The 71,844-nt window shown below is 37.3% G+C and overlaps 5 protein-coding genes, 3 long non-coding RNA genes and 1 pseudogene across 12 annotated transcripts in view; 3 read left to right on the plus strand and 6 right to left on the minus strand.

Moving 5' to 3' along the window:
* The window catches only part of LOC112098410, a 1,973-nt gene extending 52 nt beyond the window's left edge, over positions 1-1,921 (minus strand). The window contains exons 1-3 of the long non-coding RNA XR_002905526.1: positions 1,361-1,921; positions 118-223; positions 1-15 (exon numbers count right to left, since the gene is read on the minus strand). The exon at positions 1-15 is cut by the window's left edge and continues 52 nt beyond it. This is a non-coding gene — a long non-coding RNA (uncharacterized LOC112098410). The remainder of the gene's footprint in view (positions 16-117; positions 224-1,360) is intronic.
* A 4,352-nt stretch (positions 1,922-6,273) lies between these two features.
* Positions 6,274-10,708, minus strand: LOC112098376 (putative disease resistance RPP13-like protein 1). Its single transcript, XM_024184562.1, has one exon. It carries the CDS (start codon positions 10,692-10,694, stop codon positions 6,318-6,320), a length of 4,377 nt encoding a protein of 1,458 aa, XP_024040330.1. The 5' UTR covers positions 10,695-10,708; the 3' UTR covers positions 6,274-6,317.
* Positions 10,709-19,077: 8,369 nt separating this feature from the next.
* LOC18042546 lies at positions 19,078-23,285 on the minus strand. The gene is made up of 3 exons (XR_002905108.1): positions 23,019-23,285; positions 22,279-22,446; positions 19,078-19,955 (listed from the first exon to the last, which is right to left on the minus strand). It is a non-coding gene; the product is annotated as an uncharacterized LOC18042546 (long non-coding RNA).
* A 3,944-nt stretch (positions 23,286-27,229) lies between these two features.
* Positions 27,230-28,264, plus strand: LOC112097711. The gene has a single exon (XM_024183081.1). The coding sequence runs from the start codon at positions 27,230-27,232 to the stop codon at positions 28,262-28,264; it is 1,035 nt and encodes a 344-aa protein (XP_024038849.1).
* Positions 28,265-33,141: 4,877 nt separating this feature from the next.
* Positions 33,142-35,278, plus strand: LOC112097712. Its single transcript, XM_024183082.1, has 4 exons — positions 33,142-33,597; positions 33,775-34,018; positions 34,092-34,414; positions 34,529-35,278. Exons 1-4 carry the CDS (start codon positions 33,142-33,144, stop codon positions 35,276-35,278), a joined length of 1,773 nt encoding a protein of 590 aa, XP_024038850.1.
* Positions 35,279-39,314: 4,036 nt separating this feature from the next.
* Positions 39,315-41,451, minus strand: LOC112097713. The gene is made up of 4 exons (XM_024183084.1): positions 40,996-41,451; positions 40,575-40,818; positions 40,179-40,501; positions 39,315-40,064 (listed from the first exon to the last, which is right to left on the minus strand). The coding sequence occupies exons 1-4, from the start codon at positions 41,449-41,451 to the stop codon at positions 39,315-39,317; spliced, it is 1,773 nt and encodes a 590-aa protein (XP_024038852.1).
* An 8,316-nt stretch (positions 41,452-49,767) lies between these two features.
* LOC112097666 lies at positions 49,768-52,176 on the minus strand. 5 transcript variants are annotated; one of them, XR_002905167.1, is made up of 5 exons: positions 51,643-51,724; positions 51,265-51,475; positions 50,963-51,128; positions 50,742-50,879; positions 49,768-50,159 (listed from the first exon to the last, which is right to left on the minus strand). It is a non-coding gene; the product is annotated as an uncharacterized LOC112097666 (long non-coding RNA). The 5 variants fall into 5 exon arrangements; XR_002905165.1 differs by having other exon boundaries at positions 50,963-51,475; positions 51,669-52,176; XR_002905168.1 differs by having other exon boundaries at positions 50,742-50,840; positions 50,963-51,475; positions 51,643-52,172.
* Positions 52,177-59,499: 7,323 nt separating this feature from the next.
* LOC18043173 lies at positions 59,500-60,118 on the plus strand (annotated as a pseudogene).
* A 1,352-nt stretch (positions 60,119-61,470) lies between these two features.
* On the minus strand, positions 61,471-66,078 carry LOC112098494 (putative disease resistance RPP13-like protein 1). The gene has a single exon (XM_024184978.1). It carries the CDS (start codon positions 65,888-65,890, stop codon positions 61,493-61,495), a length of 4,398 nt encoding a protein of 1,465 aa, XP_024040746.1. The 5' UTR covers positions 65,891-66,078; the 3' UTR covers positions 61,471-61,492.
* Positions 66,079-71,844: the final 5,766 nt, after the last annotated feature.

The following is a 71,844-nucleotide window of genomic DNA, read 5'->3' on the forward strand; positions in this document are numbered from 1 at the left end:
AGCAAAACAGGACCCCTGAAAATAAGAAAGAAAAGTTTTGCTCAACATTCCAAAAAAATAGAAGAAAGTAGAGCATCTTGTCAGCTCTTTTTAAAAAATTATATCGTTGTAACTTACACAAAATTCCACTTAGCGCAATCGTAAGATTAAGATAAAGGCCTGCTTGCTGCACCAGCTTGATAAACTTCAGCAGATCAGAATTCCCCTCCAAGTAATACTAAAACTAATTAAAACAAAAACAAAAACAAAAAAACAAAAATAGCAAAACATTTACTAAAGAACTTATTTAAAATATTACCCTAGATTTGAGACTACAAGCAAACAGGGCCTTCTGATAAAAACAAATTACATGCCATAAATAAAATTATTACAAGCCCACCAAAGAAATTTTCAGGGTTATAGTGATTACAAACCTTCCCTAACTTTATTTATCTTCACCAATGAAAATAGGTCAACATTTAACATTCTTTTACAACCAAGTACACCAAGTCTTACAATTAAAGGTTTAAGGTTACAAAGCATAGTTACTTAAGACTCTTAGCTTTATCGTAAGGCACCTTAGAAAATTCTATTACCACACAAAAACCTGGGCCTATTTCTTATAAACACGGCAAGAATCACATCCAAGGTCAAGCAAATTCAACAACAAGCCCATACGGCATATACCCAGCACATACATTGGCCGATTTGAGGCACAATACAATAGAATATTATCATAAAACCACCACAATATCACTGGATTCGAATACAGGAACAATAGAAATTTAATTGTTCAATTAAATCATTACCCCAAATCACGAATACCAGCGAGACTACATTAATTCATGCCACTGGCAGCAGCACATTCTTTAATAAAATCCTTCAAACATAAAAAATCAGCTACATGCGAATCTAGAATTTAAAAGGAAATATACAATAATTTTTTGAAGAGAAGAAATGCCTTTCCACTTATATTCAAGATAATTCAAGAAAATGACAGGCCCCAATTCGCAGCTCATCAAAACAAACCCCATTACTTGCAGTTGCTTGATGCTCGATAATGTTACCTCTCTCTTTTTTTTTTCAATTTATAATTTTTTCTTTTTTGTGAATAACGGAATCTCAAGATAAAATATTGCAGTATGACTTAATTGTAACTCTATCGGTTCAAAAATAAAAATGAGAAGCCCTAGCAATTATCATTCGATTATCAATCCCTAGAAATCATCTCAATATTTCAAGTAATAATTTCTCAATTGCAAAATCAAATTATTGAAACTGAAATTTCAAGTAATATTAATAAACTAAACTGAAACTTCAAGCATATTTAAATGACATAATAAGATTCTTAATCATATATTAAATTAGAGAGAGAGCTCACCGAAACTATTGGATGACATAAGAGAGAGATACAGCAAGAGAGATGATTTACGACAGTGAAAATTTGAAGCTATGACTGACGAAATGAAGCTGAACGCGAGAAATTGAGCGACGAATTGAAGCGAGAGTGACAGATCGAGTAAGCCTGAGTAAATGGCACTCTTTCGACTACATCTTTGCTCTTTGCTGTGATGGGTGGTGAATATTCTTGAATACCAAGTTCATTGATCCAAAATTCTGGATGTAGGAGAAAACAATAGCAGAGAGAATACGAAGGCTGTTATTTTGAGGAGGAGAGAGAGGCATCACAATCCAACGGTTGTGATTTTTTAGATAAGTCAAGTGATGACATAATAACTTAAAAGCTTCATCTTCCTCTAGCTTCCTTTCGTGAAACCCGAAGCAATTCCTTCCATCTCTACGATATTAACAAAAGCCAAAATTTTCAACCATAATTACAATTAATTTGCTACTTAAACAACGTGAAGTTACAAAATTTTGGTTTCTGAATGCGGAGTTAAAAACCTCTAACATCAATATATTGGGAATTGTGCCCTCATCGTCTTAAGATTATTTGTTAATTATTATGTAGAAAGGAAAAAAGATGGATGATTTCAATTTCCACCAATCGATATGCATGCACGAGTCTGAACTGAGACTGAGAAGACTATTAGTACAGAGACGGAGGAAAATAATCTGCTGAAGCACCGAGTGGCCTATTTGGATTTTTCGGAGAAGGTTGATCTTTAAAGTTCATTGTTTATTCAACCAATCATAAACAATCTTTTGTATTAAAAAAAAAAAATTAAAAGTTCCAGATGAAATGGTATTTTGAATATTATCTGCAATATTCACGTGATTGGTACCACGTTTTTTATTTTCTTATTAACAAAATTATTTATTTCGTAGGGACCGTATTCTCGCTTCCAAGTTTCTCATACATATGCAATTTAACCATTGCGGTTAATTAGCATTTGAGTTTTGACTTGGGAAGCGGTAGGGATGGGAATAAAATTCGGATCCGCATGTTAAAAAATGCAGATTCACATGTAAGAAATTAAATCTGCACGGATCCGAATCCGGATTCAAATACAAGTGCATTCAGAAAATCAGATATCCGGATCCGGCTAATTTTTTTATTAAATTAAAAAATATATATTAACTTTAACTTAAAAACAAATTTAACCCAACTCTCACATTCACACGCGCTTACAACACTTTACCAGCAGCCACATCCCACAAACCCCTAACACCCAAATACCCCCAATTCCGTAGGATGTCGCCGTCTGCCTCACGGCCTGGCCTAAGCCTCGTGTCCAAGCCTCGATCTAAGTCGGTCTATGTCGTTGCGCGCTGAACGCCTCGATCTGAGTCGGTCGCTGCCGCTGCACGCTGCACGCCTCGATCTGAGTAAGTTGCTGCCGCTACACGCTCGATCTGAGTCAGTTGCTGTCGAATCCTCGCCATCGAAGAAGCCTCTTGCTGTCGAATCCTCGCCATCGGAGAAGCCTCGTCTAAGCACTTTAATTAAAATGGTATTGGCAAGCCTTGTTGAATCCTTTGGCCTTTGTTGATTCAATTTAGTTTAATTTTGAATAAATTTCTTTGCTGATTCGTTTCATCACTTTAATTAAATGCATTAATTTTCAATATAATGTAAATGTTTAATAGGTTTTGGGATTAAGTTTTAATTTGGAAAATTGTTGAATTTTTAAATTAAAAATTTAAATCAAATCTTGGTGAAACCTGTTGTCATATGCTGATACGTCACTGTACAGTAAAATTTGTTTATTCAAAATTTAAATTATGAGTTCGAATTTGATGCAGAATGGGCAACCAGCCTACTGCAAACAAATCTTCTGGAACAGTTCAGATGAAGGGACAGCCAATCCAGCAAAACAGCAACTGTTGTGGTTAGCAGATCATGTTATTTTACTACTACATGTTAACTATGTTGACTGCATTATCTTATGAATCTTTTAATCTGTCAAATATTTATTTCCTGCTTTAAGTTTTTTCCCGTTTATAACAAATTTAATTTCTTGCTCCATTGCATTCCAAATTCCTGTCAATTTACGAGGGAAAAAGAAAAGAGAGACGAAATGGGAGAAAATGGTCAAATTTGTTAGGGGGGAGAGAGCTGTTCAAGTAGTTTTTGTTCTCGTTTATTGTCGTGACCCTCTTGTCGCTTCTCTATGACCTGGAAGTCCGGTCATATCGGATGGGTAAAGTTACCAAAACGGCATAATTTTGGGTGAAATATCATATTTATGTAACACTTTTGATAATATTTTTATGCAACAAAAAAATGTTCGCTGTACCCTTTTCACATTGTGAAGCGCATGATCGGATGAGAGCAGTCTGGATTCTGGCATCACAAGCGAATGCTTTGATTTGCTTAGTTTGTTTTTTGTTTCTGATATTTTCTTGGCATTGGGTGGGATATTGTTTCTCTTTTGAGTTTCCCTTTTTTTTTTATTATTATGGAATTTGGAGATAGTGTACATGTATGAAGAAGACGTAATCAAGTTGTTTTGATAAATTCCCCTGGTCGGTTTACTTCACTAACCATTAATGCGCAAAACCTCCTAATGACCCTAAAAAATCCCGTACATAATTAAAGAATTTCAATTTAATATGTACAAAAATAAATAACTCTCAAATATATTATTTGATAATTCTAAAAACAACAATTCGCTCTAATAAATCTCGTAGGAAATATATAGTCTATATTGTAAGTCTTTTCGAGACTAATTCAAAGAGAAAATACGAAGGACATATAATTGACCTTCATCTGTCATTAAGAACTCTAAATAAATTCATATACGCATCGCAACTAATTACAGTCCTGATACTTCATTTGGTTTTTGTTAATTTTCTATACAGTTGTGCTGTGCATAAAAGTTTTGTTAAATGAAATCGGCAGGTGAGGATTAATTAATCAGTTAATTAAGATCCAGTTAATGTAATTAATTTTATTTGATTTTTTTAATTCGAGTTCTAAATTAATCAATTAATTTAGATTCATGTGAAATTGAAGTGAATTAGTTTTGATCTGTTTTTCGTCCTATGTTTGTCTGTGTTTACTCTTACTTTTTTTTTGTTTAAATTTTCGTTTTCTTATTGTTTACTGAATAAATTTATGAGTTTTATTTGAGTATGATGATTGATTTGTGATTATAATTTGTGACTTTTTTTTTTGGAATTTAAATCTGAATGCTTTTTAAGTTGAATCTAAATGTGTTGGGCTGCGATTTAATTGAGTGATGTGTGAGCGCCAAATATTCAATAACTGATAAATTATATTTATAAATATTAATAGCGATGGCACATAAACAATTAATTCAAGAACTTGCCCATAGTGATTAATTTAAAGAGTATAAGTAACATCGCAATACAGTCTAGCCCTTACATGTTTAATTAGCAATTGAAAACTACTGTTGCTGATGAGTTAGAACATTATAACACTGTTGCTGATGAGGCAGCTGGTAATTCTTCTGGTGAAGATATTAAGACTATTAAAGCTTAAATGTAATTAGAGAAATATAATGCATTCCCTTAGTTTGCTTTTTGTTTTTTATATTTGTTTTGCTAATGCGTTGCTTAGATTGCTTTTTGTTTTTTGAGATTTTATTGGCTTAGTCATGGGGTATTGTTTTCTCTTCTAATTTCTATTTTTGTTGTTATGGGATTTGATTGTAGTGTACATATACGAAAATTATGTAATCAAGTGCTTTCAATAAATCATGATCGATTTACTATTAATTAATCAAATTTAATTTACTCAAATTACTCATGTACACGATCAAAATAAATTTAATTACATGACATATATACACGCGCGCACACATAAACAAAATGTAATTAACTTTGAAATATAAAATATTTAAAATAATCACCGTACTAACAATTCACAAGTTAGATTTTATATAAATAGACGAAATAATGTTAATCTAGCGAATCCAGTCATAATAAATTGATTTTCATTTATATTAATTATGTCGAACCATGTTATTTTAATAAAGAGCACTTGAGAATATATATATCCAACAGGTAAAATTTCAAAACAATATTTGCCAAAGTCTGACTAAGAGAATATACATGCACGCACGTATATAACCGTACAACAGAAGGATAAATAAAAGAAAATGAAGTTTCAACAGCTAAATAATGCAAACTCATTTTTTTAACAAGCATTTTATTGTTTAATTAAAAAATTTGAAAACCCATTAAATACATGTAAGGACTCACCGACGCCGAACCATATTAATTTAAATTAGTTTTCAACTGAGATTTGAATTTTGAAATTACATACACAAACAAGCCCTTTTTTTAAAATACTAATAATAAAATATTTCATTTTTCATCTATTACTACAAGAGGTATAATCGCAAAAGTGAGGAAGGCAGTCATCCTCTGTTCAATTATCAAAAACTCCTTTTACCATCCATTTGAACATACACAATCACGCCCAATTTGAAAAAAAAAAGTAGTAATTTTAAAATATTTCAATCGTCCACTGTTCAGTCACCAAAAACCAATTTACCATCCATTTCAACACCTAATTTCAAAAAAGAAAATACTAATAATAATAAAATATTCTAGTCGTCCATCCTTTTACAAATAAAAAATATCACCAAAAACCAATTTCCAATCTATTTCAAAACAAATTTTGCCAAAGTCCTCCTCGGCTAATTAATTCATACATTAATACAGTCCTCCTCTGCTGAATAATGCAAACCCGTTACGTTATTCTACCATTTCTTTTTAAAGCATTCCCCCCATTTAATAAAAAAATTCGAAAACCCATTATATGCAATACAAAATGCCCACCGACACCAAACCATATTAATTTAAAATAGTTTTCAATTGAGTTTTGAATTTTAAAATTACATACACAAACACACCCGATTTAAAAATAATAATAATAATGCTAACAATAAAATATTTCAGCCGTCCTATGTGTTATCGCCAAAAACGGATTTCCAATCTATTACAACATAAGGTATATGGGTTAACAAGTCCCAATATTGTCCTCCATCCTTTCTGCACTTCTCTGCTATCAACGGACATTCGTCGATGTATAATCGCAAAAGTGAGGAAGGCAGGCCCTTCTCCGGAAAGTATTTGAGCTTGGGACAATCCCCGAGATACAATTCAGTGAGGTTTTGAAGATCAACAATTGAAGAAGATAGGCGTTCCAGATTTGGAAAATTGAAAATCTCCAGAGACGTTAGAGAGGCAGGAAGAGGAAGCGCGGTCCCTAATCTTTTGTCCTCTAGTGGAAATGACACCATGTCCTCATCGCATCTGCTGATTGTAAGACGTCGCAGAGAGGAGAATCTGTGAAATCCCCGTCCCCGCTCAATCATTGACTTCCAAATCTCCATATTACCCCAAATATCAAGTGACTGAAGGTTGGTGGGAAGGCCATCTTCTTCTTCAAGGCTTGGAAGCGCACCTCCTTTTCCTATTGTTAATTCTTGAAGAGAGCTCAGATTGTGCAATCCCTTGGGTAAGGCCTCCAGTCTCTTACAATTAGATATCGCCAGCCTCCTGAGTTTCGCACAAGGCAATCCCCCTTCGGGAAAGGACACCAGATTTCCACACCTCCCTATACTGATTGTTTCAAGAGATGTGTTGTTGTCCAACCTTTCTGCTATTGACTCCAGCTTTGAACATCCCCAAACAACGAGGGACTTAAGAGACGAAGGTAGATTGCCAACTTCAAGGGACTCAAGCGTGGCAGGTAACTCGTTTTTTGAAAATATACATGTCAGAGATCGACAGCTGCCAATATGCAATTCCTCAGGAAGAGATGAGGTGTACCTTCTGCTGCTGTTGCTGCTACACTGGATACCCTCTTCCGCTGTCAAAGTCCTTATATTATCGCAATTGTAAATCTCCAACTGCTTAAGGCTCGGTGGTAGCTGGACCGCAGCAATATATGTCAACGAACGGCAACCATGAATACTCAAGATCTCGAGAGACGAATTGGTGTCGCACATCCATGCCTCTGGTAACGATTTCAGTGCATCACATTCTCCAATATGAATTTTCTTCAACTTGGAAGGCAGAGCAACCTCAGGAAAGGAAACAAGGGAACTGCACTTGCAGATTTCTATCTCTCTCAAGGAACTGAGGCTGAACGATGATTGTGGCAGCTTCACAAGGCCTTCGCATTCGCTCAATCTTAGATATTCAAGTCTGCATGACAACTCGCAGAGCTGCTGTTGTTGGTCTTTCTCTTCCTCCGCCACCAAGGATTGAATTTTGGGACACCGTCTAATCGTCAGTCTTTTGAGAGAGCAAATGTCTTGCAGTAATTCGTTATGACTCTTCCATATATGTGTTTCATTTTTCATATTATTTATCTCCAATTCTTCCAGTTTTGGTATTTGCGGCTTCAATGGCCCTGCGAGAAACACTTGATTTGATGTATCTCTACAAACCACTGAATTCTGTGAGCCGAGATGATCAGTTGCACTTCTCCACACAACCTTTTTACATCCACCAATTTCAAATTTGCAAAGAGCTGGAAGACTCGTAACTGAAACTGACAATTCTTCACATCCTTCAATTACAAGCATCTCCAATGCAGGAAGGTGTTCTGGAAATGTTCCTTGCAGCTTAGAACAACTTATAATATGAAGCTCTCTCAATTTAGGAAACCCTTCAACCCCCTGACTAGATCCATGAGGAATCCAGTCTTCCCATTCTCGCATGTTTTCAAAATGAAGAGTCTCCAAGCATGGAAAAGGAATCGGGGAATCATTCCCATAGAACTCTGAACCCAAACTCTTTACTCTACTCATTCCACGCACTGCAAGATGCTTTAGAGAGGGTAGTTGCCCGACTGACGGCAAGGTAGTACACACGCCGCAATCTTCAAAATTTAAGGACGCTAAATTTGAGAATGTGGAATCTCCCAACCAAGTTGGAAATTCTTTACCTCCATAGCCACTGATACAAAATTGTTCCAAATTTTCATGAGGTTTTAGCATGTCGAGCACATCCTTTTCGGTTTCTGCCTCCGTTGAAGACAAACCATTGGTACTCCGTGTCCATCGGAACCTTAACACTTTAAGATTCTTCTTTCCATCCAATTGAGCCTCCTTCGCATCACCAATGTCTTTTACGTTCTCCAATTTTGAAATGTTAAGTGTCCCACGAAGATGCGTCAACAATTTTAGCTCTCGTATCCCGGAACCACTGTCTTTTCCCACAACAAAATTACACAGCGTCTGAAGGCAAGTCAACTTACCAATTCCTAGTGGCATCTCCTCCAACGAACCTGTATCTAAATTATCGAGATGATGCAATTTGATGAGGTTTCCCATGTCTGCACACAACTTCTTCAGTCGCCGACAGCCCTCCAGCAGAAGAGTGTGCAAATTGTAAAGCTTGTTGACTGATTCAGGCAGAGTTCTAATCTCAGTTAGAGATAGGTTAAGGTACCTTAAATACCTCAAATCACCAATTGAATCCGGTAGCTCAGAGATTTGATATCCATGCAGTGAGAAGACCCTCAACCGTTGGAGTTTGAACAACATAGGAAGAATGCTACGAGCCAAGAATCCAAGCGAACGATTTGACAATGTTACTGGTAAAAAAGTTCGCAAATGGTGGATATCATGCAAGTCCTCAAACCTTTGAACGCCATCACAAAATCCACGAATGTATGACAGGTGACGAAAATTTTTGGAAAAACTTTGTTGCTTGTTAACCTCTGAGTTAGACTCCATTGTGAAGTATATCTCCCCCGCAGCCCATTGAGCAAGGTCGTTGACAAGGTCGTGCATCACAAATCGTGATTTATTGTTGCTTGATTGCTGGAAAAAAGATCTTGAACGTAGCTCTTGAAAGAACTTTCGACCTAGATCTTCATTAGGATTCCCTCTCTCTTTGTGATCCAAGAAACCCGAAGCACACCATAATAAAATTATCTCCTCCTCTTCAAATTCATAATCCTTTGGAAACAATGAGCAGTATGCAAAGCATTGTTTCAAAGGTGCCGAAAGATAATAGTAGCTCACTCTAAGCGCCGGTATAATGTCACATCTCTCTTCTGGTAAATCCCATATCTTGCAACTGAGCACCCCTTCCCAATCACTCCGGTCAAGTTTGCCACGTAAGAGTCCACCAAGAGTTTTCGCAGCTAAGGGCAAGCCGTTGCATTTGATCACTATCTTCTTGCCAATTTCCTCCAATGACTTGTTTGAACTGAAATCTCTTGTCCCCAAAGAGTGTTGAGCGAACACAGACAGACAATCATCATTTGACAGCTTTTTCAAATGATAATCCCGAGCAGTCCCCATGATGGCTGCAACCTCTTGATTACGAGCTGTGACAATAATCTTACTCCCCGGTGCGCCAGCTTCAAATGGACGGCTCATGTCAACCCAGTCATTGTAATTCTCATTCCAAACGTCATCTAAAACAAGCAAAAATTTCTTTTGAGATAACTTCTTCTTCAGCTCCTCTTGAAGCAAATTTAAATCACTGTCATCAGTAGTCTGCTTAGTAATGGATCTTAGAATTGTTTTTGTTAGCCTGATAACATCAAAATCATCAGAGACACAAGTCCATGCTTTGAGATCAAAATGACCCTGCACTCGAGCATCATTATAGACAAGCTGAGCGAGAGTGGTTTTACCCAGCCCGCCCATGCCTATGATAGGAATAACAGAGAATTCACCATCATTTCTCAAATCATCCCTCAACAACAATTCAACAATTTCCTTCTTTTCTGCTTCCCTGCCAAATACCTTGGCTTCATTCACCAAAGAGGTTGTGGGTAGTCTTTGCCTGTCTTTTTTGGACCCCCCAGTTGAACTTTCTTTCAAATCCAGCAAGTCTTTCTGTGTCACAATTTCATGAAATCTGCCGTTGATCTCTTTGATTTTGGACATCAAGGCATAATCGAACTGAATCGATTGTGGAGTAAAAGTGGTGCAGCAAGTAGGAATGAGCTTCCGAAACTTACTTGTTCTTGTACGACTGCTACTGGGTTGATCCTGAGCCGCAGCTGGATCTCCATTTCCAAGCAGCAACCTCCTCCGGAAAGCCTCAGTTTGAAACTCATCCAACAAGTCTTCAACATCATAAGCGAAGTTCTGAAGCTTGCCAAGCCACTTCTTCACAAACTGATTAGTCGTCTTCTTCTCCTCAGCATCATCAAGCACCGCCTTGATCATCTCCAACATATTCGCCCACTTCATCAGATCGGCCTGGATTTGCTCTTGGCGTGCAAAAAACAGAATCCCCTCTGAAGCTAACTTATTGACCAGCAAATCAACGGACGCTGTAAGGATTGCCTCTCCGATGATTGACATTTTTTTCTTTTTTTTTCTTGTTTTGCAAAGAAAGAAACAGAATTTTGAGTTTTGAAAAGCAAAATGAGAAAATTGAACAATAAGTGTGGAGGGTCAAGCAAAATGCGCGTAACAAGTCTTCCGCTTCTTGTTTATTCCAGGAAAGTGCAAATAAAAACAGAGCCCACCACCCATTAATAATTGAGCAATGCACCAATCACGAGTCACCACCACTCGTTACCATGAATATAATAAATTGCACCTTGATATTTGCAGGGTCCAGCAACATTGACCCAGTGTCCGGGTAAATGCTGAATAACGAGGAAAATGGAATGTATCCACTACGAACCTTCGCTTTACAAGTCTTCAAACTCATAAACCAAAATAAATCAAAACGTTTATCTCTTCTCTCTCTTTTTGCCATATAATTACTTTATTTATTGAATTAATTTCCATGCTAAAAGGAAGACTTAAAAGTGCACTACAATTTTTTATAATCACAATGATAATTCCTACTATCATGTTATTTTAATATCGTGTCAAAATAAATTATAACAAAGTTTTTTTCTGTATGAACACTCTTTTTATTTATGAATTTTTTAATTTTTAATATTTTTCTCACTCTTTTAGTCTTAATATTTGTATATCTCTCTTCAAACTTTCTTTATTATTTAATTTTTAAAAAAAATATAAAAAAAAAAGAAAAGAAAAATATTATACTTAAAAAATAATAAATATTTTATGAGTCTAATACAAGCCTGTATTGTTTTTTACAATGAAAGAGCACGCGAAAAATCTCACTCATAGAAAACTTTGTGAAAGGCATTTGAATGTGTGGCCACATTTTCCGAACGAAACGATAAGGCTTTAGCCTTATAATTGCAATTAGTTTGTCTTGTAACTAAATTATTGCCGACAAACACCATCGTGCTGACAAACCGGGCATGCACGTCCTCAAAGACATTGACATTGTGGACAAAGTGGTTGCAAGGGATGGGGATTAACATGTCTCCAAACGACAAGCAGCCATGCATGTAATTAGTCACAAGTTGCTTTGAAATAAATAGGTACTTGACATTTGGCTCACTGATTATGTGTGCAATATTCCCGTATTTCCCATTACTTCCCGTACTTTATGCATTATTGTTTTGTATGTCTTTTGGTGTTTGTCTAAAAAACCACATAAAATATTTAATTCTACATTTTATTAATGTAAATGAGAAATGAAAATATCAACATTAAAACAAATATACAAAATATATCAATTTAACACGAATTCTTAAATTCAATTACCAAATAAATAAGTCTATCACAACTCGAAGTGCTTTCAATTTAAAAAGAAAAAAGAGAAAGAGTAAAAAATAAAGAACTACAAATCAAAGTAGCACCCATAACCTATTTCATAGGCTCATTCAACACCAAGATCTTAGAATTAAAATCTTCAATTCATTCATTACCACTAGCACCCATTCAACGTGGTTTTTCTAAGCAAAATATAAAGTACAAAATTACAATAAGCATATGATACTCCATGCTTTAAGATCCTTATATAATTTTATGAATAATTTTTTAGTGAAATTTTATGATTAAAGTTAAAAATACAAATATTAAAATAAGAATGTTGGACACCTGCACAACTATTTGCCAATTTTTTTCTCTATAAAAATTCACTTGCAACTTGCAGCAGGTTTAAATTTATAATATCAAACTTGATTGTAGCTCGCAAAATTTTTAGATTTGCGATAATTTTTCCACCCTAAGTGTAGTTAGTATTATTTATCGTGTGTTTCCAATTGGCTCTTATAAAAAGCCTAGGAATTGTTTGAATAATAATGGAGACAAATTTTTCCCAAAGATATTCTCTTTTTCAAATTCTTTTCTTTTCTCTATTATTGTAACTTCAAATCCTTACAAATTACACATTACAGACATGAACACAATGTTTTGACTTTTGTCTTGTCCAGAGAAATTTAGGATAGATTTTGATGTACTAAGGTTCTGTTTACTATTGAGATTTTGGAACTTTTGAGCCACACTTGAAATTTGTATTATTCTAATAGAGTTGTAGCATTCGATATGTGATTGGTATTAATCACGTGTTATGTTTACAGCAGTTAAAGGTATATTGAATCAAAATCCACTTTTGATCGAGATTTTAAAGTAGATTTTTAATTTGATAGCCACTCAAGTTCAAATATTGGAACCACTGTTCTTTATAACCAAGTGAGAGAACTTGTGTCCTAAAAGTTGAGGGTTGCAGATCGAGTTTTACTACCAACAACAAAAGTTGGTGTTAAGACTTTAGTTCCCCTCCTACTGATGGGTAAGGATAATTAGGACTTTACATCCCCTCCTATTAATAGACATGGGTTATTAGGAATATTAAAAAAAGGTTCAAATATTGAAAAACTAAGTATGAGTTATAAAATTCATAATACAAGAACACGAAATCAAGATAAAATTTTAAAAATTTAGAACCATGAGAGCGTAACTTGTAAGTTTCAAATAAGCATGTGCAACATATGCGTATCGATACTCATTAGGGGTGAGCGTTAAGATCGGGTTAACCCAAACCAAACCTTAAATTTATTTTGGGTTCAATTTGATTTTAGTTGAAGCTTTCAACTGAGTACAAAACTTAAAAACAATTACGTTGTATTTCTATTCGAATTTAACAACAAACTAAGCAACCTAATCAACTTAAGTAAGCAAATTTTAAAAAAAATTCCCATAAAATTAAATCTAACCCTAATTAAAAAAATTCAACTGCGGCCTTCTCGTCGTCTTCTTTTCTTCTTCTTCCTCTTGCTCACCCCTAATGCCCCATTAATGGAAATCCAACAGCTCCAAACACGTTTCAGCCGCTTGCGCGTGTGAGAAATTTTCCTTCCCATAGGATTGTTCGTTTCCTTGGCTTGCATCCCAGCAGGATATTCAGGCCGGGCATTTTTCCGGGCCTATCCCACCTATAAGTTTTACCAAAACCCAATCATAAGTTCATAATGTTTAGTGGTTACTATAGATATATATATATATATTCACAATTATTAATATAGCCCAACAGATTTTTCCAAAAAATAAAATTAAATAAAATTACAAGCCCACGAAATTCCTTTTCCGATTTTGGAATCTACCTGCACCTTTCACTTGCTAGGCTTTAACCAAACAGACGACGTTATACAAACTTCTATACAATAAGGCAATGCAAACAAAAGCAAGTGAATTAAAAATAAATAATTTCTCATTAATTTGCAACAGTATTAATAAAGTGCATCAGAAAATATGCATTTTTTTTAAAATGAAAATAAATGTGTTAATTAGTCAATTTAAATGGTACGATGTTTTGAAATGATAAAAGCGATCTGAAGTTTAAATCTTACTCTTGACGTAATATTTAATAACGAATTTGAAGAACAATTAATAATTAACAGAAAAGAAAAAGTGCTTTCTTTGTTAACGATGATAATTTATTCAGACGATGAAAATTCTTGAGTGGAATAATAAGTATTTTCGAGTGTTGCCATCACGAATAATATTTAATTTCCTTTATATAGTTATATCTCAACTAACATTTAAACAGAAGCAAGTTGGAAATTAAAAAAAAAAAACCATTGAGAGAATGAAAAACTAACAAAAAAAAAGTTCAAAAATTATATCTCAATAAATTTACTTGAGAGCTACTCTACTGATCTGTGAAGAGAAAACACAAAGAATAATGATATATCCCAATTAATAGGACAATTTTTGTATTTTTTGTTTATTCAAGAATCACGAAACTTCATTTAAACTTGTTATTTCATTGATAATATATTAACATTGAACAATGTAGGGGACATTCCTGTCCAATTATGCCCATAAATTAATTAAAGACCACCAAAAAGTTCAGGGATACTATAGTAATTTAAGTCAACAATTTCTGTGCTTGAAATCAGTCGATCAAACTCACTTTAGAGTAAATTGAGAAATCAAAATCACATTCCCCAATTCTACGATTTCAATTCATCTTTTTTCATCAACTGAAGAATTGGTTGTATCTCGTTTAGATAAATATAAAATATAAATGACGAGGAGACTGGAAAAATAAAATCAAAAGAAGAGCACGAGTTTTGTTGAAAATGACTCTTTTTTATCATTTTGCTGGAGTGCATGTATCTACATATAAACTAAAGAAGCACGTTTATTTGTATTAGCTTTTTATTGTATTTTTAATAATAAGTCATTTTTCAATGAACTTATATCAATTTTTACGAAAATGATAGGTGTTAGTTAGTTGATTCAAAGGGCAAAACCTCTTGGGATAGAGCTTGTAATTTATTGGCTCATGAATTGTCTAAATTGACACTACCGAAGCCAAATTATTATATTTGGTTCAAAAAGCTCCTGTTGAGCTTCAACTTTATTATTCTATGATGTTTATTAACAAATAACAATTTTATTAAAAAAAAGACCTCTTGAAATGATATAAAAGATTTGGGACCTGAATCTCACTGGAATTTAGCTTGAGGTTGGCATTGTTAGCATAATATTTGAAGATAGATTTTTAAAAATTAAAAATCAAAAGAGTTTTTTTTTTTTTTTGGTTCACACTAGTTAGTTTTACTCATAGTGAGATTTAAACAAAAGCGGAATAATAAATCTTGATATCCTGACTTATGGATAACATCTACATAAGATTGTAAAATCTATTGTACCGAAAATAAGAGGTCTGAAATTTAAATTTCGCTCACATAGTAGTAAGAGAATTAAATTATTGTTAGATTGAATTAATTAAAAAGATTATCTGATATCCAAAACAACATATCAACAAAATTGAAATTAAAAAAATTGAAGAGAAAAACCATTGAGAGAACGAAAAATTAACACAAGAAAATTTCGATAACTAATTGTATCAGTGTGCGCCAACTTCACTTATTAAAACTTGGTTATTTCATTTTCATTGATAATCATTTTGACAACGATTTTTCTTTCCAGCTATGCCCATTAACTAATAAAAGAACCGCCGAAAGGGTTCGGGGATAATATAGTAATTTAAATTAACAGTTTCTGTGCTTCAAATCATCAAATCAAACTCACACTTCACAACAACAGAGAAATTATCTCATTTTTTTATTTATTATATCCAACTCTAAAAATAATAATATTAAATAAAACACCTGTAACTTTAAGACATACATATTCCCAAAGTACAAGTGGAGCCGAGAGGCTGGGAGTCGTAATGAAAAGAAGAATACAATAAAATTGGGGACCATAATGAAAACTGGTAGAACCTACAAGGGCTAAAATCAGAACAACGATATCTCAAGGTCGCCGAAACATAAATAATTAATCTTATCTTTCAATTGATTTTTGTGGAGACAGAGACAATTAAACCCGAACAGCAAATAGCCATAAATGATAGGACAATTAAATTGGAACTCTCCGCAGACCCACGATTTAATATCTTTAGATTGTAACGGTTTAACCCAAAAAAAAAAAAAATAGTAAAAGATTTCTTAAAAAAATGAAAAAAAATTGTTGAAAAGAAGAACAAAATTGTGGCCCACGTGTCATTTCAAAATAGGTTGCTGGCATAAACAACCGGCTCCATCCCGGACAGATGTTATGTGAGTGGTTGGTACGCGTTTCCACTTTTTTGTTTTAGATGCAACAACTCATGCACTAAAAATATATATTAGATATTTAAAGCATAAAAAATATATGTTGATTTGATGAAATTTGATTTAGGAAAGACGACTAAAAAAAGAGCAGTGTAACGTCATTTTATTTATATCTAAATAGCTTAAACACGATCTCTATTTATACATATATTTATACCATATTATTTGGGTTGTTATTTTTTTATAATACTCCTTCATTCATGACAATTAGATCAAATAATCGAATCCCTACTATAGCTAATTAGCTTATTGACCAGCAACTTAAAAAAGGATGCCATAAGGACTGCCTCTTTGATGATTGACATTTCTCTTCTTTTTTTTTTTGGTTTTTTTTTGGGGGGGAGAAAGAAACCGAATTATGAGTTTATGGAAATTAAAGCAAATAAGAAAGTGAATTACAGCAGAATGAGTTTGTGATTGTGATAGGTCGAGCAAGTCTAGAAATCAATTAGGCAAAACCCACCACGAAAGTTAAAAGCCAAAAATAGCGTCCACCACAAATATAAAATTGGAGGAGGTCAGGATCATGCCTTTGCTTTACATATTAAATTAAGTAAAAGCCACCAAGAATCTTGCTTTTGCTTAACATGATTAATTAGGCACTAATTCAGAAAGAACACGAAAATAATAAACCCTTTTATTAATCTTAAATGTCAGGAATAAAGCTACATTTTCTCCTCTTACCGTCTCTTCAGGTTCATTTCAAAAGTTTGAAGAGAGTTATCCATTCTTCCAAATTAAGAAAATCAACATTCTTGCTCTCTTCAAATGTTGAATAAAGAAAAATAGATTGTTGAATAAGAAGGAAATTAGAATGTATCTACCTTCGCTAACTAAAAATAAAAAAAAAATAATCTCTCTTTTATTACTAAAATACACTATTTTTTTAATAATTGTATTGACAGTGACAATATATATCATCGATTATATTCTTGTTGTGTTGAAATAAGATATAAAAATTTTTTGATCAAGAGGAATTCGACTCATTTGTTAAAGGTACATATTTAATATACTAAAAACAAAAATTAACATAACACGATTATTACACTAAAGTGAAATGAAAGCCAGTACCCACCAGTTCACCAACAGTTATTTAGCAAACTTTGCATTCTCGTATTTGAGGAAATGGACATTGGTGAATTAACCAAAGGACGAATGAAAGAATTTTAAATAACAAAATAGAGACTACACATGTTTTTTCTTTTTTTTTTTTCCATATAATTGTTCAGGAAATGGAACTAATTTTGAGACATTTTCAAATAAACTTATTTTCAAAAGCAATACAAAATGATTTCGTTTTATTTTGAAACATTTCATGGAATCAAGTAGCAGTAAAATAAATAGAAAAGTAGTAATTCTCTCATTCTATCATTTTCTTTTTTAAAAGGAGATGATGGGGTTGGGTTGTTCACAAAATTATTGGTGCGGGGGTCTATTTGTTTTTGTTTTAATTTTATTAATTAATTACCGAAGCAAACATGTAATGATTTGTAAAAGGATCACTAGCATCAGATTATTGGGAGGTATTATGGAGAAGTCACACTTAGTATTTACAATTCATGTAAGATGAATTTGTAAGACTTATTAATTTTGATGAAAATGCAGATTTATTAAGTTACTAATTCATTAAGTTAACTTGAGATATTAATATTCACTAATTGTGGAGATTAATTTATTTAACTTGTCATGATTTTCAATTAAGAATGAAGGTCAGTCAATTTATGGAAAGAAGGATAATTTTTTTTTCAGATTTTTAATTCTTAGGATTTGATTTCACTTTGTTTCGATTGTCGATGTTGCTGAAGAGGCAGTGAAAGTTTGTTGAATGCCATCAAATGCTTGTATCTTATCTCACAAAATGTCAATATCAGTTTGTTTCCTATAGGCGCAGCCATCGCGAATTGAAAGTAACAACGTGATGAGCATATAACATATACATATTTTACCATTAATTATATAATTGTTAGTTATTTTTATTTGTTATTTTTAATTAATTAAATTATTTTGTTGAATAGGAAATTAATTGGAGATTATGGATAAAAAGGGCATGAAGAAGTTTAATTTGGGAAGCAATAAAAATTAAATTGAGAGATAAAAATACAGACAAGGATTAATGGAATCCAAACCGAAAAAAAAATCAAAGCACAAGGATTTTCTTAATGTCATTATTTAGGCAAGTGTTTTGATGCAACGGAAGTTTACAGTTCCAATATTCCGTTGATTTTTAGAAAAAACCAAAATAAATGAACAAACTAAATTCACGTTGATTCAAAAGAATTATGCGAATTTAAGAGTTTTGAATCAACGTGAATTTAGGAGTTAAGACTCATTGATTCCGCAGAATACCAATAATTAACTAATTCAAATACTCCCACAGAGTTTTGAAAACTGGAATGTTATTGAACTTAAAATCTTTGCTTGTAAAACCTTTAATAAGTTACATAATTATATAAAGTGTGTATAAACTAATGTGATATAAAGAGATTGGTTGTATTAAACTATCATGAACCCATATAATTGAAAAAAATAACTGTTATTACTTTTTAGTTAATTTTTTTATGTCACACCAGTTTGTACATATTAGTTTGTACAAAACTGTTTGTATCTCTATTATTATTGTTATATAAATCGTTCAATTTTCTCAAAAATATGAATATGGGCAGGGTATTCATTCCTATTTCATCATAAATAAATAAATAAAATTGCATTGTTTATCTTATCAACCACTTGAGAGTACGGAGGTTGGTTAATTCCATTCGTATGAATTATCTACGTGTATATCGACTGAATTAAAGGCACTTATTGCCAGAAGTTATTTTTTATTTTTTATTTTTTTGGTTTCCCTTATTAACATATAACCTCAAATGCACTATGCAATAAAAATATAAATATAGATAGAGCAATCTGCTACTAAGGCTTTAGGTTGTTAGCCAGATGCTAAGGCCTTGTCTTGAATAAGCCCAGCAATTCAAGCTTAAGATCACACTATAAAAAGGGGGCGCAAAGGCAAAGAAAGTGGCACGTCAAGTGGAGCAAATGAAGCGAAGGAGAGCATGTCACGCTGAGATAACGTGTCTGATAATTGGCTCCGCTTCTACCCTTTAAACACCTCGAAAGAAGCATCAAGGAAGTGGTCTTGTCATCATCTTCTTCCAGTACATCAATGGAGAAGCAACATTCGAACACATGGAAATAAGAAAAATCATTCAAAATGACAGAAACTTGCCCCAAAGATAAAAATACACAACAATAAAAGCTATACAAACTTTCCAAAATCAGGACATTAGATTCATTTGGAAAGAACAAAAATTTTCCCCCAACAAATAAATACCGTTGATACGCAGAATAGAAGCCTGTCATGCAGACAAACACCGCATAGAATTGTAGAGCCACCAAAGTTGTAGCTCCACAGTGAAGGGTTACTTTGTTTTCTTTAAATAACACATGCTTTGAACTTCAATTCTTCTCATATCAATTTCTGCTTCCTATGGTGAATAAATACATGGGCAGGCAAACTCTACATTTGATAATGCTAAAGGGAATTGCACTACTTAAGCGACCAAACTGGATCTATTCTAATTGAATTCTTCAACTTCTCTGCGAAGGCTTCAACTCTTTGCGAAGGCTACAAGAAAGAAGTTGAAGAAATGAGATAATTTTAGTAATGCTTAGACCCAGTTACTTAACTGAACAAACTAAAGATTAACTACCTTCAAGCAAGTAAATGGATTCAAGACGGCAAATAATGTAATTAAAAAAGAAGCAAATAATAAGAAAAAAACCAAAAAAATTTAAAACTAGATGCAATTCAGTGTCAGAACTGAATTCTGAAGTTGAAAGAACAGAATAAGAAGCAAATATAAGCGGGTGATTACTTTGTTTTCTTCAAAAATTTCTCGATTTTATTTATTTATTTTTATTTTACTCTATAATACAATGCGGCATAAATCCAACCCTCCTGGTGAGCTTGGTTTATGCATATTTCACCGTATTAATTTGTAAGTTAATGAAATACCGTGTGAGTGAGTTGACTTTGGAGCCAAACACATGAATTATCATTAAGTTAATGTGAAATAGTATTTTTATTGCATATTAAAGAACTCAAGCGATTACAAGCATACTCCAAATTAATTTTAAAGCATACCTCAAAGTAATTAATCTCCAAATAGTCATGTGACAAAATCAAAAGGATCAGTTGGCATTAATTAATGCAAATCACAAAAGAAAATAAGCCAAAGAAACTGCTAGACGACCAAATAAGGTGGCATCAAATCATTTATCATGCAGACAAACCTTGTACATTTGATGACCCAAAAGGGGAAGATTATTAATCGTAGAATGACCCAAGATATTGCAAATAATCCAAAGATCACAGTTGCTCCAAGTTCATTCTCAAAATACTTAAAAACTTTGGCAACTTCCATAAAAACATCACTTGCATCATGCAAAGCAAGAATAATAGAGCCAATCTGGAAAAACCTCCCCAAAAAAAAAAAAAAATTGTTTACTCTCACTATATATCTTTTGAGAAAAATATCAATCATTTTTACTCATCAGGTTATCCTGCTCTAAAACACAAATTGTTAAGGGTTGAGAACTCTGAAACTCTCAAGGGCCCAATATTGCATAACGAAAGTTCTAAGTTCTATGTTATGTTAATGACTTAATGTTCATATGCTAATATAAGGAGTAGAAATAAAATCCAACTAATAGTGGAGCTCTTTATAAGAATGTTTCATTTAACATGTCACCTTGAATTATTTTGCAGTTTGAAATGAGAATAAGGGGTCATGAATATGATACACCCAATGAAGAATTAAGGTAAACATCTTTACAATAACAGTGAAGCGATAATAATTAAAATATTCCAAATAGCTTAAGAAACCACACTTGTATTCTATGACACATAACATAACTCATAAACTACTAAATTTAAATGATTAAGTGAACCCAGAATATTTAATGCCACAAGTTAGAAAAGAGTTTCCCAGAGGCACAGTGAAGACTAGGGAGTTACAGAAAATAGTTTACACTTGTCTGAAAACTGAGATGCAGGAACAAGACAGAAAGCTTCCAAGCATGAGTTGATATTTTTATTAAAGAGAAACTCCCAAATTTATAACTCGTATGCCAGAAAAGAAGGCAATCCATATCAAAACATAAGTTTGAATGAGATGCCACTAAAAGCTAGAGAGCATTTTTATCTCTGATTCTCTATATTTTCATGCTGCAAGCAGCAGTAAAGTAATGAGAGTAACAAGATTGGAATCTATTGATTTAAGAATAATCATCACTAGTGCTCTCTGGTGATTATATGAAAGTAGATTCCAAAAGCATATTAGGAAAGTAAGCTTTTGTAAATATGCTCTAGAAAATATCAACCACAGAAATAATGTTTTTCCTCTTTCTTCCAAAGCACTGATTATTCTTTTGGCTAAATAAAACACTATCAACAACTTTGCTTAAAAAAGCTATTCAATTTTTAATTTCTAGTACAATTATGATTCTTGAGATAAAATTTCAAATACTTAAATAAGATCAATTATTTTTGGGTATCACTGAATAGAAAAGAGTGTCAAAAGTATATGCAAAAGGAAGAGAGAGGTGTTTAAAGAAGAGAAATAAAGAGGAAAAAAAGTTGGAAATTAGGATAGCATGCACATTGATTATCAATAGAGTAGCATCACCATTCAGCATCTCATTTCTTAAACAAACACTGTCCCACATTGAAGAAACTAACAGAATTATAGAGGCATCAAAAACAGAAAGCCAAAGAGTAAAAAATAAAAATTTATTCCATATAAAAATCCAAAGCCAAATCCAAGTTAATAAGTGCCTACAATAACTATATATATCGAATATAGAATACAAGAATAATAAGACACAAAACAAATCAACTGGCTTACTTATAATATGAGTTCCAGGTATAAACAGAGACATTACATTACCTTACAAATGTTGGTTGCCATATTCTAATCCCTTGTAGTTTTGGGGCCAAATAACAAAGGTAATATCCGGAAATGTTGCATAGATAACATGACAATTACAATCCACTTCTGAAAGTGTTAATTAAAAACCTTTTCATGTAGTCACTTTATCAAAGATGTAGGTTCAACCTACAAAAATTACAAATTAAAATGAAAGATTCAACAGAATATGCCACAAAATAAAAATTAAGGCAATTCTTTTTCTTTAATGCATTCCATCAAACACCTAGTGGGCTTCTTTAGAAACTATTATTTCGTCTAATTTTTCTTTTCAGTCCAGAAAATACCAATATTAGCCTCAAAAAAGAAAAAAAAACTGCTGAATAATATCATCAAAATGCAAAGTTCATACGTTCAAGATGCATTCAGCATAGACATAAGCACATGAATGTACATGAACATTTAATAGCTTAAGCTTTAGCATGTCAGTAGAGATAATTTGAGAAACAACCATGAATCCAACCCAAAAATCAGAAAAAGGAAAAAAATTGACAAAATTTAGAAGACCTAACAACTTAATCAATTTAAAATCTATTTACAATCTCACATATTTCTCTGAGAATCTAAATTCAAATCCACCAAAAAAAAAAAGAAGGAAATCGCTAGCACAATCTCAAAACAAAAATCAACATATATGAAAATGAATTTGCTCGATCTCCTATTATGAAAAGCAATGCAAGTCCTATGAACAGAAAGTTTACCTCAGAGCAGTGGCGGCTTGGCCTGGCTTTGAGCGACAGTGATGCGGAGTTGTGGTGACATGGAAGCGTAACTTGGTGAGACTTGTAGCCTGGTTTTGCGCGTGCATCATCGTCGTAGTCGTCGTCAGTGTTCTAACGGCAGAACACTATTTGAACAGCGGCAAAGATGCGGGATTGATTTCTAGGGTTTGGCAAGCGTGTTGTTTCGCAGTGTTAGTTGATGAGTGGTATGCGTTATAAGTGACCAAGTGAGTTCGGAGACGAGAAAATTTTATGTCTTAGTCTAAACGCCCCGTTTTGATTTTATCATTTATATGTATTTTTTTTATAAATTATTTGTCAATTTGAAATGGGCAATTTTTCTTTTCTTTTAATAAAATATTAATTTAAAATTTGGTCAAACACGGTCAATGTTAAAATTCTATCACAAAATTTTTGATAGAGTATATTCCTATCACTATCCTATTAAAAATTCTCAATAGACACAAATTATATCATAAGTAAATCATTAATCATTTGATGGATAATAATTTTATCACAATCATGTCATACTTTTATGATATAGTAATTTCTATCATAAAGTATCAGTCATTTATTATCATTTTTCTTACAGCTTCAAAAAACCCAAAGTAGAAAGCAGAAGCATTAATTAACGGGTAAATTTCTTTTTGGTCCTTAAGAGTGTTAATCATCAATTCTCAGTTTGTTCATGTGTTTCAAGGAAAAAAAAAATTAAAACACGCATTTACTAAATGTTAAATGTTACTTTTTGATTAATCTCATAAGCAACAACAGTTTGAAATAAATATCTTAAATAAATATTTTAATAAACGTTTTAGACAATGGTATTGGAGATTATTATTTTTTAAAATCTGAGAATCAAATACGAATCGATGGGTAAAACTCTAAAAAGACTAATGGTAAATTTACCCGCCACCAAAAATTCGTAACAAATCCTAAGTACTTATCAATAAAAGCAAGCGGAAAGAAGAAGAGGCCTGGCTGGCCATCCTAAGTACTTATCCGGGTCATGGGTCATGAGTCATTGCCGTATACAAAATTTTGAAAATTCCAAATGAAAAGATATTTTGAAATTGGGCAGCTCTGGCCTTTTTTCCTTGCTATTATCTACAATATTTATTTTTGCAATCCGCATGCATGCTCGGTTATGATCACCCACGTGATCGGTATTACGTTTTTTTATCTTCTTATTAACAAATTATTTAGTGTGCGGACTCCATTCATGCTCCCACGTTAATCTTCTTATTAACAAATGCTCCCGCTATTCACTTTGCCACAGTCGGCTACTTCATTCTATTTGTTTACTGCATATGAATCATTAATCATATCAAACCAGAAGCGAGACCTCACAAAAGCAACTTAATTACTTCGTGAGTTTTAATTTGGGAAGTGGAGGTTTCTTCTGATTTGAACAATATGGAAACTACCTGTCCAAGTTTTTTTTTTTTTTTGGCGAATTTCAGTTGAATATCATTTATAATTCTTATTTCAATATATTTGTAAATAAGTTTAATAATATTAAATTTTCACTTAAGAATGACCGGTGGGAGGGTTAAGCAGATATGCCTGATTTGGGTGTTGGAATATTTATAGTGGCCCATGTGCCACATTATTGAATTAGTAATAATTTAAAATTTAAATGATAAAATAAATAATGGGCCAAAATCCTATTGGTCAATTGGGAAAATCTAATTGTCCACTTTGATGGAAAGTGGAAATAAGAGATTTATTGAAATTGATTTTTTCTCTCTCTCTCTATATATATATCACATTAATTTTCGCTCCATCAAAAAAGCGAATCACTCTAAAGGGGTCAAGAGATAAAAATTAATTTTACAAATCTTTAATTATTTACCGTGAGATTTGATCAAGAAGATTGCTATGAATCAAGATATGTTTTCTCTCAATTATGATGATGTGAAAATCTTGATATTCTATTGTTAAGTAAATACAAGCACCAGGTCGGTCATGCTATTATTTCCACCCCGGCGTGGATCACCTTAGCCTATGGTACGAGCCGAACACAGGGACAAGCATAAACCGACCAGAGGGGAACCCCTGACAAGCATAAACCGACCAGAGGGGAACCCCTGCTAGGGGAATGTACCGACTAGAGGTATACACCGAGCCGATACCTGTCCCCCAGAAAGCGGGAACACGATCCCACAGAACCGCGGCCGTTACGCTGTTCCCAGAACACAGAATCGCGGCCGTTACGCTTTTCCCAGAACACAGAATCGCGGCCGTTACGCTTTTCCCAGAACACAGAATCGCGGCCGTTATGCTTTTCACAGAACACAGAATTGCAACCGTTACGCTTTTCCCAGAACCGTTGAAGGACACGTAAGTCCCCACGTTTGCGACAATGCAACGGTTAGAGTCCCGTGAGGGGCTGCCACTACCCGGAAAAGGGGGGGATAAAGGGCAAATGGAAAGGTGGGGACAGCGGATATAAAAGGGGAGGAACTCAACGGAGAAAGGGACAGAAAAACTGAGAGAGGGAAAACGCTGCCAAATTGCAACCAGATCATTGTCCTACGAATTTCAGATAAACTTCTTGAACCCAAATCACATTGTTTTCCCGTAAACACCTTGAGCTAACTTAGGCATCGGAGGGTTTACGCCGGCAAAACCACCGGCGTCTCTGATCCGTTTTTAGTGAGCGCAGGTCTATTGAGAGGAAGGGGGACGATTCCAGTTCCAGTGAACGAGCAACAACAGATAACACAAACGTTGGTGAAAGAATCTGGTCGGTCAAAGGGCGAGCAGATTTCAGCATCAACATTTTGGCGCCGTCTGTGAGGACCTGGATAAAAAGCTACCACCGAATTAGCACTTACCGGAGAGACAGAGAACAAGTAGACATGGATTTGTCAAGGAAGGACGCTTTGAGGGAGGATAACGAATCGGGGGAAACAATCACCCTTCGGAAAATTGCAAATGAAGCCTGAGAGAGGGTGACGCAAGATCGATTGGAACGGATGGAGAGGCAAATGGAGACTCTTGCCACCATACTGAATGAGCTAAGAGATGAGCGGAGAAGGGATCGCGAAATCCCCGTGGGGAGAGATGATGTGGGAGCAGAGCCCAACATCCGGAGCCATAGAGTCGAGGAGATCCCTCCGCCAGCGGACCAACCTTATGGGGTTCATCCCCACGGAAGCATTGGTTGGATTCCTGGAGAACAAGTAGACGAAGGGAGGAACCAACCTCGCCCCAGGCAAGTACCGGGAGCTGATGGCCGAGGAGTCAACGCTGATGAAGGAGAGCTCAGACAGCGGTTGCAAAATGCCGAGCAGGAGCGAGATCAGATAGCTGCACGTGATCCTGACCGTGCTGTAGAATTGGAGGGAGAGGTGCGCAGACTAGCGCAAGTGATAGAGGAGATACAGGGTAAGAGGAAACCCCCGAGCTGGAGGATAATGCTAGATGAAGAATCTCCGCTATCAGCTGAGATCATGGGTACCATAATCCCAAGAGATTTCCGCTTCCCCGACCTCAAATACTCCGGGCGAAGTGATCCACTGGTGCACATTGAGCGTTTCAACGACATGACAGGTGTGCAGGGGCTGACACCAGCTCAGAGGTGCAGGGCGTTCCCGTTGACGCTAGAGGGACGAGCTCGAGAATGGTACCGCAGGCTGCCCCGAGGAAGTATAAAGGGGTATGAGCAGATGTGTCAGGAGTTGGCCGAGCAGTTCCGAGGGGCAGTAGCCCCAGAGGACGACATGATGGAACTGATGGGGATGAAACAGGAGGAGCACGAGTCCCTACGGGATTTTGTAAAGTGATACCACCGAGCCGTACTTGATTTGAGAGCTTTCAATCACCCGCAGGCGTTGAGGGGTTTAAAGGAGGGTGTGAGGATAGGCCGGCTATGGTATAACCTGAGAAGCCCCCTGGTGCAGAATTATTCAGCAGGGTATGAGCAGGCGAGATGAGATATTGAAATTGAAGAGGAGAAATCAGCAAGACTAAAAAGTGAACAGCTAGAAGAGCTAAGGCGGAAGGAGCGGAGAGCCCCGAAAGGGAGCGGGTTGAGAAAGCGAACTGGAGAATCTTCAGGGATGGGTGGAACATCAACTCGGTCCCGCCCTTACCCCATAACTCCGAGAGCACAACAGTTCTAACACAGCCGGGCTTAACCTCCACGCCCCCCAATCCCAGAGCGGCAGCGAGAATTCCGGCAGATGGCTGCCCACCCCTATCACAACACTCCCAGAACATTACATGCAACCGATTCCAGGACTAGTCGACTAGATCAATTAGCAACTGGGACAGCCCGAGGTGACATTCATGATAGCCGATCAGTTCAGCTAATAGATCAGAGCTCGGCCTATAGACAATACACTCCATTAAAGATCTCCATGGAGGAACTATATGAGAGGATCGAGGGAAGAGGCCTGCTATACCCTCCAGCCCCAATAACAAAACCGGCTCATCGACGGGATAAGAACAGATTCTGCAAATTCCACGATACTCACGGTCACACAATCAGCCAATGTCGTGACCTGAAGATTCAGGTGGAAGATTTAGTAAGGAACCGATACTTGGATGAGTATGTAGACGGAGTGTCCCCTGTCATTGAGTCAGAGTACATACGAGATGAAGGAGTTGAGAGGAGTCTAGAACGAGAACAGCCGACCATCCGTGTGATAGCAGGAGGGCCAACATTGGCCGGGGATTCAAACAGAGCACGGAAGAACTATGGGAGATACGCCATGGCTGGCAAAGAGGTGCTTCTGAATTTACCGGCAGCCAAAAGAGCAAAAGTGCGGCAAGTTCCTATTATGTGGACGGAAGATGACGAAGAGGGTATTTTGTATCCTCATGAGGATGCCTTGGTGATTAAGGCAAAGGTGGCCGGTACAGAATTGCAGCGAATACTGGTAGACACGGGCAGCTCAGTAGACATCCTGTTTAAGCCGGCCCTAGATGATATGGGGATTTCAGATTTGAAGCTGGAGCGGAAAAATACTTCCTTGAAAGGATTTGGAGGGGGACGGTTAACTCCCTTGGGGATCATTGAACTCCCGATTACTGTGGGGACAAAGCCGTTTGAACGAACGATGATGCTGGACTTCGTCGTGGTAGAGGAAAGAAGCCCTTACCAGATGATATTGGGGAGACCGTTCATGAGGATAAGCCAATGTGTAATGTCCACGCATTATCTAGCGCTGAAGTACAGAGTAAATGGAGTTGTGGGTGTAGTAAAGGGCGACTAGAGGATGGCCAGGAGCTGCTATGCTACAGCGGCCAAGGAAACGTTGCAGGTCACCTCTCTAAATAACCGGGGGGAGTCAAAAAACGGTCGCCAGGAACCTGTTGAGAAGCTGGAGGAAGTTATTGTTAGCAGGAGTGACCCGAGCAGAGTGGTTAAAGTCGGATCGGAATTGGGTGAAGAAATAAAAGGCGAGCTGGTGAAGTGTCTACAGTCCCATGCGGACATATTTGCCTGGTCTCATGAGGATATGCCAGGTATTGATCGAGGGGTAGCTTGTCATAAGCTGGCAGTTAGGAAAGGGGCAAGGCCGGTGAGGCAGAAAAGGAGGTGCTTCAATCAGGAACGGTACGAGGCCATAAATGCGGAAGTAGAAAAACTGCTGAAAGCGGGATTTATAAGGGAAGCCAAGTACCCGGAGTGGATTTCCAATGTAGTACTGGTAAAGAAGGCCAATGGGAAGTGGAGAATGTGTGTAGACTTCACGGACCTCAACAAGGCATGCCCGAAAGACAGCTTCCCCCTACCAAAAATAGATCAGTTGGTGGACTCAACCGCGGGTCATAGTCTGCTCAGTTTCATGGATGCCTTCTCCGGATACAACCAGATACCCATGAACGAGCAGGATGAGGAAAGCACGACCTTTATAACTAACATGGGTTTGTTTTGCTACAGGGTGATGCCTTTCGGCCTGAAAAATGCAGGAGCTACCTATCAAAGGTTGGTGAACAAGATCTTCAAGCCATTAATCGGACATACAATGGAGGTATATGTGGACGATATGATCACAAAGTCCAAAGAACCAAGGGATCACGTGAAGCATCTTGAGGAAACCTTTGAATTATTGAGGAAGTACGAGATGAAGCTAAACCCGGAGAAATGTGCATTTGGGGTCAGCTCGGGCAAATTTCTGGGATTCCTGGTGAGCCATCGAGGGATTGAGGCCAACCCGGAAAAGATACGAGCAGTGATAGAAATGAGGTCGCCACGAACAGTAAAGGAGGTGCAGAGCCTTACGGGGAGGTTGGCAGCATTGAACCGATTTATTTCGCGAGCCACTGATAAGTGTCACCCTTTCTTCCAAGTCATAAAGAAAGGGAGGAAGATGGACTGGACACCGGAATGCGAGGAGGCATTTGGACAGTTGAAGGAATATCTAGCCCGCGCCCCGTTACTATCAATTCCGAGAGAGGGTGACCAGCTGTTTTTGTACTTAGCAATCTCTAAGTGGGCTACCAGCTCGGTTTTAGTCAGGGAAGAAGAAGGGAAGCAACGCCCGGTATATTACACAAGCAAGGCCCTAGTGGACGCAGAAACCAGATATCCGCTAATGGAGAAATGGGCGCTAGCTCTGATAACGGCGGCACGCAAACTCCGACCATATTTCCAAGCCCACCAGATTGTTGTGATGACCGACCAACCCCTTCGGCAAGTACTTCAAAAACCGGACGCGTCAGGTCGGTTAGTAAAATGGTCGGTGGAGTTGAGCGAATTTGACCTGTCGTACAGGCCCCGAGGGGCAATCAAGGCCCAAGCCGTGGTAGATTTTATGGTGGACCGCATTGAACCAGGGGAAGGGGTCCAGGAGGGACAACCAGCAGAACAGGAGGATTCGAAGGGGATATGGTTGGTGATGGTTGATGGTTCACGTAGTGAACAGGGATCCGGGGCAGGAGTTATAATACGAAGCCCAGAAGGTGTTGAGGTATCCTACGCTGTAAAGTTCGAATTCCAGCTTACGAACAACCAAGCTGAATATGAGGCCTTCATTATTGGTCTCGGTCTTGCTCATACGCTACGAGCAGAAAGGATTGAAATCCGAGCAGACTCCCATCTAGTATGCAACCAGCTCAGCGATCAATTCCAGGTAAGGGAAGAGAAATTGGGATTTTATGTAAAGAAGGTGAGGCAGATGGTCGAACTATTCAAAGAAGTAGAGGTGAAGCAGATATCCCGGAACGAAAATTACCGAGCTGACATGTTAGCTAGGATGGCCGCAACTGTAGATCCCAAATTACCTAAATCAGTTCCACTAGAGGTGAGGACCTCGCCGAGTATAGGAGAAGAAGTAGAGGTAATGAGAGTAAGCACTGAAGAATCCTGGATGGACCCGATCCTTGCATACATCCGCGATGGAGTTTTACCAGAGGACAAAAGGCAAGCGAGAAAGCTAAAATGCCGAGCAGCGAGGTACACATTACTCGATGGAGTACTCTATCGCCGATGATTCACTTTGCCCCTGTTGAGATGTGTGGATGATGAGGAGGCAGATTATGTATTAAGGGAAATTCATGAAGGAATTTGCGGCAATCACTCGGGAGCGAGAACTTTAGCCTTCAAGGCACTCCGACAATGATACTTCTGGCCAACCATGCATCAGGATGCGAAAAGGATGGCAAAAAACTGTAAAACCTGCCAAAGCTTCTCCGAGGTTCCTGCACAACCCCCAGAGAAGTTGACCACCATGACATCCCCGTGGCCTTTCGCTCAATGGGGAATCGACTTGATCGGACCGTTACCTAAGGGCCGAGGAGCGGCGACACATGCAATTGTGGCGATAGACTATTTCACCAAGTGGGTGGAAGTGGGAGTCCTCAGCCAAATCACGGAGAAGAAGACAACAGATTTTATTTGGAGAAATATCATCTGTAGATACGGGATCCCCTATGCCATCGTTACAGACAATGGGAGACAGTTTGACAACGGCAACTTCAGGGAATTTTGCCGAAATTTGGGGGTGGACCTGAAATTCTGCACCCCCGCACACCCCCAGGCAAACGGACAAGTGGAAGCGGCCAACAAAGTGATAAAGAAGCTCCTGAAAACTAGACTGGGAGAGAAGAAGGGGGCCTGGGTTGACGAGTTACCAGGAGTGTTATGGGCTTATCGGACAACTCACAAGACCGCCACAGGGGAAACTCCGTTCGCCTTAGCATTTGGTCATGAGGCAGTAGTCCCAGCAGAAATTGGAGTGGGGACACATCGAACGGAATATTTCAACGAGGAGCAAAATGACGAGCAGATATGCTTAAACCTAGACTTGCTTGAGGAGAAGAGGGTAGGGGCATCGCAGAAAGTGGCCCAGTGTCAGCAAAGGATGATGCGTTATTACAACAAGAACGTACGCGTGAGGCAATTCCGAGCAGGAGATTGGGTACTTAGGAAGGTGAACCAAAACACCAGGGAACCTAACCATGGCGCCCTTGGCCCGAAGTGGGAAGGCCCGTACAGGGTGATACGCGCCACTGGACCAGGAGCTTATAAGTTAGCATACCAGGATGGGCGAGACGTGAAAAGGTCGTGGAACGCCGAGCACTTGAAGAAATATTTCCAGTAAGCAAAATGCTCTACTGAATTCTCGTTCTGACAAGTTATTTCTGTTAAATGCATGATAGCCTGTTGTACATGCATATGTTCTATGTTTTTTGTAAGGCATTCGAATTTCAATAAAGATGAATGTTGATGCTGAAATCTGCTCGCCCTTTGACCGACCAGATTCTTTCACCAACGTTTGTGTTATCTGTTGTTGCTCGTTCACTGGAACTGGAATCGTCCCCCTTCCTCTCAATAGACCTGCGCTCACTAAAAACGGATCAGAGACGCCGGTGGTTTTGCCGGCGTAAATCCTCCGATGCCTAAGTTAGCTCAAGGTGTTTACGGGAAAACAATGTGATTTGGGTTCAAGAAGTTTATCTGAAATTCGTAGGACAATGATCTGGTTGCAATTTGGTAGCGTTTTCCCTCTCTTAGTTTTTCTGTCCCTTTCTCCGTTGAGTTCCTCCCCTTTTATATCCGCTGTCCCCACCTTTCCGTTTGCCCTTTATCCCCCCCTTTTCCGGGTAGTGGCAGCCCCTCACGGGACTCTAACCGTTGCATTGTCGCAAACGTGGGGACTTACGTGTCCTTCAACGGTTCTGGGAAAAGCGTAACGGTTGCAATTCTGTGTTCTGTGAAAAGCGTAACGGCCGCGATTCTGTGTTCTGGGAAAAGCGTAACGGCCGCGATTCTGTGTTCTGGGAACAGCGTAACGGCCGCGGTTCTGTGGGATCGTGTTCCCGCTTTCTGGGGGACAGGTATCGGCTCGGTGTATACCTCTGGTCGGTACATTCCCCTAGCAGGGGTTCCCCTATGGTCGGTTTATGCTTGTCAGGGGTTCCCCTCTGGTCGGTTTATGCTTGTCCCTGTGTTCGGCTCGTACCATAGGCTGAGGTGATCCACGCCGGGGTGGAAATAATAGCATGACCGACCTGGTGCTTGTATTTACTTAACACCAGTCCCCCAGTTTCTGGTCTTGCGAGTGAAATGAGTCAAGAGTAGAAATTGATAGTCGGATCTTATCCATTCTGGGGTTTTTCCTCTGGTCTTCTGTCTAATGGGACGGATCTGAGATATCATTTTTCTTCTGAGGAGATTCCGACCTGAGCATGGGCCTAAATGAACACACGCCCATTGCATATCTGGGCTTACATCTACCCTAGCCTTTTGTAACGGTTAGTGACGTGGCATCTCCAGACTCTTCGTATTTGAAATTTGAAACGACGGGTTATCTGTCCTCGATGTACGGTGAGTGAGCTGGCGTCTCCACCACTTTAAATGCCTTCGTTTCCCCCTTTTCGTTTCAAATCCCTAGACTCACATCGTCATCGTTTTGTTACTCGTCTCTCCGTCGTTACTTAACCCCCTCTCTGAACTTTACTTACACTTCTTGTGTCTGGAGTATCCACTTGCTGGATTTTTTCTCTATCACGGCCGCGCCATCAGTGACAGTTCAATCCAGGTATTGCTTTTAACTTCTCCTCTGGTTGTTGTTGATTGGGTTCTGTGTTGCCCTCTTTGTGTCCATATACTCGAGTTTTCTCTATTTTCTTTTGGGATTCCGATATGTCAAACCGGAGAGGAAAGTTGATTGCTGATGAGAGTGATGAAGAATCGGAGAGTTCAGGCCTCAACGTGCCAATACCCACCGACTTCTTAGGTCCCTCCAGTAGTGTAGGTCCTTCCCATGGGAGGGATACCCTTGAGTATCCACGCCCCTTAGTTGTCTTTCCCTCCCCCGAAATAGAGCTTGTAGGTAATAGAGGCGGACCTGCTTCGGGCTCTGGTGAGAACCACAGCTATGGTGGGGTTAGGGTTCCTGAAGGAGTCAGTGATGGTGAGGGGAGCAGCTCCGGACCGAGCAGACCTCCTCAAAGAAGGCATCTTGGTCATAGGGCAGAGGCGGATTCTTACCCTATTGACTACACAGCTTGTGCTACCACCGAAACCGATATGTTTAAGCTGAGGAACCTTTACGACATTCCTTCAGAGGTTCTCCTGGTAGTTCCAGGAAAAGGTGACGTCCCCAGTCGGCCTCCGCGGGGGTATGTGACGATGCACCTGGAGAGTTTCAAATTAGGAGCTCGGCTGCCCCTTCAACGTTATTTTGCTAAGATATTGGGTGGTATGCACCTGGCCCCAGGTCAGCTACATCCCAATGGATGGAGGGTTCTCTCAGCTATGTATGTGTTGTGGAAGAGGTGTGAATCAGAGGAGCCCTCCCTTGTTGAAGTGAAGCATCTATATCAGCTGAGGAGTAGCCCGAGGGAAGCAGGCTGGTATTATTTCATGTCGAGCTCTGCGAAGAGGAAACCAATCACCGGCTTCCCCTCCTCGTGCAAAAATTGGAAGAACAAATTCTTCTTTGCTGGGGGGAATTGGTGTCCAACAGCTCACTCGCTGGGTGGTGATATTTACCTTCCAACGAATTTTGTCACCCCAGGTCGTTCATTTTTGCCTATATTATTGATAAAATTGCTACTTATTGGGTTCTTTAACCTTTTGTGCTATTTCAGAATCGTGGGGTCTGATTGGGGGGCTTGAAGATCGGCCTTTGCTTCAGGTGGAAACGGCTCTATTGAACGCGTCTACCTGCCAAGACCTTCTGTCACCAACAAGTCTGGTCGGCTCGGGCTTAGTGGATATAGCTGCCGGGATGGATAACAAGATTCTCAGTGCTATGACCAGAAAGCGTGGTCGAGCTTCAGGCAGCTCCAGCAACCCACCTCCTCCTCCGAAGAAAACCAGCGTAGGCCCATCCAAGGCTCCTGTTCCTGCTCTGCCCCCTCCCCCGCCCCGTAAGAGTGGTGGGGAGAGAACTTCTGACAAGAGTCCCGAGGTCAGCCTCCAGTCTGGGGACCGATCCTCCCCTCTGCCATCTCGGGAACAAGGCGACTACCTGAGCTTGTATCAGAAGGATTACAAAAGATCGGTGGGGCCCAAGATGGTGAAGGACATTGAGAGTATGGACCTCTCAGAGTTGGCTGCTTCTGTTCAGAGAGTATCCTTCAGGCTGGCCACCATGGTTTCGTGTTACAAGGCCAGGGCCGCGCGCCATGAGAGGAAGCTTCAAGCTGACAATCAGGAGCTGAAGAAGAAAGCTGACTCTGCTGATCGTTCCAAGGAGAAGCTGGCCGAACTAAATCAGCAGATGTTGGAGCTGGCGGAGAAGGTTGCGGTTGCTGAGTCCACCTCCTCCAATCTTGAGGACGAGTTGGGTGGCCTAAAGTCTGACCTTCAAGTTGCTCAAAGTGAAAGGGATACTTTGAGGACCGCCCTTGAGGGAGAGATCAAATCCCTGAGTGACCGGCTGGCTGAAGAGAAAGGCAAATCCGCTGATGTGGATGATCGGTTGGATGCTGAGTACAACTCCGGGGTTGCTTTCAGCTACAAGTGTATCATGTCTGTACTCAAGGAAGAATACCCCGAGCTCGACATGAGCAAGCTGGAATCTGGGGTGGAGAGGTATATGGCTGGGGCCAGCCAGGGAGATAAGGAGCAGGGTGAGCAGGATCAGGTGGAGGCTCCTTTGGATAGGGCGCAGGAGGAGGAAATTGGGGGACGTGCTTTCGAAGTAGGTCAAGGGTCCGTGCCTGGACCTCCCGGTAATACTGATCTCTCACCTTCTGAGATTGCTGACCCTTTACCTCCCGAGGTCGCTGATCTTTCAGCTGCTGGAGCCGCTGACTCTCATAATCTTTAGGCCCCCTTTTTTTTTGTATGAACTCTTGAGTTGTATTCGTTTGATAAAGAATTGAACATTTATGAGATTTCCAGATACTTTCTATTGGATCTCTTGTCTGGTGTTTACTTGCATTTAGAAAAATTTTTCGAAAAATTAGCAGCTGGTCTTTCGTTGACCGAGCAGAAGCAGACACTCATTTGCCTTAATAAAATTTACGAAAAATTAGTTGCTGGTCCTTTGTTGACCGAGCAGAAGCAGGCACTTATTTGCCTTAATAAAATTTACGAAAAATTAGCTGCTGGTCCTTTGTTGACCGAGCAGAAGCAGGCACTTATTTGCCTTAATAAAATTTACGAAAAATTAGCTGCTGGTCATTTGTTGACCGAGCAGAAGCAGGCACTTTGTTGCCTTCGTAGAATTTTCGTAGCTTTAGCTGCTGGTCTTTTGTTGACCGAGCAGAAACAGGCATTTTCATGCCTTAGCGAAACTTTCGAGAATTTAGCTGCTGGTCTTCGTTGACCGAGCAGAAGCAGGCATTTTGTTGCCTTAGTAACATCTTCATAAATTTAGCTGCTGGACCTCGTTGACCAAGCAGAAGCAGACACTTACTTGCCTTAGTGACACTTTCGAGAAATTAGCTGCTGGTCTTCGTTGACCGAGCAGAAGCAGGCATTTCGTTGCCTTAGTAACATCTTCATAAATTTAGCTGCTGGACCTCGTTGACCGAGCAGAAGCAGGCACTTACTTGCCTTAGTAAAATTTTTGAGAAATTAGCTGCTGGTCTTTCGTTGACCGAGCAGAGGCAGGCACTTACTTGCTTTCGTAGATTAGCTGCTGGTCTTTCGTTGACCGAGCAGAAGCAAGCACTCACTTGCCTTCGTAGATTAGCTGCTGGTCTTTCGTTGACCGAGCAGAAGCAAGCACTCACTTGCCTTCGTAGGATTTTCGTAGGATTAGCTGCTGGTCTTTCGTTTGACCGAGCAGAGGCAGGCACTCACTTGCCTTCGTAGATTAGCTGCTGGTCTTTCATTGACCGAACAGAGGCAGGCACTCACTTGCCTTCGTAGATTAGCTGCTGGTCTTTCGTTAACCGAGCAGAGGCAGGCACTTTCTTGCCTTAGTAGATTAGCTGCTGGTCTTTCGTTTGACCGAGCAGAGGCAGGCCTTTACTTGCCTTAGTAGATTAGCTGCTGGTCTTTCGTTTGACCGAGCAGAGGCAGGCCTTTACTTGCCTTAGTAGAATCTTCGTAAATTTAGCTGCTGGTCTTTCGTGGACCGAGCAGAAGGAGGCACTTGCCTTAGTAGATTAGCTGCTGGTCTTTCGTTTGACCGAGCAGAGGCAGACCTTTACTTAGTAGATTAGCTGCTGGTCTTTCGTTTGACCGAGCAGAGGCAGGCCTTTACTTAGTAGATTAGCTGCTGGTCTTTCGTGGACCGAGCAGAAGGAGGCACTTGCCTTAGTAGATTAGCTGCTAGTCTTTCGTTTGACCGAGCAGAGGCAGGCCTTTACTTGCCTTAGTAGATTAGCTGCTGGTCTTTCGTTTGACCGAGCAGAGGCAGGCCTTCACTTGCCTTGGTAAAATCTTCGTAAATTTAGCTGCTCCATGATCATTAAAAAATCACTGCACTCATAAATATGACTTTATAATATTATTCCCATGTAAAATTTGGGATTGAATACTTACAAAAGCATGTCCAATTCTTAAATTGATAAAATATCTATGTATCTATTTTATACATGATTGGTTATGTTATCATGTTGTGAAATCAAGTACTAATTCTTCACATTCCCATATGACTGCAGAATTTACTCCTGATATTCCAGGATCGTTGTGGAATGAATTCCTTACATTTTGAGATCATCAATTCCATAATGCACTATCAATTTAAAGTTACATGTCTCGACAAGAGATTTGGGCTCATGCATGCATCATTGATGTTAAATATATGTGATGATAAAAAGAATATTCAGCTAAGAATAATTTTTTAACTAAAAAGGGGACGCATTTGCAAACTGATCTGATTAGTTTTAATGTGCATAAGATAGGCAAGTTGCGACAATAGCCGTATTACAATTTGCAAAAATTGAATGATATAAAATAATCAAGGAAGTGGTTCGAGTGCACCTGTATTTGACCATTTGAAATATGGCTTCTGACCTTTGGTAAAATTTTTTTTTTTGTGAACTTCGTTCTGCTCTATTGTTGTGACTGTACTTCCCCTACAGCTTCTGAACTTCCTTGTCATGATTAAATGAGCAAATTCCTTTAATACCCGAATTTTGTCATTGGGCTCTGGGCAGTGCTTAATCAAGAATCATTCCCAACAATTTAATTTGCAGATTACTTCTGCTTCGGCCAAATCTAAATTGGTAGAGACAATATGACTTTTTGTAATGATCCCCACAGACGGCGCCAAAATGTTGATGCTGAAATCTGCTCGCCCTTTGACCGACCAGATTCTTTCACCAACGTTTGTGTTATCTGTTGTTGCTCGTTCACTGGAACTGGAATCGTCCCCCTTCCTCTCAATAGACCTGCGCTCACTAAAAACGGATCAGAGACGCCGGTGGTTTTGCCGACGTAAACCCTCCGATGCCTAAGTTAGCTCAAGGTGTTTACGGGAAAATAATGTGATTTGGGTTCAAGAAGTTTATCTGAAATTCGTAGGACAATGATCTGGTTGCAATTTGGCAGCGTTTTCCCTCTCTCAGTTTTTCTGTCCGTTTCTCCGTTGAGTTCCTTTTCTTTTATATCCGCTGTCCCCACCTTTCCGTTTGCCCTTTATCCCCCCCTTTTTTGGGTAGTGGCAGCCCCTCACGGGACTCTAACCGTTGCATTGTCGCAAACGTGGGGACTTACGTGTCCTTCAACGGTTCTGGAAAAAGCGTAACGGTTGCAATTCTGTGTTCTGTGAAAAGCATAACGACCGCGATTCTGTGTTCTGGGAAAAGCGTAACGGCCGCGATTCTGTGTTCTGGGAACAACGTAACGGCCGCGGTTCTGTGGGATCGTGTTCCCGCTTTCTGGGGGACAGGTATCGGCTCGGTGTATACCTCTGGTCGGTACATTCCCCTAGCAGGGGTTCCCCTCTGGTCGGTTTATGCTTGTCCCTGTGTTCGGCTCGTACCATAGGCTGAGGTGATCCACGCCGGGGTGGAAATAATAGCATGACCGACCTGGTGCTTGTATTTACTTAACAATGAATTCAGCATGAAGTCCCCTGGTAGCAAGACCAGTAAAAATGTTACTAAGGCAACAAAATGCCTGTTTCTGCTCGGTCAACGAGGTCCAACAGCTAAATTTATGAAGATGTTACTAAGGCAACAAAATGCCTGCTTCAGCTCGGTCAACGAAGACCAGCAGCTAATTTCTCGAAAGTGTCACTAAGGCAAGTAAGTGCCTGCTTCTGCTTGGTCAACGAGGTCCAGCAGCTAAATTTATGAAGATGTTACTAAGGCAACAAAATGCCTGCTTCTGCTCGGTCAACGAAGACCAGCAGCTAAATTCTCGAAAGTTTCGCTAAGGCATGAAAATGCCTGTTTCTGCTCGGTCAACAAAAGACCAGCAGCTAAAGTTACGAAAATTCTACGAAGGCAACAAAGTGCCTGCTTCTGCTCGGTCAACAAAGGACCAGCAGCTAATTTTTCGTAAATTTTATTAAGGCAAATAAGTGCCTGCTTCTGCTCGGTCAACAAAGGACCAGCAGCTAATTTTTCGTAAATTTTATTAAGGTAAATAAGTGCCTGCTTCTGCTCGGTCAACAAAGGACCAGCAGCTAATTTTTCGTAAATTTTATTAAGGCAAATGAGTGTCTGCTTCTGCTCGGTCAACAAAGGACCAGCAGCTAATTTTTCATAAATTTTATTAAGGCAAATGAGTGTCTGCTTCTGCTCGGTCAACGAAAGACCAGCAGCTAATTTTTCGAAAAATTTTGCTAAATGCAAGTAAACACCAGACAAGAGATCCAATAGAAAGTATCTGGAAATCTCATAAATGTTCAATTCTTTATCAAAGGAATACAACTCAAGAGTTCATACAAAAAAAAAAGGGGCCTAAAGATTATGAGAGTCAGCGGCTCCAGCAGCTGAAAGATCAGCGACCTCGGGAGGTAAAGGGTCAGCAATCTCAGAAGGTGGGAGATCAGTATTACCGGGAGGTCCAGGCACGGACCCTTGACCTACTTCGAAAGCACGTCCCCCAATTTCCTCCTCCTGCACCCTATCCAAAGGAGCCTCCACCTGATCCTGCTCACCCTGCTCCTTATCTCCCTGGCTGGCCCCAGCCATATACCTCTCCACCCCAGATTCCAGCTTGCTCATGTCGAGCTCGGGGTATTCTTCCTTGAGTACAGACATGATACACTTATAGCTGAAAGCAACCCCGGAGTTGTACTCAGCATCCAACCGATCATCCACATCAGCGGATTTGCCTTTCTCTTCAGTCAGCTGGTCACTCAGGGATTTGATCTCTCCCTCAAGGGCGGTCCTCAAAGTATCCCTTTCACTTTGAGCAACTTGAAGGTCAGACTTTAGGCCACCCAACTCGTCCTCAAGATTGGAGGAGGTGGACTCAGCAACCGCAACCTTCTCCGCCAGCTCCAACATCTGCTGATTCAGTTCGGCCAGCTTCTCCTTGGAACGATCAGCAGAGTCAGCTTTCTTCTTCAGCTCCTGATTGTCAGCTTGAAGCTTCCTCTCATGGCGCGCGGCCCTGGCCTTGTAACACGAAACCATGGTGGCCAGCCTGAAGGATACTCTCTGAACAGAAGCAGCCAACTCTGAGAGGTCCATACTCTCAATGTCCTTCACCATCTTGGGCCCCACCGATCTTTTGTAATCCTTCTGATACAAGCTCAGGTAGTCGCCTTGTTCCCGAGATGGCAGAGGGGAGGATCGGTCCCCAGACTGGAGGCTGACCTCGGGACTCTTGTCAGAAGTTCTCTCCCCACCACTCTTACGGGGCGGGGGAGGGGGCAGAGCAGGAACAGGAGCCTTGGATGGGCCTACGCTGGTTTTCTTCGGAGGAGGAGGTGGGTTGCTGGAGCTGCCTGAAGCTCGACCACGCTTTCTGGTCATAGCACTGAGAATCTTGTTATCCATCCCGGCAGCTATATCCACTAAGCCCGAGCCAACCAGACTTGTTGGTGACAGGAGGTCTTGGCAGGTAGACGCGTTCAATAGAGCCGTTTCCACCTGAAGCAAAGGCCGATCTTCAAGCCCCCCAATCAGACCCCACGATTCTGAAATAGCACAAAAGGTTAAAGAACCCAATAAGTAGCAATTTTATCAATAATATAGGCAAAAATGAACGACCTGGGGTGACAAAATTCGTTGGAAGGTAAATATCACCACCCAGCGAGTGAGCTGCTGGACACCAATTCCCCCCAGCAAAGAAGAATTTATTCTTCCAATTTTTGCACGAGGAGGGGAAGCCGGTGATTGGTTTCCTCTTCGCAGAGCTCGACATGAAATAATACCAGCCTGCTTCCCTCGGGCTACTCCTCAGCTGATATAGATGCTTCACTTCAACAAGGGAGGGCTCCTCTGATTCACACCTCTTCCACAACACATACATAGCCGAGAGAACCCTCCATCCATTGGGATGTAGCTGACCTGGGGCCAGGTGCATACCACCCAATATCTTAGCAAAATAACGTTGAAGGGGCAGCCGAGCTCCTAATTTGAAGCTCTCCAGGTGCATCGTCACATACCCCCGCGGAGGCCGACTGGGGACGTCACCTTTTCCTGGAACTACCAGGAGAACCTCTGAAGGAATGTCGTAAAGGTTCCTCAGCTTGAACATATCGGTTTCGGTGGTAGCACAAGCTGTGTAGTCAATAGGGTAAGAATCTGCCTCTGCCCTATGACCAAGATGCCTTCTTTGAGGAGGTCTGCTCGGTCCGGAGCTGCTCCCCTCACCATCACCGACTCCTTCAGGAACCCTAACCCCACCATAGCTGTGGTTCTCACCAGAGCCCGAAGCAGGTCCGCCTCTATTACCTACAAGCTCTATTTCGGGGGAGGGAAAGACAACTAAGGGGCGTGGATACTCAAGGGTATCCCTCCCATGGGAAGGACCTACACTACTGGAGGGACCTAAGAAGTCGGTGGGTATTGGCACGTTGAGGCCTGAACTCTCCGATTCTTCATCACTCTCATCAGCAATCAACTTTCCTCTCCGGTTTGACATATCGGAATCCCAAAAGAAAATAGAGAAAACTCGAGTATATGGACACAAAGAGGGCAACACAGAACCCAATCAACAACAACCAGAGGAGAAGTTAAAAGCAATACCTGGATTGAACTGTCACTGATGGCGCGGCCGTGATAGAGAAAAAATCCAGCAAGTGGATACTCCAGACACGAGAAGTGTAAGCAAAGTTCAGAGAGGGGGTTAAGTAACGACGGAGAGACGAGTAACAAAACGATGACGATGTGAGTCTGGGGATTTGAAACGAAAAGGGGGAAACGAAGGCATTTAAAGTGATGGAGACGCCAGCTCACTCACCGTACATCGAGGACAGATAACCCGTCGTTTCAAATTTCAAATACGAAGAGTCTGAAGATGCCACGTCACTAACCGTTACAAAAGGCTAGGGTAGATGTAAGCCCAGATATGCAATGGGCGCGTGTTCATTTAGGCCCATGCTCAGGTCGGAATCTCCTCAGAAGAAAAATGATATCTCGGATCCGTCCCATTAGACAGAAGACCAGAGGAAAAACCCCAGAATGGATAAGATCCGACTATCAGTTTCTACTCTTGACTCATTTCACTCGCAAGACCAGAAACTGGGGGACTGGTGTTAAGTAAATACAAGCACCAGGTCGGTCATGCTATTATTTCCACCCCGGCGTGGATCACCTCAGCCTATGGTACGAGCCGAACACAGGGACAAGCATAAACCGACCAGAGGGGAACCCCTGCTAGGGGAATGTACCGACCAGAGGTATACACCGAGCCGATACCTGTCCCCCAGAAAGCGGGAACACGATCCCACAGAACCGCGGCCGTTACGCTGTTCCCAGAACACAGAATCGCGGCCGTTACGCTTTTCCCAGAACACAGAATCGCGGCCGTTACGCTTTTCACAGAACACAGAATTGCAACCGTTACGCTTTTCCCAGAACCGTTGAAGGACACGTAAGTCCCCACGTTTACGACAATGCAACGGTTAGAGTCCCGTGAGGGGCTGCCACTACCCGGAAAAGGGGGGGATAAAGGGCAAACGGAAAGGTGGGGACAGCGGATATAAAAGGGGAGGAACTCAACGGAGAAAGGGACAGAAAAACTAAGAGAGGGAAAACGCTGCCAAATTGCAACCAGATCATTGTCCTACGAATTTCAGATAAACTTCTTGAACCCAAATCACATTGTTTTCCCGTAAACACCTTGAGCTAACTTAGGCATCGGAGGGTTTACGCCGGCGAAACCACCGGCGTCTCTGATCCGTTTTTAGTGAGCGCAGGTCTATTGAGAGGAAGGGGGACGATTCCAGTTCCAGTGAACGAGCAACAACAGATAACACAAACGTTGGTGAAAGAATCTGGTCGGTCAAAGGGCGAGCAGATTTCAGCATCAACATCTATGATCTTAGGGATTGAAGTTTATGTAAATTAGGGTTTATTTGCTTTATAAGAGGTGTAAAAATTCTCAACAACTGATAGGAGTGCATGGTTTAAGAATTTATGATTTTCTATTAAGATATGTAATAACCCTTTCTTAATTTTCAATTGTCCTTTTCGAGTATATGTCAATTTGGATTATTAGTCCACATATACATAATGTATAAAGAAAGTTACTGGCATAGAAATTTTTTGCACCAAAAAAAAAAAAAAAAATTCCAAGATGTTTTTGACTGTTGGCGGCACAATACATAAAGGTGAAATTGGGTTATCGTTTGGAGTTTTTTCATGAGACACCCTATGGTTTGTTTAGTGTATGTTTTTGGCCAAAGTTTAGAATTTTGTTTCATTTAAGTCCAATTGAATTTGCAACGGCCATCACATGCTGTCTTAAAGCCGAAATTTAGGAGCAATTGCATGTGAAATTTCAGTGTAGTCCCTGATATTCTATTTTATTAAATTAAAGATATGATTAATTGGATTTAGTATGATAAAGCCGCCGACTTTATGTGCATCAAGCCTTATAAGTTTTGTTCTCATAATTTTGAATGCTTCCGCTCATTAATTAATGATCTCCGAAATTTCTTAATGTTCCAATTTTAATGTTTGATATTTGAGTTGATGTTTGTGGTTTTATTTACTTTATTAAAGAAATTACTTTGTTATAAATGTTCAATTTGACATTCATATTATGATAATTTGTTAGTTACTAAAGTAGCCAAATTAGAAAGTTTTCATAGATGTCAAATTAAATTCAATTTCAAGTTCTCATAATTATTGTGATGCGTATTATTTAATGACATGATGATCTTGTTGTATGAATATATTGAAATTCACAGATTATAAAATATTTAGGAATTGCTCAAAAGTTGATTAATTAAATTTATAATATATGATCATGATTGGGGTAATTAGTATGCTTGTTTAGATATGTTTAGTATATCCAAAGATAGCAAGCATGTCTAGTTTATGTATAGTTGATTACTAATTATGTGAAATTACAGTTAAGCATCAATTATGTTTATTGAAGTGTATTGTTGTATCACCAAATAAATTAAGCTTCATAATTTTATGTTAGTAAATATTAATAAATTAACATAGGTAACATTTAATAATTTAAATTAGCTGTAGAAAATTTTAAAATATTTTATTGATAATAAAAAAATTAGCGATTATTATATCATGAATTAATTGATATGTAAATTATTTATTTATCAAAATTATTTTTCATTTAATTAAATATTAATTGAGGTTTAATTATTAGTTATCGATAAAAATTAACACGGTATTGTCTTTTATGGTCCTGACCCCCATCTCTAAATTAGAAGCAATTCTCAAACCCGTCCCCATCTCTAAGGAAAGTTTCGTCTTCAGCATAATAACTATATAATATCATAATGCATTGGTGTGCATTAACCATGCTCCAGGTTGATTTGGAAAGTCATGATTCTGCTTCCATTTCAATTTAGACTCCTTGGTTATAAGCCAAATGATTTATAAGTAATAGCCAGTAGAAGTTCTTTTCAAAATGGAAATAAATTGTCCTACTGGGAGAGTCCACATATGGTATCTAATTTGTGGTGTTATTATTTCAATTGTAAGTTTCCCTAATTCTGCCCAATGTACAGATTCAGAAAGTTATATTTGGCGAGTTCTTTTTTTTTTTTCTTTTTCATTTTTAAAGGCTTTGGATACAACGGCAAGAGATAGGGAAAAATAACAAAGAAAGAGTCCAAACTCCACATTATGCTAACATTTAAATTTCCATTTATACTTTGCTCCACTCATTCTAATGTTTACTGGCTAATTGTAGTTTATGGTGTAGCATCCAGAAAAGATGACTCACAAAATTTATTCTTTTGGACCACTAAGTAGCTTAAACACACACACACACAAACACATGGACGTATGAATGTGTGTGTACGTATATGTATATATATATATATGTATGTGTGTATATATAGTCCTTTTTTAATATGGACACCTCTTTTTTTTTTTTTTTTACATAGACACACTATGTATTAAGACATATGGTTTAATAAAATTAAATTTTAATAGTATTAAACTATACAATTTTATCGTGTATTAAAAATTAAATTTATTAAGGTGCACGGTTAAACTGCGTGTCAAGACAATCCCGCGCTAATCCAAGTGAGAAAATAGAGAGAGCTTTTGGTGCTCTATTTCATAACTTTTATTTAATCAAAATATCTTGGTTCGGGTACGAGGCCCATACCCGATCCCAATTCATCCCAATTCTGTTTTTGAGGTTTTTTGGGGCCCATACCCGATCCCAATTCATCGCGAGCCAGCACATGAGTCCTGCTCGCGGATTACAAAAGTAAATATTGTGGATAATGGCAAGATAAAAATTGTGGTGGGTACGTAACGCGAAACAAATAAGATTATAATTAAATTAAACGTGAGAAGTTACTTTTCTAGCAAAAGCTTAATCCAACGCCTCCATTACTTCTTTTTATGGATATATTCTTAATTATTTTTCGTTATTTTATTTCCTGTTCATCAAGTTTGCGATGTTTACAACAATTATTCATTTGAAAAGTTATCCAATGATGTCAATACGTGAAAATTGAGAATATGTATAGCGAAAAAGGTTTTCTTCCTCCTCCTGTATTGATTCAAATTAAAAAAATTTTATAACGGATTTAATGTGGTTTAAAAGTTCAATTTTATATAACATTTTAATGACATAAATGGAACAAATCAATCACATAATCGAACAAAATGATAAGAATCTTCTTGATATATGTGCAAGATGAATTATATAATCTTGATTTTGGAAAATGTGGCCAGCACTGCAAAAATGAAGATTAATTAACCTTGGATGACAATGATTAATACCCGTCCATTTCTCCTAAGCTCTGTTTCTAACTTTGATGCGCACGGGACTTGAAAGCTTCATCTTCCTCTAGCTTCCTTTCGTGAAACGTACTAACAAATTAAGAAATCATCCAATATCTTTAGTACAAATCCAAATAGTCTCATTTTGACTTTGAGCAAGCTTTTTAATTCCACACTCAGAGATAAAATTTTGTGAATTCACATTATTTAACAAAATAATTAACAAATTAATTGTGATTATGGTTGACGATCATGTTGATAAGCATCATAAACAAAATGATTGTTGTAGAGGCCGAAATTCCAAAAGTTTCGTTGCATATTTAGTGAAATGATGCAAGGACGAAGTATCACTTGGCTGTAAGAATTAGTTACCCAACAATTTGTGGAGTTTGTTTTAGGTAAAATAAATAAATAAATAAAAAATAGAGAGCATAATTAAGCCAACATGGATAGAGTAACTTAAGCAATATATTGCACACAATGATTATTTTTATTAACTTCCTTTTTCAAGAAGACACGGTACACAAAAGTAAATAAATAAAAAAATCTCTTATACAACTCAAGAGATTTTATAAGTTGAACTAAGCCAAACAAAGACACTCACACAATTGATAGATAATGATAACCCATCATTTTATTTAATTAATATAATACGGAAAGAGTAACTTGCACTTAACCAGTGTAGTAAGGATTTCTTCCGTATTGAGGGACAATAAAGAGATCCAGATTGTCGTTCATCCTCTCATCATTAACAATACTTATCAGAGATATTGGATAACCCTCAGACCACTCGACCTTCCCTAAAAATTCACAACAACAATTGTATTCATTAATACATATATTAAAATAAAAATTATAAATGACATTCAACTGAACATGGCCTAAGAACCTAGATAAGGAGCTTCCATATTCTTCAAATTAGAAAAGATATATTCTAACTTATGGTGAACCGTAATCGAAATTGAAGTTACTTTTGTTTCTGGTTTGATAATATGTTGCTGGTGATTCTGAGTCTTCGTATAGTACAGTGATGTATGCAATGCAGCCCCTTCAATAGTAAAGAGGAAGCTTGAACAACTGGTATTTTACTGGTTGTACATTTAATAAATTTAAAAAAATTATTTTTAATGCAGAAAAAATAAAATAAAACGGAAAAAATTAAGGAAATTTTGTAAATATTTAACACAAACAATATTTGAGAGAAAAAAATATTTTTAATTCAACAAAGGTTAAAAAAATTAAAATAAGCATGTCTCGACTCTTTTGTTTTAATGTCAATATATTAGGTGACATTCCAAGTTAATTTCACATATACCTAATTTTGATTAAACTTTCTCACTAATTGGTTTGCTTATCTCCACTTTCCGATCCACTAGTTTTATGTTTAATATTCCCACTAAACTCGTTAAATACTAATATTTTGGGTCAAATTCGAATTAAATTTATTTCTCGTTAGACAAGTATCAAAATTCCGTTAAACTTTCTCCACATTTGGTTCACGTGTTTCAACGATTATTCTACTAGTTTTTCATTTAATATTTCAACTAGTTTATCAAGATTCCAATTATATGGGTGAGATATTGATATCACTTTTTTTGGTTTGATTAGTTCTAAATTTTGGTAATGTTTTTCCATCTATAGGTTCACATGTTTCAACTTATTGGTCCACTAATTTTATGTTTGATATTTCTACTAAATTTGTCAAGTACCAATATTTATTGTTAGCTTCCAAGTAATTAACATTCTTCGTTGGATAAGTTCCAAGTTTTGGTTGTTCTTTCTCTCTTAATGGTTCACGTGTTTCCTCTAATTTTTCCCTAATTTTGCGTTGAAAATTGCCATTAATTGGTTGAGATTCCAATTACTAAGGTTAGGTACTAGGTTTGTTTTCTATAACTTTATTTTTGGTTTTGTAGGTCTCTAATTTTGGTTGTGCTTTCCCCATTTTTGGTTGACGTATTTCAATTGTATTCAATTGTAATTCCACAGGTTTTGTGTTCGTTATTCCAACTAACTTGGTAAAATTCTAATTATATGGGTTAAATATCAATATTAATTTTGCTTGGTTTGATTAGTCTCAAGTTTTGGTTATATTTTTATCTTTTGGTTCACATGTTTCAACTTATTGGTCCACTGGTTTTGCGTTTCATATTCCTATAAAGTTCATTAGGTACCAGTATCATGGGTTAGATTCCAAGTAAATATCATTTTTTGTTAAATGAGTTTCTAATTTTCGTCAAACTTTCTCTCTTAATGGTTCACGTGTTTCATCTAATTTTTTCCCTAATGTTGTGTTAAATATTCCCATTAACTGGTTGAGATTCCCATTACTGAGGTTAGGTACCAAGTTTGTTTTCTATAACTTTATTTTTGGTTTTGTAGTTATCTAATTTTGGTTGTGCTTTCTCTATTTTTTGTTGACGTATTTCAATTATAATTCCACAAGTTTTGCGTTCGTTATTCCAACTTATTCCACATGTTTTGCGTTCGTTATTAGAATAAAAGCAACAGATTTCATCAAAATTTAAGAATGATTACTAGTGCTTTCATGCTCGTGGAGGTGAGAATGGGAGACGCTTGTTGTCTTAAGTGACTATTCTTACCCCACTAAATTTAATGAATTTAATCATTCCTTCTCTATATGGTGTTTCCACCTCTAACAATAATTTTCTTAATATTAAAATTGTCAATAATAATAATTACAATTATTATAACAAATAGTAATAATGATAATAATTGATTGAGGATAAATTAATAATTTATAATAACTCATTCTAATTTATGTTCACAAAGTAAACATATTAATAGCGATATAGAATATTCCAATTGTGTTTCATTCATCCAACAAATATCATATTTTGTTTGTTATTCTTCATTTTTATTGTAACCCATTCTAATTCTATTTTTTTTTAATTTTTTTAAATTTCAATTATTTATTAGTGAACACATAAAAAATTTAATAAAAATCAAATTTCAGATTAGAAAGAGCATGCAAGGTAGACTTTTGTAGGGCTTGCAAATCATATTGTAGGTATTTGGAAATTCACAAAAAGTAAATAATGTTATGTACAGACATAAGTTCTCGTTTATAACGTTTTGCTGTATTTCACTGACACTTTGTTATATAAGGTGATAATGCCATGTTTGGATGCTAGGATTAAGTATGGGATTGGACTAATTTTGGGATTAAATATTTATCCAATGTTTGTCAAGCTTAGTTGGATTGGATTAAGGGGGTAGTAATTTAAATTTAATCCTAAAATCATGGGATTAATAATCCTAATTTACGCATGGGTTTAGTTGGGATAAAATTAATGAAAAAAGTTGTCCATTTATGAGATTTTTATTTATATCATTTTTTTATTTGCACCTAATATTAATTAATTAATTAATTTTTATTATGATTTACTTAAAACTTATTTTTATTTATTATCTATGATCTAATTAAATTAATATCTTTACTTGTATTAACTCTAGAGATTAAATTTTCACCACTTATATATTTAGTAATTTATCAATAAAATTAAATGTTTAATTATTTATTTCGCAAACACACCAATATTACATAATTTCCCTATTATTGCCATCGGTTCCCAAACATCCAAGAGCTGGTTGGCAACAAGAGAAAAAATAGGGGTGACATAACGACGACTATGTAATCGTGGCCAATAAATTGTTTCACAGTACCTAATTATAGCAACGATTAAATGCAACCTGAAATCTGCTGTTGAAGTCATAGTTATGGAAAATTTTACAAGCTTGAAATAAGACCAAAAAATTATAAAGAGTAATGTTAAATATCCCAATTAAAATTATGCCACTATTCAATCACAAATATAGGATAGGTGACTATAATTTTTCTATAAGTAATGCTTTGGTTCTTTTAATAGTGTGATGAGTAAACGTTAATTTTTTATTTTAACTCATGATCGTTAAGAGAAATTAAATTTGGGGTGTGTTTTTCAAATAATCTGACCCTTTAAAAATATATATCTCATCCTTCTCCCCGTTCCACATCAAAAACCACTTTTTCCAATTTTCTCCCACAGGATGCAGGAATGAAGAATGCATTGAAGGAGAAATTACCTATCCAAACATCCATACATGGAAATCATCAACACAAACCACAAAATTAAGCTATCTTATGAAAAATGTCCATAATGCATAATCAAAACATAACAAGTATTGACAAATTTGAAAACAAAATACATAATAATCATAATTTCTGGGCATAAAACCATGGGATAATCACTGAGGAGGTGGCGGAGATGAAGATGAGGATGGCGGCGAAATCCCGAGAGTGCGGCTGATGAGCTGCTGGTCATCTAGAATCTGGTGCTGCTGTGAAAAAAGACGCTGCTGCTCAGAATAGAAGTGATAGTGGAACGCTGCAAACCGTGTCTGAAGCTCGTTCTGTTGTATAGATATGGAACAGATTAAAACTATCCATTTATATGGGTAATGAGTAACTACCTTATCTTTTTAATAATTAAAAGAAAATTATTCCTTTAATTATTGGTAGAATATATTTTCCAATTCACTATAAAAAATAAATACTCCTAGAGTGAAGAATATAAGTATAAATTGAAATACAAATTTGTTTTCACTTAAAGTGTTTTCTCAAATTTTTTCCCATAAGAAACTCAAAAATGTATTAATGAATAAGTTGTAAAACAGAAAGTGGACAAGCCGTCCGCTTAAAAACAAAGCCTAGCACTATTTGTGCCATACGAAAGTGTACCCAATCACCCTAAAGTGTTTTCCAACTTTTTCTCGTATTTTTTTTAAGAATACTTAATAGATTAAATATTGTAATATAAAAACTGAAGACGAAAACAAACATGCATGAAAGTTCCAATAAGGTTGCTGATGCCTTATCTCAAGTACATGCGGATCAATTTTCCGACTCCATAAATTCTCAAGCTGAGTTCTACTCTATAATGCAAATAATATTTTGTTTTTAATTCAATTTAGCACCCTACAAGAAGAGATTACCTTATCGCTTCCAATCCCTCCTTTAGATCTAAGCCACTTCATGAACTTCTTGATCCTTGATTCGTTCCAGAATGTGATAGGAAGTATATTCCTATCAAGCTGAATGTTGTCATATGCAACATTATGGAGATAAAAGATCTGCATGAGCAACTTATAATTAAGAAGAATAATATTATTCATGGTAAGCATATGCTCAGCTTTAGTTGCAGAAACTATGTCACCTGTAGGAAGTGCAAACAACCTCCAATGTATGCTGCTTGTTGTTTCCACTATTTCATTGTCACCAGAATGTGAGTTTGAATTACCCATCCTTGTATCTCTCTTTTTGTACCTTGCCTTTTGTTCGGGAGGAATTTCTGTGTAGGTTTCCCCAATATGTTTCCGTAACTGTCAAAAAGGTAATGAATATGTCTTAAAACATAAAAAAACCCGCAAAATAATATCTGTACATGCTACATTTATTTAATATACTAATCCCAATTGTAATGGAAAAATATGAATTTTCACTTCTCAAACGCTTAACTTCTTCATTGCTGTAAAAGCATAACATCTAATTACTGTTATCTGATATGGGCGTGTTTATTTTCCGATAGGTAAATCACAACGACTACTTCCAAGTAAGAGACAAATCCATAAGTTGAAGACGTTGGAACTGCAACCTAACCATCTGCTTTTAGAATAGGAGCACTTTTTTCTGTAAGCCCCCTGGTAGTTGTTTACGCTTTCGTTGGTGACTGTCCAAGAAAAAATTTAAATAATTAAGTGAAGGATAATTATTCCATCAATATGTATTAAATTAAAAAAAAAGAGTTCCCCAACATTCTTATCCGGCTAATTTTTATATTAAATTAAAAAATATTTATTAACTTTAACTTAAAAACAAATTTAACCTAACTCTCACATTCACACGCACTCACAACACTTTACCAGCAGCCACAACCCACAAATCCCTAACACCCAAATCCCCCCAATTCCGTAGGATGTCGCCGTCTGGCTCACGGCCTCGCCTAAGCCTCGTGTCCAAGCCTCGATCAGAGTCGGTTGCTGTCGTTGCGCGCTGCACGCCTCGATCTGAGTCGGTCGCTGCCGCTGCACGCTCGATCTAAGTGAGTTGCTGCCGCTACACGCTCGATCTGAGTCAGTTGCTGTCGAATCCTCGCCATCGAAGAAGCCTCTTGCCGTCGAATCCTCACCATCTGAGAAGCCTCGTCTAAGCACTTTAATTAAAATGGTCCTGGCAAGCCTTGTTGAATCCTTTGGCCTTTGTTGATTCAATTTAGTTTAATTTTGAATAAATTTCTTTGCTGTTTCGTTTCATGATACGACCTCAAATGAATATTTGTCAGTATCACGAGGTTTCCACCTTTCGAGCAGGTGTGAGCTCCACAAGAACAGAGAGAAAATAATAGAGATAAGAAAGAAAGAAACTTTTGTGTATTATCCTCATGTCCAGCTCACGCCTTTCCACTTTACATATATCCTTTCCATTCTACCACTTTTTGTGTAACTAACCAATTGCAATAATAAAACAAAATAATAGAAATCACAGTTGTCCTCATGGAATAATTCTCCCGAATATTCCCCTAGGTGATATAGTCCTTGAGATATTTTGGAGTTTTGCGAACATGAGCTGGCCGTTGCAATGTTTGCTCCACTTCCTGCATTTCAACTACAGGGCCATCTTCAAGCTCCCTTACTTTAATGGGCCAGGATGTATCATTTCATCACTTTAATTAAATGCATTAATTTTCAATATAATGTAAATGTTTAATAGGTTTTGGGATTAGGTTTTAATTTGGAAAATTGTTGAATTTTTAAATTAAAAATTTAAATCAAGTCTTGGTGAAACCTGTTGTCATATGCTGATTAACATCGCTAGTCTCTGAAATAATTTGTTGATTCAAAATTTAAATTGTGAGTTCAAATTTGATGCAGAATGGGCAACCAGCCTACTGCAAACAAATCTTCTGGAACAGTTCAGATGAAGGGACAACCAATCCAGCAAAACAGCAACTGTTGTTGTTAGCCGAGCATGTTATTTTACTACTACATGTAATCCCCCATAGAGTGCTTGAAAATGTGTTATCTTCAACCCACTGTAATAGCTTGTGTTGTAACAAAATTCAGCCCAGCCTAACAAGCTTGACCATGATTGTGGTTTGTCCTGAGTAAAGGCTCTTAAGTACTGTTCGAGGCCACGATTCACTACCTCTATTTGGCCATCAGTTTGAGGGTGATAAGCAGTACTGTGCCGCAATGTAGTGCCACTTAACTCAAATAGTTTCTGCCAAAAATTACTCATGAATATAGGATCTCGATATGATATTATTGAGCTTGGAAACCCATGTAACTTGACTACCAAATCAGCAAAAAGATTGGCTGTTTTGCTGGCTGTGAACGGAGATGGCAATGCACCAAAGTGGGCTGATTTCGTTAAGCGATCCACTACCACCAAGATTACCTCGAAGCCTTTAGAAGTTGGCAAGCCTGTAATAAAATCCATAGTCAAATCATCCCAAACAAGTGAAGGAACAGGTAAAGGCTGAAGTAATCCAGCAAGTGCTTGAGTAGAATTTTTAATTTGCTGACATGTAAGACAAGCAGCAATGTAGTTCTCAACATCAAAGCGCATTTTCGGCCAGAAAAAAGTAAAAGAAAGCCGAACTAGGGTGCGTTTCACGCCTGCATGCCCTGCCATGGGGGAGTCATGGAATTCTTTAAGAAGCGCGCTCTTTAATTTGGAGTGAGGACTGACGTAGTATCGATGGTAGTAAAGTAATAGTCCCTCACGAATCGAGAAGGCTGAAGAAAGTTCTCCCGCTGCAAACTTGTTATGAAGTAACAACAGATCAGGTAAGGATGAATTGTCCTCATGCAAAGTGGTTAGGATATCCACGGTTGGCTCGGAGATTATAGAGAAGAACTCAGCTTGAGAATTTATGGAGTCGGAAAATTGATCCGCATGTACTTGAGATAAGGCATCAGCAACCTTATTGGAACTTCCCGGCTTATACTCAATTCAAAAATGAAAACTCAACAATTTCCTGACGTAAGCTTGTTGTTCAGGAGTTTGAATTACCTGCTGAAACAACTCTTTAATGCTTTTATGATCGGTTCTGATGATGAAAAATCGACCGAGTAAGTATTGGCGCCATTTTTGTAGAGCAGCAACAATAACGTGCAGTTCTTTGATATAAGCCGAGGCAACCCGCAATCGAGGACCCAACTTTTGACTAAAATAAGAAATGGGATGACCTTGTTGCATCAATACTGCTCCAATTCCAATATTGGAAGCATCCATCTCTAGAACAAATTCAAGCTCAAAATCGGGTAAATGCAATACCAGGGCAGCCACCATTGCATTTTTTAAAGTCATAAAGGCATCCGAAGCTGCTGGAGACCAATGCAATGCCTCTTTACACAACAAATCTGTCAATGGGGCTGCAATTGAAGCATAACCTCGGATAAATCGGCGATAATAGCCTGTGAGCCCTAGAAAGCCCCGTAGTTGCTTAACAGTCTGCGGCAATGGCCATTCCACCATGGCTGTAATTCTTTTAGGGTCTGCCTTTACTCCTCCAGTAGTCACTATATGGCCCAAGTAATCAATAGCTTCTTGGCAAAACAGACACTTCGACAATTTGACATAAAACTGATGTTCTTGCAAACGAAACAAAACATGTTCCAAGTGATTGACATGAGCAGTCAATGAAGAACTATAAACCAAAATGTCATCGAAAAAAATAATAAAAAATTTGCGTAAGTAAGATGCAAATAGTTGATTCATAGTTGCTTGAAATGTCGAGGGGGCATTAGTTAAACCGAATGGCATGACCAGAAATTCGTAATGCCCCTTATGAGTACGAAATGTTGTTTTATAAGTATCTCGCTTATGAACTCGGATCTGGTGCTAACCAGCTCTCAAATCCAGCTTGCTGAAAATCCATGCTCTTCCTAGCTCATCAAATAATTCATCAATTGTGGGAATAGGAAATTTATCCGGCACTGTGACTGCATTCAAGGCTCGGTAATTGACACAAAACCTGTATGTGCCATCCTTTTTCTTGACCAACAAAACGGGAGAGGAGAAAGGGTTGTGGCTTGGCTTTATTATCCCCTGTTCTAAATTTTCCTTGACTAGTTTTTCCATTTCTGTTTTTTGAAAATGAGGATATCTATAGGGCCTCACATTCACTGGCTTTGAAGTAGGCAGGAGGTGGATTTTATGGTCAATGAGTCTATGAGGAGGTAGACCCGTAGGTGGTGAAAATAAAGTTTTATATTGTTGAAGGAGAATGGTGATTTGTTCGGGTAACTGGGTGGGAAGGTGAAGTCCCGATAGTGAGAAATTTGTATCGGAATCAAGTGTGTCATTGATAATGGGATGCAGCTCAAATAATGAATGCACGACATCTGTAGATAACAAGGCATGAAATTGATGGAAGGAAATCATATTAGGGGTTTGGATGGGGTCACCTCGTAAAATGACTGGATTGCTCTCCTAACAAAATTCCATAGTCATTGCACGGTAGTCTGTAGATATTTTACCAAGATGTTGAAGCCACTAGATTCCCAGGACAGCATCGGGACCTTCAATTGGCAATATATAGAAATACAACTTGAAAGTGTAACCCTGTATCACTAGTGGCACTTGAAGACATTGAAAACGGCAAATTAAGAAGTCGCCATTACCAATATAAACCCGAAAAGCAGGGATAGATTGAATTTTCAGGCCAAGTCATTCTGCCCATTGTGGTTTGATGAAGTTGTGTGTACTGCCACTATCTATTAAAACATGTAAGTGTTGGCGGCCAATTTCTCCTATTACTCTCAAGGAACGTAGGTTAGATTGCCCAGCTAGGGCATTTAAGCTGGATATATCAACTGTCACAACTTTCTCTGTTTGTTCAAGCAAAGGAAACTCCTCCGATGGTTCACTGTCATCATCATCTGTGCCTAACAACAAGAGAAATTTACTACGGCAATGATGGTTTGCACTATATTTCTGGTCGCAATTGTAACACAACCCCTTTTCTCTTTTTTCTTTCAATTCCACCGGGAAGAGACGACGGATGAGGAGGGCTGGAGTGGGTAAAAGTGGTGGTAGTGGTATTGGTTTTGGGGTAGGTAAAAGTGGCGGTTGGGATGATGGTTTTGGAGTAGCAAAACTGGCATGTGGATAAGTGGAAGGAAATTTGTTGTGGACATGGTGAGTGAGAGCATGGGTGGTTTGTTGTGGTTGAGGAGTAACAGCGTAGAGCAGGGGTGGTTTGTTGTGGTTGAGGAGTAACAGCGTTCCATTTTGTCCAAGGACGGCCTGAAATTTTTGACTCCTCAGATTTAGCTTCATATGCTCGTGCTAGAGCAAAGGCTTCCATGAGGGACGTGGGTCTGCCAAACAACAACTCTTGCCGAATGTCAGGTTTTAAGCCAGTGATAAAGAAACTTATCAGTAACGGCTCGAAAATGCCCGTGACTTTATTCATAAACTCTTCAAAGGCAGATTGAAACTCTGCGACTGTAGATGTTTGTGTGAGCTTGGACAAATTGCCCTGATGATCTTCATACATAGAAGCACCAAACGTTGTTTGAGATTGATTAAAAAACTTTGCCAAGTGCTCAATAGATTGTTGGCTTTCATCGACTGAAACCATACAGCAGCTTTTCCTTCCATGTGAAAAGAAACAATACGTAACCGTAGATGATCCGGGGTGCCATGAAAATCAAAAAATTCATTGATTTGAAAATCCCATCCATTTGGATCAATGCCATCAAACTTTGGAACCTCCATTTTCATGGAGCGTAACAGAGGTGAATTATCTGTACTACTAACAAGAGTAGTGGACGGTGTTGGGAAAGCCGTCGACGATGTCGGAACCGTAGTCGAAGATGACGGTGTTGACGCCAGAGGATGTGATGAACCTCCTGAAACTCCGATAGAACTACTGATTTGAGACCGTAGCTCCTCAAAACGAGAATCAACTGTGGACATATATTTTTGGAGGTTTTGATGAACAACCAGCGTGTGGCTTTCAAGAAGTGTTTGCATCTTAGAAATAATCTCAGGATCCGTTGTGGTCTCTTGGTTGGTCATTGTTGCAGAGAAATAGGGCGTAGATGACAGAGAATGACAAGGAGAAGAAAAAGACAATGAAAGCACCAGTTGATATGACCTCAAATGAATATTTGTCGGTATCACGAGGTTTCCACCTTTCGAGCAGGTGTGAGCTCCACAAGAGCAGAGAGAAAATAATAGAGATAAGAAAGAAAGAAACTTTTGTGTATTATCCTCATGTCCAGCTCACGCCTTTCCACTTTACATATATCCTTTCCATTCTACCACTTTTTGTGTAACTAACCAATTGCAATAATAAACAAAATAACAGAAATCACAACTGTCCTCATGGAATAATTCTCCTGAATATTCCCCTAGGTGATATAGTCCTTGAGATATTTTGGAGTTTTGCGAACACGAGCTGGCTGTTGCAATGTTTGCTCCACTTCCTGCATTTCAACTACAGGGCCATCTTCAAGCTCCCTTACTTTAATGGGTCAGGATGTATCATTTCATCACTTTAATTAAATGCATTAATTTTCAATATAATGTAAATGTTTAATAGGTTTTGGGATTAGGTTTTAATTTGGAAAATTGTTGAATTTTTAAATTAAAAATTTAAATCAAATCTTGGTGAAACCTATTGTCATATGCTGATTAACATAGCTAGTCTCTGAAATAATTTGTTGATTCAAAATTTAAATTATGAGTTCAAATTTAATGCAGAATGGGCAACCAGCCTACTGCAAACAAATCTTTTGGAACAGTTCAGATGAAGGGACAGCCAATCCAGCAAATTTGTTCTCGTTTATTGAAATGACCCTCTTGTCGCTTATCTATGACTTGGAAGTCCGGTCATATCAGATGGGTAAAGTTGCCGAAACGGCATCATTTTGGGTGAAATATCATATTTATGCAACACTTGATGATATTTTTATGCAACAAAAAAATGTTTGTGGTATCCTTTTCGCATTGTGAAGCGCATGGTCGGATGAGAGCAGTCTGGATTCTGGCATCACAAGCGAATGCTTTGATTTGCTTAGTTTGTTTTTTGTTTCTGATATTTTCTTGACATTGGGTGGGATATTGTTTCTCTTTTGGGTTTCCCTTTTTTTGTTTTTTTTTTGTTACGGAATTTGGAGATAGTGTACATGTATGAAGATGACGTAATAAAGTTGTTTTGGTAAATTTCCTTGGTCGGTTTACTTCACTAACCATTAATGCGCAAAACTCCTAATGACCCTAAAAAATCCCGTTCATAATTAAAGAATTTCAATTTTATATGTACAAAAATAAATAACTCTCAAATAAATTATTTGATAATCCCAAAAACAGCAATTCACTCTAATAAATCTGGTAGCAAATATATGGTTTATATTGCAAGTCTTTTCGAGACTAATTCAAAGAGAAAATACAAAGGTCATATAATTGACCTTTGCCTGTCATAAAGAATTCTAAATAAATTCATATACGCATCATAGCTAATTACAACCTTAATACTTTATTTGGTTTTTGTTAATTTTCTGTAGAGTTGTGTTGTGCGTAAAAGTTTTGTTAAATGTAATCGGTAGGTGAAGAGAATTTTTAGAAGCATACATCAAAGTAATGATCAATATAAATATTGATTGTCTCAAGTTAGATTCCACAAAGATGAAATAATACTAGGCTAGTAAATTCAATCATAATAATTTGACTTCCATTATATTAATTATGTCCAATCATGCTACTTTAATAAAGAACGCTCGACCATTTATATGTATACAACATACGAAATTAATTACAAAACGATCTTTGACAAAGTCTGACCGGTCAACTATCCGTCAAATTCTGTATTGTGTTACCGTTGAACTCTCATGTCAAATATGGATAGACAGTGCTTTGGCTAACAGTGAGATATATGCGAGCATAAGAGCTTCGTTCTCTATTTTAATGGCGTTTCTCTTTGTGGTTGTTGGACAAACTGTAATGTGAATTTCTATCTAATGGGTATCCTAATGCTTTTAGTTAGTTTGGGATTGTTGATTTATATATGACGTTCAGTATCCAAAATTCAGATGATGATAACCTTCAGTACTTTTTTTGTCATATTTCCTTTCGTGTTGGTGTTAGTATCTTAATTTTGTACCCAATGTTAAGGACAATATATACCTAATTTGAAACTTCTATAATTTTACATATATAGATGCAAATTCATTTTTAAGAGTGCATTTAGGACCCGTTTGGGGCAGCTGTACTGCCACCGCGCAGCTGCTCCCCAGGCCAATTTTAGGGAAATATTCCTCCAGAATTGGCCTGGGGAGCAGCTGCGCGGTGGCAGCGTAGCTGCCCTAAACGGGTCTTTAATCAAGCAATCCAGGCATTTATACTGAGTAATTGGTTCAATATTAATACAAAATTATTTAAAGTAACATGTGGCATATTCTAATTCCAGTGAGCTTCCAACTCAAATTCCCAATTTACAAGAAACGTTTTCAATTTTCTCCAGAACATTCTACAAAACGTTTCTTTTAGTCTCTACGCTGTGCTAGAGTTTTCTCTAAGTTTTTTTTCCAAAGACTTCTAAAGAACTATCAAGATACCGAGCTATAATCCAATCTAAGCGTATATATCTCTCTCTATTTCACATCCCTCCATTTCACCAGAAGATCAACAAACACTTAGCTTCGAAACAAACACTCTAAAAAAGCTAGCTTAGCTACGCAGATGGCGAAATCAGGAATTCTTGCAATGACAATCTCGTTTCTTGATATGGCAGCAACATTGATAATCATGGCATCACAAGCAAACGCTCTGATGCCGTACACATGATCACCTTTCTTTGACGTGATGTTTGCAATAACAGAAGATCCTTTCAAGGTTCTTGAACAGACCCCTCTAACAATCCCAAAAGGAGTTGATCATCATAAAACTCTAGCCCTGGCGAGAGGAGACTAGATGGAGCACCAACAGCACACGTGATCACGATCGACATTCTAGGGATGAAGAAAAATGAAGTGAAGATTGAAGTTGAAGAGAACAGGGTACTGAGAGTGAGTGGGGAGAGGAAGAGTGATGATTATTATAAGGAGGGAGTTGAAGGAGAGAAATGGCACAGAGCTGAGAGAACATTTGGCAAGTTTTGGAGGCAGTTTAGGATGCCTATGAGTGCTGACTTGGAACATGTTAAGGTTCATTTGAAAAATGGTGTTCTGAGGATCACAGTGCCAAAGCTTGCTGAGGAGAAGAGGAGCCGAGGAGGCAACCTAAGGTTATTAGCATTAATGAAGAGCCTGTAGGTAATTTTTCAGGTGAAGATATTAAGGCCACCAAGGCTCAAAGGTGATTGATTAAAGAAAGAAGTGATTGCTTCGCTTGATGTGCTATTTGTTTATGATCTTTTCTTAGTTTTGTTGTGGGATATTTCTCTCTGGACATTCTGTTTATTGTATTTTGATGGGTTTTTGAAGATGGCTTGTATGTATTAACAACAAGAAAGTGTTTTTTTTTTTATAAATCCGGGTCCTAAATTTGTAAAAGAAATTAATACGCTTGGTTTATTGTTAATAAAAAAAAAAAGAAAAAGCCTTTTTCTTTGGCATATATTATGCATTTTAAGAAAAAAAATTCACACTCCAATTCATAAAGATATTCTTTTTCTGTCATATTAATGTGTCAGTTTTGATGAATCTAAATATTCAATAACTAATAAATTATATTTATAAGTATTAAATATTAATAGCGATGGCACATAAATAATTAATTCAAGAACTTGCCCATAGTGCATTAATTTAAAGAGTATAAGTAACATTGCAATACAGTCCAGCCCTTACGTGTTTAATTAGCAATTGAAAATTACTTTATATTGTACAACACCATTAAAAGAACATTATAACACTGTTGCTGATGGGCAGCTGGTAATTCTTTTGGTGAAGATATTAAGGCTGTTAAAGCTGAAATGTAATCATAGAAATATAATGTATTCCCTTAGTTTACTTTTTGTTTTTTATGCTTAGATTGCTTTTTGTTTTTGAGATTTTATTGGCTTAGTCGTGGGATATTGTTTTCTCTTCTAATTTTCTGTTTTTTGTCGTTATGAGATTTAATGATGGTGTGTATGTACGAAAATTATGTAATTTCAATAAATCATGGTCGGTTTACTATTAATTGATCAAATTAAATTTATTCAAATTACTCTGATCAAAATAATTTCAATTCCATGATATATATGCACGTGTGCGCACACAAACAAAATGTAATTAACTTTTAAATATAAAATATTTAAAATAATCACCGTACTAACAATTCACAAGTTAGATTATACATAAATAGACGAAATAATACTAATCTAGCGATTCCAATCATAATAATTTGATTTTCATTTATATTAATTATGTCGAACCATGCTATTTTAATAAAGAACATTTGAGAATATATATATCCAACAGGTAAAATTTCAGAACAATATTTGCCAAATTCTGATGAAGAGAATATACACGCACACACATATAACCGTACAACAGAAGGATAAATAAAAGAAAATGAAGTTTCAACGGCTGAATAATTTTATTGTTTAATTTAAAAAATTCAAAAACCCATTATATACATGATAAAGACTCACCGACGCCGAACCATATTAATTTAAATTAGTTTTCAACTGAGATTTGAATTTTGAAATTACATACACAAACACGCCCAATTTAAAAAAAGAAAGTCCTAATTATAAACAATTCAAATCTATAGCAACATAAGGTATATGGGTTAACAAGTCCCAATATTCTCCTCCATCCTTTCTGCACTTCTCTGCTATCAACGGACATTCCTCGATCTCTAATTGCAAAAGGGAGGAAGGCAGGCCCTTCTCCGGAAAGTATTTGAGCTTGTGACAATTATAGAGTTCCAATGAAGTGAGGTTTTGAAGATCAACAATTGAAGAAGATAGGCGTTCCAGATTTGGAAAATCTTCAATCCTCAGTGATGTTAGAGAGGCAGGAAGAGGAAGCGCGGTCCCTAATCTTTTGTCCTCTAGTGGAAATGACACCATGTCGTCATCGCATCCGCTGATTTTAAGATGTCGCAGAGAGGAGAATCTGTGAAATCCCCGGCCCCGCTCAATCATTGACTTCCAAATCTCCATATTACCCCAAATACGAAGTGACTGAAGGTTGGTGGGAAGGTCATCTTCTTCAAGGCTTGGAAGCTCACCTCCTATTGTTAATCCTTGAAGAGAGGTCAGATTGTGCAATCCCTTGGGTAAGGCCTCTAGTCTCTTACAATCGTATATCTTCAGCCTCTTGAGTTTTGCACAAGGCAATCCCCCACAACTCCTAATACTAATCTCTCGAAGCTGGCGGAGATTACGTAAACCACTCGGTAAAATTTTCAGATTTCCACAATTAGCAATCCCGATTTCTTCAAGAGATGAGTTGTTGTCCAACCTTTCTGCTATTGACTCCAGCTTTGAACATTTATAAACATAAAGGGACTTAAGAGACGGAGGTAGATTGCCAACTTCAAGGGACTCAAGCATGGCAGGTAACTCGTTTTTTGAATATATACATGTCAAAGATGGACAACGGCTAATTTCTAACTTCTCAATAAGAGATGAGTTGTACCTTCCGCTGCTGCTGCTACTCTGGATGACCTCTTCCACTGTCAAAGTCCTTATATTATCGCAACGCCAGATCGTCAACTTCTTAAGGCTCGATGGTAGCTGGACAGCAGCAATATATGTCAACGAACGGCAACCCTCAATATACAAGATCTCGAGAGACGAATTGGTGTCGCACATCCATGCCTCTGGTAACGATTTCAGTGCATCACATTCTCTAATCTGAATTTTCTTCAACTTGGAAGGCAGAGCAACCTCAGGAAAGGAAACAAGGGAACTGCAGCCGTAGAATTCTATCTCTCTCAAGGAACTGAGGCTGAACGATGATTGTGGCAGCTTCACAAGGCCTTCGCAATAAGTCAATCTTAGATATTCAAGTCTGCATGACAACTCGCACAGCTGCTGTTGTTGGTCTTTCTCTTCCTCCGCCACCAAGGATTGAAGTTTGGGACAGCTTGTAATCGTCAGTCTTTTGAGAGAGCAAATGTCTTGCAGTAATTCGTTATGACTCTTCCATATATATGTTTCATTTTTAATATTTTTTATCCACAATTCTTCCAGTTTTGGTATTCGCGGCCTCAATGGCCCTGCGAGAAACACTTGATTTGATGTATCTCTACAAACCACTGAATTCTGTGACCCGAGATGATCAGTTGCACTTCTCCACACAACCTTTTTACATCCACCAATATGCAAGTTGCAAACAGCTGGAAGACTCGTAACTGAAACTGACAATTCTTCACATCCTTCAATTACAAGCATCTCCAATGCAGGAAGGTGTTCTGGAAATGTTCCTTGCAGCTTAGAACAACTTACAATATGAAGCTCTCTCAATTTAGGAAACCCTTTAACTCCCTGACCAGAGCTAAGAGGAATCCAATCTTCCCATTCTTGCATGTCTTCAAAATAAAGAGTTTCCAAGCATGGAAAAGGAATCGGAGAATCATTCCCATAGAACTCTGAACCCAAACTCTTTACTCTACTCATTCCACGCACTGCAAGATGCTTTAGAGAAGGTAGTTGCCCGACTGACGGCAGGGTAGTACACACGTCACAATCTTTAAATTTTAAGGTCGCTAAATTTGAGAATGAGGAATCTCCCAACCAAGTTGGAAATTCTTTACCTCCATAGCCACCGATATAAAATTGTTCCAGATTTTCATGAGGTTTTAGCATGTCGAGCACATCCTTTTCAGTTTCTGCCTCCCTTGAAGACAAACCATTGGTACTCCGTGTCCATCGAAACTTTAACACTTTAAGATTCTTCTTTCCATCCAATTGAGCCTCCTTCGCATCACCAATGTCTTTTACGTTCTCCAATTTTGAAATGTTAAGCGTCCCACGAAGATGCGTCAACAATTTTAGCTCTCGTATCCCGGAACTACTGTCTTTTCCCACAACAAAATTACACAGCGTCTGAAGGCAAGTCAACTTAACAATTCCTAGTGGCATCTCCTCCAATGAATCTGTCTTTGAATTATTGAGATGATGCAATTTGATGAGATTTCCCATGTCTGCACACAACTTCTTCAGTCGCCGACAGCCCTCCAACAGAAGGGTGTGCAAATTGTAAAGCGTGTTGACTGATTCAGGCAGAGTTCTAATCTCAGTTTCAGATAGGTTGAGGTACCTTAAATACCTCAAATCACCAATTGAATCCGGTAGCTCAGAGATTTGATATCCATGCAGTGAGAAGACCCTCAACCGTTGGAGTTTGAACAACTTAGGAAGAATGCTACGAGCCAAGTATCCACGCGAACTATTTATCAACATTACTGGTAAAAAGGTTCGCAAATGTTGGATATCGTACAAATCCTCAAACCTTTTACCTCCATCAAAATATTCAGGAATGTATGACAGATGACGAAGATTTTTGGAAAAACTTTGTTGCTTGTTAACCTCTGAGGTATACTCCATTGTGAAGTATATTTCCCCCGCAGCCCATTGAGCAAGGTCGCTGATAAGATCGTGCATCACAAATCGTGATGCATCGTTGCTTGATTGCTGGAAAAAAGATCTTGAGTGCAGCTCCTTAAAGATCTTACGACTGAAATCGTCACAAGAATTCCCACTCCCTTTGTGATCCAAGAAATCCGAAGCACACCATAATAAAATTATCTCCTCCTCTTCAAATTCATAATCCTTTGGAAACAATGAGCAGTATGCAAAGCATTGCCTCAAAGTTGGAGGAAGATAATAATAGCTCACTGCAAGGGCTGGTATAATGCCACATCTCTCTTCTGGTAATTCCCATATCTTGCTACTGAGCACATCTTCCCACTCACTTCTGTCATGATTCCCACGTAAAAGTCCTCCAAGTGTTTGTGCTGCCAAGGGCAAGCCATCGCATTTGGTCACTATCTTCTTGCCGATTTCCTCCAGTGACTTATGTGAACTGATATCTCTTGTCCCCAATGAATGTTCAACGAATACAGCTAGACAATCATTATCTGACAACTTCTTTAGTTGATAAGTCGGAACAGTACCCATAATTTTAGCAACCTCTTGATTGCGAGTAGTGACAATAATTTTACTTCCTGGTGCGCCAACTTCAAATGGACGTCTGAGTTGATCCCAATCATCGTAATTCCGGTTCCACACGTCATCTAAAACAAGCAAAAATTTCTTTCCAGATAGTTGCTTATTCAGTTTCCCTTGAAGTGAATTCAAGTTGAGATTATCTACGTTCTGGTCAGTAACAATGGATGTTAAGATTGTTTTTGTTAGCCTGATAACGTCGAAATCATCAGAGACACAAGTCCATGCCTTGAGATCAAAATGATCCAGCACTTGCTTATCATTGTAGACAAGTTGAGCAAGAGTGGTTTTGCCCAGCCCGCCCATACCTACAATAGGTATAACAGAGAATCCACCATCGTTGCTTAAATCATCCCTCAACAGCAGTTCAATAACATCCTTCTTTTCGATTTCCCTGCCATATACTTTGGCTTCCTTCACCAAAGAGGTTGTCTCTCGCCTTTTCCTGTCTTTTGTGGTCCTCCCACCCGAACTTACATTCAAACCCAGCGAGTCCTTCTGTGTTACAATATCTTGAAATCTGCCATTGATCTCTTTGATTTTGGACATCATGGCGTAATCGAACTGAATCGATTGTGGAGTAAAAGTGGTGCAGCAAGTAGGAATGAGCTTCCGAAACTTACTTGTTCTTGTACGACTGCTACTGGGTTGATCGTGAGCCGCAGCTGGATCTCCATTTCCAAGCAGCAACTTCCTCCGGAAAGCCTCAGTTTGAAACTCATCCAGCAAGTCTTCAACATCAAAAGCCAAGTTCTGAAGCTCGCCAAGCCAGAACTTTACAGACTGATCAGTCTTCTTCTCCTCAGCATCAGCAAGCACCGCCTTGATTATCACCAACATATTCTTCCACTTCTTTAGGTCGGCTTGGATTTGCTCTTGGCTTGCAAACAGCCGAATCCCCTCTGAAGCTAACTTATTGACCAGCAAATCAACGGACGCCGTTAGGATTGCCTCTCCGATGAATGACATATTTTTTTTCTTTTTCTTTTTCTTTTTTTTTTGGTTTTGCAAAGAAAGAAAGGAGCAGAATTATGGGTTATGGAAAGCAGAATGAGAAAATGGAACAGGTGAGAAAATGGATAATTAAGCAGAATGAGTTTGTGATTGTGAAGGGTCTGGCCCAGCAAGCTTAGTAGAAATCACGCGTTGATACTTTATTGACCAATGACTAATAATTTGGCAATTCACTCATCACCACCACTTGGTAAGCAAAATGAAAATGCTTAGTAATTAAGTGTCAAGGGTCAAGCAAAATACGACGTAAAATGTGTCAAGGGTCTCCCCACTTGTTGTTCCTTGCAGCTTAGAAAAGAAGAACAGAGCCCACCACCCATTAATATTTAGCAATTCACCAATCATCACCACTTGTTACGAAACCATCTCATAAACCAAGTTCAATCAAAACTCCTAAAACGTTTCTTTTTAGAAATATTTTACTTTATTCATCTAATATGTTATCTAACAAATAGACACAATTGAAATCACTCTAAAGTGAAGATGAAAGGGGAAAAAAATAACCTTCCAACCACCAGTAATTTAGCAAGCTTCACTTTATTCCACCAAAGTGTAAATAAAGCCAGCCCCCACCACCATCAATAATTTTGCAAGCTTCACAGGCTTGTTGTCTTCTCCTTGACGAACTGGACATGAGTGGACCAAGAATCAATGACAGAATTTTAAAAATAATAATATGAGAAAAACCTAAACATTTTCGACTTAGAGTAGAACCGTAATTAATGCTAAAATCTACTCAGCTAACATTTTCAAAATATTGTTCTTTATGATTTTCAAAACCGTGATTAAGTTTTATCTCAAATGTTTGAAGAGAGTCTATCAGTTCTTCTACGCTAAGAATCTCAAAATTCTTACTTTTTCTTCAAACGTTGAATATTGAAAAAAAAAAGTTGAATATGAAAGAAAATAGAATGCATCCATCTTCGCTGTAGAAGTCTTCTACTTATAAAAGTAAGTTAGAATAAACGATTTTAATCTCTCTTTTTATTCCTGTAAGTGCACTACATTTTTTTTTTAATCTCAATGCGAAAATTTTAGATAAAACAAATTCGACTCATTTTTTAAAGGTATATATTTAGTAGGTTACTAACATAACTAACAAAACGTGATTATTACACTAAATAAAATAAAAGACAGTACTATCACCAATAATTTAGCAAGTTTCGCATGCACGTGTTTCTAGAAATACTATATGGAATCAAACAACGGTGATACAAAGAGAAAAGTGGAAATCCTCTGATTGTATTTTTTTTTTCTTTTTCAAAAGAAATGGTGGGGTTGGTTTGTTTGCAAAGTTATTAGCGTGGGTCTATTTGTTTTTGTTTTAACTTTATTAATCAATAAGCAAACATGTAATGATTTGTATATATCACTAGCATCACATTATTGGGAGGTATTGCGCTTAGTATTCATAATGTTTGTAAGATGAATTTGTAAGACTTATTAATTTTGATGAAAATGTATCGGTATTAAGATATTATTTAATTCATTAAGTTAACTTGAGGTATTAATATTCACTGATTGTGGTGCTGATTAATTTACTTAACTTGTCACTATTTACAATTAAGAATGAGGTTCAATCAATTTATTGGGAAAAAAAATAAAGATTTGATTTTAATTCTTAGGATTTGATTTCGCTCTCTTTCGCTTTTTTACGTTGCTAAAGAGGCAGTAAAAAGCTTGCTGAATGTCATCAAATGCTTGTATCTCATCTCACAAATTGACAATATTTGTTTGGTATTTCATCTCAACGGATGCAGTAAGAATTGCCTCTCCGATGACTGACATTTTTTTTTCTTTTTTCCGGCAAAGAACGAAACAGAATTTTGAGTTTCGAAAAGCAAAATGAGAAAATTGAGCAATTCACCAATCGGTCAAGCAAAATGTGCGTAACAAATCTTCCGCTTGTTGTTTAGTCCAGTAAAGTGAGAATAAAAACAGAGCCCACCACCCATTAATAATTGAGCAATTCACCAATCACCAGTCGCCACCACTCGTTACCATGAATATAATAAATTGCATCTTGATATTTGCAGCGTCCAGCAACATTGACCCAGTGTCCGGGTAAATGCTGAATAACGAGGAAAATGGAATGTATCCGCTACGAACCTTCGCTTTAAAGTCTTCAAACTCATAAACCAAGTTAAATCAAAACGTTTATCTCTCTCTCTCTTTTTGCCATATAATTACTTTATTTATTGAATTAATTTCCATGCTAAAAGGAAGACTTAAAACTGCACTACAATTTTTTATAATCACAATGGTAATTTCTACTATCATGTTATTTTAATGTCGTGCTAAAATAAATTATTATAAAGTTTTTTTTATGAACACTCTTTTCATTTATAAATTTATAAATTTTTAATATTTTTCTCACTCTTTTAGTCTTAATATTTGTATTTCTCTCTTCAAACTTTCTTTATTATTTAATTTTTAAAGAAAAATATAAAAAAAAAGTAAGAAAAATATTATACTTAAAAAATAGTGAATATTTTATGGGTCTAATACAAGCCAGTATTGTTTTTGACAATGAAAGAGCACGCGAAAAATCTCACTCATAGAAAACTTTGTGAAAGGCATTTGAATGTGTGGCCACATTTTCCGAACGAAACGATAAGGTTTTAGCCTTCTAATTGCAATTAGTTTGTCTTGTAACTAAATTATTGCCGACAAACACCATCATGCTGACAAACCGTGCATGCACGTCCTCTACTTGTGTAAAATTCCCATATTTCCCATTACTTCCCGTACTTTATGCATTATTGTTTTGTATGTCTTTTTGGTGTTTACGGTGTAGTTAGGGATGGTAGCGGGTAGGGTCTGGTACGGGTTTGACATCACCAAACCCGCATCTACAAAAAATTTTAATTACGTAATTCAAATTATAAATTTATAACTGTTGCCTAAAAAAAACCACATAAAATACTTAATTCTAGATTTTATCAATGTAAATGAGAAATGAAAATATCAACATTAAAACAAATACACAAAATATATCAATTTAACACGAATTCTCAAATTCAATTAGCAAATAAATAAGTCAATCACAGCTCGAAGTGCTTTCAATTTAAAAAAAAAAAAAAGAAAGAGAAAAAAACAAAGAACTACAAATCAAAGTAGCACCCAGACCTATTTCATAGGCTCATTCGACACTAAGATCTTAGAATTAAGATCTTCAATTCATTCATTACCACTAGCACCCATTCAAAGTGGTTTTTCTAAGCAAAATATAAAGTACAAAATTACAATAAGCATATGATACTCCATGCTTTAAGTTAAAGGTCCTTATATAATTTTATGAATAATGTTTTAGTGAAATTTTATGATTAAAGTTAAAAATACACAAATATTAAAATAAGAATGTTGGACACCTACGCAATTATTTGCCAAATTTTTTCTCTATAAAAATTCACTTGCAACTTGCAGCAGGTTTAAATTTATAATATCAAACTTGATTGTAGCTCGCAAAATTTTTAGATTTGCAATCATTTTACCACCCTAAGTGTAGTTAGTATTGTATATCGTGTGTTTCCAATTGGCTCTTATAAAAAGCCTAGAAGTTGTTTGAATAATGAGGGAGACAAATATTTCCCAAACATATTCTCTTTTTCAAATTTTTTTCTTTTCTCTATTATTGTAACTTCAAATCCTTAAAAATTACATATTACAGACATGAACACAATGTTTTGACATAGTGGCTTTTGGCTTGTCCAGAGAAATTTAGGATAGATTTTGATGTACTAAGGCTCTGTTTACTATTGAGATTTTGGAACTTTTGAGCCACACTTGAAATTTGTTTAATTCTAATAGAGTTGTAGCCTTCGATATGTGCTTGGTATTAATCAAGTGTTATGTTTACAGCAGTTAAAGGCATATTGAATCAAAGTCCACTTTTGATTGAGATTTTAAAGTAGGTTTTTAATTTGATAGCCACTCAAGTTCAAATATTGGAACCACAGTGCACCTTTCACTTGCTAGGCTTTAACCAAACAGACGACGTTATACAAACTTCTATCCAATAAGGCAATGCAAACAAAAGCAAGTGAATTAAAAATAAATAATTTCTCATTAATTTGCAACAAGTATTAATAAAGTGCATGAGAAAATATGTCTTTTCTTAAATGAAAATAAATGTGTTAATTAGTCAATTTAAATGGTACGATGTTTTGAAATGATAGAGCGATATGGAGTTTAAATCTTACTCTTGACGTAATATTTAATAACGAATTTGAAGAACAATTAAAAATTAAAAGAAAAGAAAAAAATGCTTTCTTTTTTAACAATGGTAATTTGTTCAGATGATGAAAATTCTTAGAGTGGTATAATAAGTATTTTTGAGTGTTGCCATCGCCAATAATATTTAATTTCCTTTATATAGTTATATCTCAAGTAACATTTAAACAAAAGCAAGTTGGAAATTAAAAAAAAAAATGAACCATTGAGAGAATGAAAAACAAACAAAAAAAAAGTTAAAAAATTGTATCTCAATAAATTTACTTGAGAGCTACTATACTGATATGTGAAGAGAAAACACAAAGAATAATGATGTATCTCAATTAATAGGACAATTTTTGTATTTTTCGTTTATTCAAGAATCACGAAACTTCATTTAAACTTGTTATTTCATTGATAATATATTAACATTGAACAATGTAGGGGACATTCCTTTCCAATTATGCCCATATATTAACTAAAGGCCACCAAAAAGTTCAGGGATACTATAGTAATTTAAGTCAACAATTACTATGCTTGAAATCAGCCAATCAAACTCACTTTAGAATAAATTGAGAAATCAAAATCACATTCTCCAATTCTACGATTTCAATTCATCTTCTTTCTTCAACTGAAGAATTGGTTGTATCTCGTTTAGATAAATATAAAATATAAATGACAAGGAGACTAGAAAAGTAAAATCAAAAGAAGAGCAAGAGTTTTGTTGAAAATGACTCTTTTTCATCATTGTGCCGGAGTGAATGTATCTACATATAAACTAAAGAAGCACGTTTGTTTGTATTAGCTTTTTTATTGTATTTTTAATAATAAGTCATTTTTCAATGAACTTATATCAATTTTTATGAAAATAATAGGTGTTAGTTAGTTGATTCAAATGGCAAAACCTCTTGGGATAGAGCTTGTAATTTATTGGCTCATGAATTGTCTAAATTGACACTAACGAAGCCAAATTACTGTGATTGGTTAAAAAAGCTCCTGCTCAGCTTCAACTTTATTATTCTATGATGTTTGTTAATAAATAACAATTTTATTGAAAAAAAAAAGACCCCTTGAACTTATACAAAAGATTTGGGATCTGAATCTCACTCGAATTTAGCTTGAGGTTGGCATTGTTAGCATAATATTTGAAGAATTGAAGATAGATTTTTTTAAATTAAAAATCAAAAGATATATATATATATATATTGGTTCACACTAGTTAGTTTTAACTCATAGTGAGATTTAAACAAAAGTGGAATAATAAATCTTAACATCCTGACTCATGGATAACATCTAGATAAGATAGTAAAATCTATTATGTCCAAAATAAAAGGTATGCAGTTTGAATTTCGCTCACATAGGTAGTAAGAGAATCAAATTATTGTTAGATTAAATTAATTAAAAAAATTATCTGATATCCAAAACAGCGTATCAACAAAATTGAAATAAAAGAAAATTGAAGAGAAAAACCATTGAGAGAACGAAAAATTAACACAAGATAAATTGGATAACTAATTGTATCAGTGTGCGCTAACTTCACTTATTAAAACTTGGTTATTTCATTTTCATTGATAATCATTTTGACAACGATTTTTCTTTCCAGCTATGCCCATGAACTAATAAGAGAACTGCCGAAAGGGTTCGGGGATAATATGGTAATTTAAATTAACATTTCCTGTGCTTCAAATCACACTTCA

The sequence above is a fragment of the Citrus clementina genome, unplaced genomic scaffold, assembly GCF_000493195.1.
Source record: "Citrus clementina cultivar Clemenules unplaced genomic scaffold, Citrus_clementina_v1.0 scaffold_5, whole genome shotgun sequence".
In the NCBI taxonomy this organism is placed as follows: domain Eukaryota; kingdom Viridiplantae; phylum Streptophyta; class Magnoliopsida; order Sapindales; family Rutaceae; genus Citrus; species Citrus x clementina.

Excerpts from the sequence above, each read along its gene's own strand:
- LOC112097713 (XM_024183084.1), bottom strand. The coding sequence starts at position 41,451 with ATGTCAAACCGGAGAGGAAAGTTGATTGCTGATGAGAGTGATGAAGAA. Across the intron at positions 40,819-40,995 it reads TAGTTCCAGGAAAAGGTGAC|AGGTGTGAATCAGAGGAGCC; the intron begins GTCCCCAGTCGG and ends GTGTTGTGGAAG. Across the intron at positions 40,502-40,574 it reads AACGAATTTTGTCACCCCAG|AATCGTGGGGTCTGATTGGG; the intron begins GTCGTTCATTTT and ends GTGCTATTTCAG.
- LOC112097712 (XM_024183082.1), top strand. The coding sequence starts at position 33,142 with ATGTCAAACCGGAGAGGAAAGTTGATTGCTGATGAGAGTGATGAAGAA. Across the intron at positions 33,598-33,774 it reads TAGTTCCAGGAAAAGGTGAC|AGGTGTGAATCAGAGGAGCC; the intron begins GTCCCCAGTCGG and ends GTGTTGTGGAAG. Across the intron at positions 34,019-34,091 it reads AACGAATTTTGTCACCCCAG|AATCGTGGGGTCTGATTGGG; the intron begins GTCGTTCATTTT and ends GTGCTATTTCAG.
- LOC112097711 (XM_024183081.1), top strand. The coding sequence starts at position 27,230 with ATGGCTGCCCACCCCTATCACAACACTCCCAGAACATTACATGCAACC.
- LOC112098494 (XM_024184978.1), bottom strand. The coding sequence starts at position 65,890 with ATGTCATTCATCGGAGAGGCAATCCTAACGGCGTCCGTTGATTTGCTG.
- LOC112098376 (XM_024184562.1), bottom strand. The coding sequence starts at position 10,694 with ATGTCAATCATCGGAGAGGCAATCCTTACAGCGTCCGTTGATTTGCTG.